The sequence below is a fragment of the Thermobia domestica genome, chromosome 4 (assembly GCF_964235325.1).
Source record: "Thermobia domestica chromosome 4, izTheDome1.hap1.1, whole genome shotgun sequence".
Lineage (NCBI taxonomy): Eukaryota > Metazoa > Arthropoda > Insecta > Zygentoma > Lepismatidae > Thermobia > Thermobia domestica.
In genome coordinates, this window is record NC_137457.1 from 4,264,866 (window position 1) to 4,336,954 (window position 72,089).

The 72,089-nt window shown below is 36.9% G+C and overlaps 2 protein-coding genes and 1 non-coding gene across 3 annotated transcripts; 1 reads left to right on the forward strand and 2 right to left on the reverse strand.

Moving 5' to 3' along the window:
* Nucleotides 1-5,840: 5,840 nt before the first annotated feature.
* On the reverse strand, nucleotides 5,841-21,474 carry LOC145683668 (uncharacterized). The gene is made up of 2 exons (XM_081755017.1): nucleotides 21,155-21,474; nucleotides 5,841-6,979 (listed from the first exon to the last, which is right to left on the reverse strand). Exons 1-2 carry the CDS (start codon nucleotides 21,225-21,227, stop codon nucleotides 6,651-6,653), a joined length of 402 nt encoding a protein of 133 aa, XP_081611143.1. The 5' UTR covers nucleotides 21,228-21,474; the 3' UTR covers nucleotides 5,841-6,650.
* A 13,427-nt stretch (nucleotides 21,475-34,901) lies between these two features.
* On the reverse strand, nucleotides 34,902-34,973 carry TRNAD-GUC (transfer RNA aspartic acid (anticodon GUC)). The gene has a single exon. It is a non-coding gene; the product is annotated as a tRNA-Asp (tRNA).
* A 2,276-nt stretch (nucleotides 34,974-37,249) lies between these two features.
* Nucleotides 37,250-55,101, forward strand: LOC145683669 (uncharacterized). The gene is made up of 2 exons (XM_081755018.1): nucleotides 37,250-37,426; nucleotides 52,168-55,101. The coding sequence occupies exons 1-2, from the start codon at nucleotides 37,342-37,344 to the stop codon at nucleotides 52,923-52,925; spliced, it is 843 nt and encodes a 280-aa protein (XP_081611144.1). The 5' UTR covers nucleotides 37,250-37,341; the 3' UTR covers nucleotides 52,926-55,101.
* Nucleotides 55,102-72,089: the final 16,988 nt, after the last annotated feature.

A 72,089-nucleotide genomic window follows, 5' to 3' on the forward strand; every position in this document is an offset into this window, starting at 1 on the left:
TCAATTGGAGATAATAAAGGGATAATAAAGAGGATAATAAAGGGGATAATAAAGGGAATAATAAAAAGATGAGAAAGAGGATAATAAAGGGAATAATAAAGGGATAATAAAGGGGATAATAAAGGGATAATAAAGAGGATAATAAAGGGAATAATAAAAGGGATAATAAAGGGGATAATAAAAAGATAATAAAGGGAATAATAAAGGGATAATAAAGGGGATAATAAAGGGATAATAAAGGGTAAGTTTCTAGTTTGTCCCTTAGAGTATCTTTCAGTTCTGCCTAACGACCAGGCGAGCACCCAGAAATTTTTGTTAGGGGTTACAATCTTTGGAGGAGTCTAATACTACAAACCAATACGTCTATGTAGAAATGAATAGGTATTATTCTGCACCCACAAAAGAGAATAAGTAATTGAAAAATACTTCCATCTATATTTTCTGAAAAACATTACAGAAGAAGTACAATAACTAACTGGTTCATACTAGCTTTGCCATCTTAAATAACTTAAATTAACTGACTTGCATCTAAATAACTTACACTAATTTTGTCAACTTTTGTTATGATTGGCTGAATCTGTTTTAATCAGGCTAAAGGCTATAGGAGATGGTGATGATGAGAAATGATGGAATGAAGAAAGTAGTATGAAACGGGAGAACTCCGAGAAAACCCACGCACACGGGTTTGTGCACCACAAAGTTCACTGGCGTGGGCGGGGATCGAATCAGGGACCCTATGTTCTAGAGATAAAAAAAAATAAAGTGAAATCTTTGAGTTTTACGTCCCACGGTTATGACGGTGAGGCTAAAGGAGACGGTGGTGATGAGAGATGAGTGAAATGGTGGAATGAAGAAAGTGGGAGAACCCTGAGGAAACCCACGCACACGGTGTTTGTCCACCACAAAGTTCACTTGCCGGGGCTGGGATCGAACCCGGGACCCCAAACACCAGAGGTGAACGCTCTACCACTGAGCCACCGCGGCCCCGCTCCAGAGATTGAATATTCTACCACTTTTTTGAGCCACGGCGGTCCCGACTACAAGAGAAAGAGTATGGATGAAGTATATGATCAAATTTTCATGCTACATCAATCATTTCCATGTTAAACAGGTATAGTTTTCTAAAGAAAGTGTTTGTTGAGTTGTGAAGTTTCTAGAGGGGGTCCACCTTCCTAATGACCCTTCAGCACTTTGTAACACATTTTTAAATCTTATTTTACCGTCAAATTCTTGCAAAAATTGTTATTCAGATTTTCAGAGAAGTGTAATAATAATTATTTTAAGAACAAATGCAGTTGTTTTCAAGCCCCTTTGATCTTTTACACATCATATCAGCACCCCTGAAATTAAATTACTTATTTATTTCCGGAAAGACGATCTAATGCTCTGTGTTTTAATATGAAGGACGAAGGATGTGGTACAGAATACGAAAGTAATCAAATAATATATTGTATGTAAATTTAAGAGAACCAATTGGAGCTGAACAAAGGCAAGGCCAAAGCATACTCATTTACACTCTACACCTTTACAGTAGGCCTACAGTTAAATATTATGCCTAATGACTGATAAACTTGATGCTGCTTCATCGCTATATAAACAATGCGTTCATCTAAGATTAAACAACGATAGCATCTAAGGAGAAAAATATTCAAAAATAAGAACAAACGCGATAGGGGCGTCATTTCAGATTTCGTTTAAGGGGAACAAAAGCACCACCGACATAAGACTCACGTTTTGTACTAGTATATTAGAAGAGAATCGATTCAAGTGGGCTATATGTGTCTCTCAAACTCTTTAGGGGAGGAAATTGCCCCCTTCTGCCCCCCTAAATGACGCCCCTGATACGCGAATCTCTTGATCACATTCATCTGAACCTGAGAGTTTTCATAAAAATTAATCTTTTTTTTTTATTTGTAATCCTAAAAAAAAAAGAAAAAAAAACGCGATACCTTACGGTGCTACGTCTACTGTAGAGAGATGAAGCTAATCTTGAAGTATTTCATTCGTCAAAATTTTCACTCTGACGTTAGCGAGACAACAATGTAAATATACATATATATACTAAAAATTATGATTAGCACTTAACATTTTAATTTTAGCTTAATTATAACGTTGTCCAGTTCATATAATTGAAGGGGTTAGAGCAGTGGTTCACAAACTTGTCTCTACTGCGACCCACATTAAATAATTTATGGCCCACCTCCTTTTATTCAAATTCACATTGACATTTTACGAAATGGTGATGTATTTCAAAGCAGTTAAATTTTGTAAATGATATCTCTAATTCCAGTTCGTTCAATAACAGTCCGTAAGAGTGATTAACATGTAATTTATTGGGGATGTTATGAACACCCCGAGCGACTATGAATGTTGCAAAGTAGACCTCGATGCTTAAACTTTAATAAATCAAAATTTAGTTGGTTTCTTTTATGTCTATTGTAAATATCTCACTATCAAACTAAATTGTAATATAAATTTATGAATGTAGTGGTCGAGTCGTTTAGAGCAGTGCTATTCAACCTTTCTTCTCTCGTAGCCCTAGACACAGTTCGCCATCCATTCGTGTATCTCTGAAGCTTTTTTTTTTTTTTTTTTAAATCGAAATGAACTTATTAAAATTAATACTCATGTTTTGTTGATTAAAAAGAGGGACAAATAGAGACCCAATAAAAGGACAATCAGCATGCTAATCAAAAGACTATTTATAGAGGGATAAACTGCACATCCGAAAAAAATTAACATGGAAAATTTCAAAATTTTCTTCAATTACGATCATTCAATAAAAATTGGAAATATATGCTTATTTTAGGATTACTTACCCCCGTTGGATAGAATTAGTTTAGAGAATATCAGTCGGTGCCTATCGAGCAAATGTGACGTAAATTTCTTTCATAATAAGTATATCATATGAAACTGTACGCATGCACAAAGAGGGTTAAAGTGTTTCTATATAAAGGTAACACAGAGATAATACTACTTCCGACGAAATACCCTACCCCCTGACAGATTTTGACTCACCCACTATCTTTCCATTCTATCCCAGCATCTCTACTGACTGTACAACAGGGCAAGGCTCTGAATAACCACTTACTCTTCACCCCATTAACAAACGCTTTCAATTTTCATTTCCTCAATAGTACTTACTTTACTACATATGTTTCTGCATCAAAAGAATTTCATAATTAAAAGGAAAACTTCTCACAACCCACCTAAAAACAGTCCGCGACCCACACTTTGAGAAACACTGGGTTAGAGGATAAAAGTGTTATGTAACAAATTGAATATGATGGGAAAATTGACTTTCAAACTATGGTCCGTCAACATACCGCTTTCATCGTTTTTAAATATCTGCACTCAGTCAAGGACTCACTAAATGATGTGTTACGTAGCATGACTAACATATAACACATTAATGAACCACCAGAATGCAACGTTTCAAAAAAAAAAAAGTAACATAACACCTTTATCCTCTAAGCGCTTCAATTCCAGATTTATACGTTCGGCATCATTTAGAGATATAAATAAAGTTGGGATGAAATCTATCCTTAAGACGCTGAATTCATAAACTAAATAAATACCTGTAATAAAATAAATAGCTAGCGGTAGTCTTTGTCATTTTTACTTTTATACTTATCAAGAAGTACTCGGACACCATTTTGTATACTTATATCTAATTCGGAAGTGTAGTAATGAATTATTTATTTTAATACAAAATATATTTCTTGTGTTACAGTTATTTCGCATTTCACAATATTGTCACACAAACTATGTCCAAGGCAGTATCCAGAGATGTTAGGTATGAGAAATTCTTTTTTGAAATTTCTAACGTCAGACTGAATAAAATAGTATTACGGTCGAGTCACTGCAATTAAAGATTTTCAGATTTTTTCACACATAAATGTCCACTCTGATTTTCTCTAGGTATATGCAAATAATTTGGAAATTTAAATTATATATATATATATATATATATATATATATATATATATATATATATATATATATATATATATATATATATATAGAGAGAGAGAGAGAGAGAGAGAGAGAGAGAGAGAGGAAGATTTTGTTTTAAAATTTCAGGAACGAAGTGCAAAATGACAAGTAGGCTATTTTTAAACGTTTGTATATTTTCAAATCAAGAGAATTGTTTCTCCATTTTTTCCTATTAGAAGACACTGTAAACTCAATACAAAATTTGTAAAAATAACCATATATAGCACAGAGTAAAATTAAGCAGAATTTTCAATATATGACTTATCTTTATTATTAAATTTTTAATGAAATACCTCTTTTTATTGAAATTAAAAATCCATAAATAGATTTGTACACTATTTCAATTGTACACGGTGTATATTATTTAAAAATTGAGTCACTGAGACATAGGTAGCCGTCTGTACCGGAAAACTTGGATTTATTACTTCTCCCCAGACTTTAATTTTCTATTATACACTGGTCTGGGTTAAAAACATACCTAGCATTTTGCTTTGGTCACCATTGCACTGGGATAATTGAATTAAAGCACTGTCGACACACAAATTAATAGCACAATATTTCTTAGTTTAGAACAACGACATTGCGAGCACAACACTAAATTTGCCTCCTTTTCGGCAACTGTTTCAACTGTTACCATATCTACCGTTATGAACCCTTAATATGGAAATTAGTGATTTGTAGATAATGTTTTCATCTTTAGTAAGAAATTAGATCAAATTTATATTTTTACCTCTCACAGTTATGTGTCCTGTAGAATAAAGGAAATGTGTGTAAGACAATGGGAAAACAGACGGAAACAATGTTATCTAAATCCAACTCACATGAGCTAGAATCGAATCAAGGACAGATCACATAAGAGATTAGCATTCTACTACTGAGCCACCGTGCCTGTGAATAGGATTGAATGCAACACAAGAGTTGAGGCTGATTCGCAGGCCTTACTTCAGGTTTTACTTGGAAATCTTTAAGTTTTACGTCCCACAGGTATAGGGGCTAGGCTACAGGAGACGTTAATGATGAGAAATGAATTAAATAATAAATGGGAGAAAATGGGAGAACCCCGAGAAAATATACACACACGGTATAGGTTTTATTTGGGAAAATGCTTCACCACGTTTCCCGTTTCACGTTTCCCATGAATAGTTTACTATACTGTTGTTTAATATACATATAATTATGTCTTAAACTCAGAACGGACAATTGGCCCCTTCCCGCTCCCAAATGACGCCAATGCTGTCTCGTCTAGAAAAGGCGTCATGAAACTGATGTCTCGTATCGTCTCATGGACAACCATACTTTTCAGTATTCAAACTGCTACGCCACCCCCTTCAGTAGAGATATTTTCAAAATTATGAATTTAAATATTCTTTATTTTATCTCGGAGATTATATATGATCCTTATGGCAAGAGAGAATGCAATAATTAGTATGAAAAATTATAAATACTAATTCAATTTGTAGGTCAAATTAGAAGTGGATGCATGCCAGAAGACAGTGATAGATGAAACGTATTAACAGTTAAGTGAAAACTTAGTTAATAGGTTAAAGTAGTTTTTCATTATTTTCGCTGTTATAGTTTTTGCTGTAAAATGCCTGTAACCTAAATGCTAGTTAAGTATTGGCCATCTACTCGCAATTTGAATGATACCAACGACATTAAATTTGGGAATTCCATCAGGGTTAAGAATTTCAAAATTTCTACTGAGAATTCAGGCGTAGCAAGTTATAACCAGGAAAAAAACTGTAACAGAAAAATATAGATCTACTAGCAAGATTTAAGACGCTATTTTAAGTTCTGATCTAATAATAATAAGTGTTCAGGATGAAGCGTGCCTTTAAATGGTGCATATATATGATGTGAACATTTTTGAAACACAAAATAGGGTATTAATTATGATGTGATTGTAACAACATGGGAGCCAAGATTTGAAAAATGTAAGTGTTAAAACCTTCTTCGCAAAAGAAAGATTCGTGTCTAAGAAACTTATTCACAGGGTAAAGCACTGTACACAGTATAAACACTCTCCAGTAACTCATATGTATCTTTCCAAGGTATTTTAAGCGATAGCGTTAGTAAATTGTGACAATCAGTACGCCTTCGATGCCCTAACATTCTGTTCTACACGCCTACCTCCATTCCCGTCGGCTGAATCACGAATCTCATCATATGGTGAGCACTAGATAGTTCGACCCCACGTTCATTATTGCCTATTAGAAATTCAGTGAACTTATGATATTAGAAATACTAAATAATTTGTTTAGAATAGAATACTACAGTTGCTGGCATATCCTTACGCAATTCTCAATTGACATCTGGAGAGGAAGATGAGTCAATAACGGTCTGGGACACTACGTACATTCTATACAAACATACCGTTTCATTGATCTTCAAATAAACAAATACAAGTCAAGTTTAAGAACAGCAATTAACTTTTCCACCAATTAACTATAAATTTTTAGCATCAGAAGAGGGTTTGTTCAATATGCACTTAGGTAGAATGGAAGCCAATCTACTACTGGTATTTATGCCTCTGCTGAATGACATTTCTCCACTCTTTAAGCTTCGTAGTTACTAAGACAGTATCAAGGGTTCATAACGGACCATTCAGATTTAGACACAACTTAATATTTTTTATTAACAATTTCATTTCGTTTCTATGACGTCAAAAACGTTGTAGGAATAAGTTCTGGTATTGATGTCGTGATCTCACTTCCTGATTGGTCACTTTCTTCTTTTTCCAGAGGCAAAGCTGAGAAGTTTTCAGGCGGTGTGTCATCTTGCGACGTAGTAGAAGAAAAAGAAGAGGAAGCTAGTGGTGCAGAAGTAGTCGGTGATGATGTAGCCTTGTTATTGGATTTTATCCGTACAACTTCATGTTTGTCGACATGTTTGATATAAACTGGAATGTAGCCTGGAATTGGAGGTAACACAGGAAATCTTAGCGATGACCCATAGGGAGCTGGCTCGTGTTTGTGCGGAACACCTGTAACAAAATATATAAATAATTAAATAAAAAATGCTTAGTTTATTTCTTAAGCTGAAAAGATAAACATATATTATATCTAGGGATATCATGCAGCGGGTTGCTTGACCGTAGCATATGTTCAGTTCTCAAGAGTAGCAGTTATTCAGTTCTCAATAGACTAGAGTAGCAGTTATTCAGTTCTCAATAGACTAGGGCAGCAGTTATTCAGTTCTCAATAGACTAGAACAGCAGTTATTCAGTTCTTAATAGACTAGAGTAGCAGTTATTCAGTTCTTAATAGACTAGAGTAGCAGTTATTCAGTTCTCAATAGACTAGAGTAGCAGTTATTCAGTTCTCAATAGATTAGAGTAGCAGTTATTCAGTTTTCAATAGACTAGACTAGCAGTTATTCAGTTCTCAATAGACTAGAGTAGCAGTTATTTAGAACTCAATTGACTAGAGTAGCAATAGCTCATTGAAGTAAGCAGTACGTTATGATGTGATTTGTAACAGTACGTAGTTTGTGAATAACATGTTGTACGAAGTTATTTTATGATGAATTTAAACTTTGTTACATTTATAATTAAGTTGAGAATGAATAAAACGTTATTAAAGGAAGAACGTATGTTCATGCTTCAAAGTGGTTGATACTAATCACAATCGATTCACAAGACCTCAACTCAATGGATTATTCTGTTTAGGGAATAATGAAAAATAAAATTTTCAATAAGAACTAGCTGAACCTGCGCTCTCTACACAGTGCATCGTTCATATGTGAGCATGAATCTCCTTGTCATTCCTCATAGCATCTGTATATGTTCCTTTACAGACACAAATAAAAGATGTCTTGATAAAAACCATAAAGGGGAGATTTTTTCAATATCTCTCACCGTTTGCAAGATTTGAGCCTATTTCTGGTTGGAGTTCCTAATTCATGCATGATCAGTGTTTTCTTTCTTCTTGCATGGAGTATGTAATAAGCAAATACATTACACACACAATTATTATAATGTCAGTGATATATGGTGTTCCAATAAAGATATTCTTAGACTGGAGAAATGGTTATCCTTCGTTTTTCATTATCATTTGGCCATGAAACAAACGCCGGAGAGATATACTAATCCCGTATAAAAATATGTGGTGTTGGAATGTATAATTCGTAGGATATCATGCTTTACTTTTTTTAAAAAAAATTCAATACTTCCAGAGTATCCCTAAAAATGTAATAAACAAATTACGCCAATATTTTAAATATTCAATTAAAACTGAACAATCTACACAAAATTTGCAGTCGACCAATGAAACTGGCATATTTCTAGAACTTGTGGTTTCCGAGAGGTCATTGTCAAAAAAATTGACACAAACATATAAACCTAGCATTTTAATATACAGATAATAATAATAATAATAATAATAATAATAATAATAATAATAATAATAATAATAATAATAATAAAGATCTAGACGATTTCAAAGTGCAAAGTGCACTGTTTCTGAATTTGACAAATTATTGTCTAACAACATTAGTGATGTAATGTAATTTCATTATTGAGAAAAGTGGAGGATGCTTGAACAGTTGTTTTAGCGGACCTAACTTCCTTACGCAACTAATGTTATGAAACGACATCCCAATTTCCCTGGTAGAACCATCATACAGAAATTTTGGGTGGATTCAGGGCCGGCTCTTCCATATGTGCATAGCTGTAAAATCTATCATAACTATATTATTTAAAATAAATATTTCTTGTTGGAAACAGACTTCATGATGATGGTAGTTAAATTTACTATCCTGGCAACATTCATAAATCATGTTTAGCTCGCATTAGTTTAAGTTCATAACGACAGTGCTAAAGCAAATGGTCAAAACAAATCAAAACATAAATTGCTTGATTGTTGCCAAATTCAAGAACTCAGTTCTTGTACAATAGCGAATATCTGTTCTGATCTATTTAGTTAGTTATCCGAGTTTTGATATGAAAGCTAGTCTTGTCTTTGTCACAAATAAGTTCCTTATCATTGAAGGTAGAGACAATGTATTTTTAAATTTTTTAACAGATGTAGAAGGAAAATAAAAAAATAAAGATAAAAAAGCTAGTTGCATTGGGATTCCGAACTGATATATTGAGATTGAAGCTCGAAATTGAATTCTATAAAAATGATTACCATCTTTCGCCTGCGGGTATGTTTGCTTTTACTTTCACTAATAATACATTGTTATTAAACAAAGAAATAGACACAACGAGATTGTGGCGTTTGCGCCTTTCTGAGTGCGGGTGCTACTTATCTCCCCTTCGTTGTTCATGCTGGGGTAGCATATATAAAATCATGGCTTGTAAGATTAGTTTTTTCTGAAGAAAAAGAGGCGGTAAATGATGCTATTTCATGGGGCGAAAAATTGCCTAGGGCCAGCGCTGGGGAAAGGATAAATACTCGGACAATAGAATAAGGTCATTCTGCTTCTTCTGTTTTTTTAAATACAGATTCTGAATTAAGACTTGGAAACGACGCGCTTTAGCAGCTAGTAAATAAATAAAAGTAAGAAACTTATTATAATTGCAATTCTAGAGCGGAAACTTATTATAATTTCTTATCAAGGGTCGAGGAAATCATTAAATCACAACTTTATAATATTATTCTGATCGGTGACGTTAACTTATCTTTGGTAACAGACTCAAATTTTGATTTATTACAAAGTGGAACGATATATTCTTCTCTTGCTAATTTTATGACATAGAAAAACGTTAAATCTATAAATAACATAAAGAATCGATTTGGCAAAACATTAGATTTAGTAATAACAAACCTCAGTGAAAATATGAATGTATATAGAATATCAGAAGCTTTTGTAGCTGAAGATTTATACCACCCAGCTTTAATGATTCAAGAATCAATAATTGTTAGACTATCTCATGATAGATGCAACTCGATTACAGTTTATAACTATTCTAAAGCAGATTTGTTTTTGAGTTTGTATCATGACTTGCTCGAATTTAGTTGGGATAGAATATGTAATTCGAAAGATCTGTATCACTTTGGATCACTTTTATAGGATCTTCAACAGTAGTATTGAGAAAACTGTCCCTAAAAGAAAGTTACAAAAGAAAAGATCTTTTCCCAATTGGTTTTCTGCAGACATAATTAAAACTATGAAACAAAAGAAATATTAGAGAAAGAGGAAAAAGCATTCTGAGTATAATGAAACTACGTTTATTGAATTGCGTAAGAAGTTGAAGAAAATAATTTAAAAAAGGCATATAATATGTATTTACACAATCTTGAAAATAATCTTGATAGCAACCCTAGTTATTTTTGGAATTACATTAAAAGTAAAAAAAAAAAAAACATCGAAACATAAACACTATGACATATCGTGGTACACTTTTACTGCCTACATGGGAAATAGCAGATAGTTTTGCACAATATTTTAAAACTGTGTATGCTGCAAAACCCTCCATCGTACGAAATTCCAAGCACACATCAATTAGAAGTATCTAATTGCTCAAATATTGATATTATATATGAAGACGAATGCAAGAAATCAATAAAGAAATTAAAATCAAGTAAATACAGTGGACTTGACTAAATACCTCAATAAGGATGTTGCAATGTAATATTGAAGCCTCTGTGTTATATATATATATATATATATATATATATATATATATATATATATATATATATATATATATATAAATTTTATTCTGAAAACTCAAATATTTCCTAATAAATGGAAACTTAGTAAAGTTTGTCCCATTCACAAATCAGGGAATCCTGATGTGATTGAGAACTACAGACCAACATCATTAATTTCAGTACCCTCTAAAATAGTTGAACAGATTTTGTACAAAAGAATATACAATAATGTAAAAATCATATATTCCTGAATTCCAGCATGGCTTTTGTTTTTAAAGATCAACAGTGACGAATTTAGTAACGTTTACTCAATTAATATCTAATGCAATTAACAACGGTAACTCAGTTGATGTAATCTACACAGATTTTGCTAAAGCTTTTGACAAACTTGATCACTCTATCTTGATCAAAAAATTGACTATGTATTATTTCTCTAATAGTTTGTTGAAATTGATCATATCCTATTATCAAGTCGAAAACAGTATTTTTCCTATTATCAGATTAATTCAGTATGGTATGAAGTTCTATCAGGTGTTCCATAAAGTTCCAATTTAGGACCATTGTTTTTTATGTTATTTATAAATGCTATAAAGAATTAAGAATGCTATAAACAATGTTATTTATGCTATAAAGAATTAAGGCATCTCATTGTTTGCTGTTTGCAGAAGACCTTAAAATTTATAAAGTAGTTAATAAAATGAATGATGCTTTAGAATTGCAGGCTGACTTAAATGATTGTTACAAGTAGGGCGTAGAAGATAGATTGTTTTTTAATGTAAGAAAATGTCTTATATCATTTTCTAGAAAGTTAGTAACATATAAATATAAGATGAATGACGAAATACTATGAAGAGAGAATAAACCGAAAGATTTAGGTATGACAATAAGTTGCCGTCTTACATATGAAAACCATGTTGAATCTGTTATTAATGATGCATACAGAACAGTGGGATTTGTAAACAGAAATACGGTTGATTTCAGAAATATAAATGCAATATGTAGTCTGTACAATAGTTTTGTAAGAAATAAATTAGAATATGAATGTATAGTGTGGGCACTTTGAAAAAAAATGAAATGAAATCTTTGATTTTTACGTCCCACTGTTATGCCGGTTAGTCTAAAGGAGACGGTGATTATGAGAAATGAATGAAATGGTGGAATTAAGAAAGTCGGAGGAAACGGGAGAACCCCGAGAAAACCCACGAGCACAGTGTTTGTCCACCACAAAGTCCACACGGCGCGAGCTGGGATCGAATCAGGGACCCCAAGCACCGTAGGTGAACGCTCTATCATTGTGCCCCATGCGGGTACCTTGCTATCAATATTATATAAAAAGGATTGAATGGGTACAAACTATTTTTTTTAGATATTTCTTTACAAAAAGCATAAAAGATCATAGTATCAAGAGAGAATATCTTATAAAACCCTTTTAATTATGATAGCTTGTGTGATAGGAGGGATTTAATTGATCATATGTTCTCGTAAAAAATAGTTAATGGTTTGGTCGACAGTCAAGAACTTTTACATTCATTAAATTTTAATATTAAGAAGGCACAGCCTACGAGTTCGATCACCTATTCAGTGTTGTAAGTCTAATACTCGCGAAGATCAAAACTCGCCAATAGTGAGGATAACTAGAAAGCATAATCCATTAGTGAAAAAAATGTTGTGATGTCGACTTTGCAATGAATATTGAATATTATATACCGGTAACTATAATAAAATAATACATTAAATAAGTAAAACAGTACTTTTGTAGCTAATTATGACCTACTGATTTCCAATTCGATTTGGATCATACAAATTTACAATCTACAAAACAAATATCAAGTAAATATAAAATGATATATAGGAATATCTACGATTTGCACTTTATTCATGTATTCATGTATTACACACTTATAACAAAATCATGTATTAACTCTTTTACTGCATAATGTATTTGAATGTATATACGATTTTGCTTCATTTTTCTGTATAAGTTTGTTACTTTTCTTTTCTTTTCTTTCTGTCTTTTCTTTTCTTTTTGTAATGTCTGTTTTTATTAGTTTTACTGCGTAACATTGCAAGAAAATATTACCTGTAATACCTCTTGTAAGGGAGTAATAGCTCGGTAATAGGTAATAATGATAAATAAATAAATATAACATTGTTTTCTTTGAGCTTGACATTCAAAGAGGCCAAGGGTAAAGAGAATAAATAATAAATGACAATTACATAAAACAATAGAAAGGAAGTTCAACTAGTTCACGCAATGTTACATGTGTTCAATAAACATATGTTAAGCGGTTACTCGTAAGACCTTGTCATTTTAAAGGAATTTCCACGTGATGTTAATAACGTGTAAAGATGATGATGTCATAGGAAACAAACTGAAAATAAATCTACAAATAATAATAAAATTGCTATCGAGGAGCCAGCAAGAGATGATTCCTGACAGCTCGCTGTGGCGTTCCCACTGCTCACGTCTCAAGGTTTCTCAGTGCATCTATAATGGCAGTTTTCTTAATGATATAAAACAGAGTGGCCGTGGGTGGTAACAATAGCACCAAAGCAGGACCGATTTAAGGTAGATCACCACCCGGAAATAAGTAAATATTTCAGCTCATTTTCTTAACTACTGCGCAATGAAACGTTATATATTATAAATATTATAATATATGATAAAGTTATGTTTTAGCTACAACACAAGACACTGATTCATTTGGTTGTGTCTTCTGATACCGAAAAAGGTAACAAATAAAAGAAAATATTCGATTCGTTTTACAATGAGCTCGCAAGATGGCACTTGCTGCTAGATCTTACTAGAAGTGCTCAGTTTTATTAAATGGTTATTTGAATGTGTAAAGTATTTTAAAGTAACGATCCTATTTCGAAATAGATATATTGCTCGACCGACCGTTTTTGTGTTATGTTTCACATTTTATTTAAATATTAATTTACATTTAAGGAAATATATTTTGAGAGGAGACTTGCGCAGAACGCCATAATGCGTTGTTGGCAAATTTGTACGTTTAATTCATGGGTTCTAGCGTTGCAGTTCGAGAAGCGGAACTTAGCTGTGAATTGCGGTAAGGGTTGAAAACTAATTTGTTCAGTAAATATGCAAGCAGAATTCCATGATTACTTCTTTTATTATCTGGCATCAGTAAACACTCGACACTATCTGGCAACGCCACACTAGAAAAAATAAATTATGTGACCCCTGCTGACTTCAACTAATACATTTCTGTGAAAGTATACTAGAAAAGTTAAGGGGATATGTTTCATATTTTTGGTCAGATTTTATTTTATGATGATGATTGTATCTTCAAGATTCTTTTTACATAGAGAGTTGAAATTTTGATCAGAATGGAGACCCCTGTCCACCTGGAGTCCAGGAGCTATAGTCCCCCTAAGCCCCTCCCTTAAACCGGCCCTGCACCAAAGTAAGGACTGTATTTACCCTCCGCACGTGGGGAGAAACTTCAGGGACCATCACATGATGGCTTCTCTATACCTCTGAATATATAGTGTCTATAGTATAGGGTAGCTATTTTTTGTTTACTGAAAATACTAATTTTTCATTCCTTGACCTACATTACAGTACATGTTTGGGGGTACTCAGGAGGCAGGCTAAACCACTGGAGGGGCGCACACCCCCTCAGCTTCGTGCTTTCACTTCTTACTCTATTTCTTTTATAGCTAGATAACAGAAAGAAGATGCGGTGTACAGAATTCATCTCCCAAGTAAAGGGTCCAAATGGATGAATCGAGTTGCGTGATGAGACAAAGTGCACCTGATAAAGGATGTGAAAATATGTATATGTGGAAAGTTGTAGCGGCTGAGCGCCATAAGAAACGGAAGGAAAGGGGGAGGGGAAGTTGGTGGGAGAAGGGCTATGCTATGTTATAGAAATACATCAAATGAACTGTTAAATTGTGAAAATTGTGAAAGATGGACAATGCAAATGGTGGTAGTGCCACATATTGGCAAGAGAAGAATAGGCAGAGTAGATCACGAACCTCCGCCGCCATCTTGAAACCTCTGATATTTTTTTGAAATGGAATGTGGTATATCAATTAGGGCTAGCATGTTCTCAAAAAGTCAATTATGAACTTTAGTGATCGTTATCTGTACTCATTTGGAAGACCTAGAGTCACCTTTATTGTTAATTTTGACTTTTTGAAAACATGCTAGCCCTAATTGATATAATATCACATGACTACCTTTCCATTTCAAAAAATATTAGATACTTCTAAATGGCTGATTTCAAGATGGCGGCAGAGGTTCGTGATCTACTCATAGGGCTATATGCTTTCTGCATCTTAATGGGCCCCCACAAATTTACAGAGAAATCGGCGCCCTTGGCTTCCACATTTGTACTGTTTGAACTTATTTCGATAGGATTGGTGTAAGAAAAATGTTCTGATTCCTTGAATTTCAACATGAAATATATATATAACGTTATTGTAATAAGTGTTACATTGTGTACCCCAAGCACAGCAGAAAGAATGAAATGAAATCTTTGAATTTTACGTCCCACGATTATGCCTGTTAGGCTAAAGGAGACGGTGATGATGAGTAATGAGTGAAATGGTGGAATGAAGAAAGTGGGAGGAAACGGGAGAATCCCGAGAAAACCCACGCGCACGGTGTTTGTCCACCGGGGCCCCAAGGACCAGAGGTGAACGCTCTACCACTGAACCACCGCGGTCACCAGAGCTACATTAAGTACCATGCCGGCAGTTCTAGCAATATGCCCCATTGGGAAGCTTGAAAGAAAGCATACTCAATTTTCATGAAAATCTGGTAGTGGTTAACATACTTCCACAAGATGGAACGAATTCACCTTTTTCCTCTTACTGATACGAGCTCTAAACAACAGGAATAAATCTCGAATCTGAACTCCCTCTCTTCTGTTTATTATATAATTCTTTGCAGTTTCCAATGAATCAGGAAAACGGATAATGGTCAAGCTTCGTGAGAAAACCTCTATCAACCGCACTTTCTCTGCACGCCGTCATGACTTTGATCCCCGGTTAGCACGCACGTTCGAAGCGCACGTTTTCTCGAGGTTTCTTACCACACCCTAATTGCACCAATTCTCTCATAATCATTCATTAATATTTCTTATCTGTCGCTTTTAGCTGCAGAGTGTGCAGATGGAAACAGGGCTCCATCCTGTTCATTTGCGAGGCCAATGATATAGGTGAGAGTTCAATATTTAGCATGATTAAATTATTTTCCACCAATTTTGACTTGGACATGTTGCAAAATAAGTGTTACAACTCTTGGGAGGTGACTCCTGTTACCGAGACAAGAAAAAATGTTCTCTTGAACTTTCGGCTATCGGACATAGTTTCGGATCTACAACGTGCCGAAAGCGTGGAAAAATGACTTTCGGACGCCAATATTTCGGAAACTATCCAACGTAAAGAGGGCGGGTAAAAATTCACTAAAGAAGTCATACCTGCTGTATTGAATTTTGCATGTTTCACAATCCTACGATGCACGCGCAAGGGATTAACCAAAGGAACGTAGGGAGTCCCGGATAATCTGCCAAATGAAAATCGGTCTAAATGGATATGAATTGATAGGGTTTCTACTACGTAACAATAATTCGTTTGTATTAAGTCGATATCTAGAACAAATACAAAATGGCGGACACCTTCATGCCCTTGGCGTGGGAGACCCGGGTTCGATTCCCGGCGGGAGCTCATGTGGCTCGGATTCCACGTTAATCAGTAGGTCCACGTCTCATATAGCCTCGCTGCTGAACGGGACGTTAAACTCAAACTCAACTCAACTAAACCTTCATGCCCGTTGTGTATGGTTGCATAATCGCCAGGTACGGATGCTGGCCAACAGTGACGTTCTGAGTATTAAGTGTAGCGAATTTGTACTCAAATGCTCTAGAAAGACGTCTGGAGTGTCGGTAGAGCACAATACATGAAGCAGGGTGATTCATATGTGTGGAAACACGTAACGAAAAATGACCAGAAATTCACTCATAATCAGTAAACGTGAGTTCAAAGCGTCGGAAATGTAAGGATTAGCATCAAGAACATGAAAGCCATTGCCAATTCACCAATAATATTCCATCAATCAGATGCCATATGATGTGCACGGTTGCATACGAATAAGGATGCAACAACTGAGGCCAAGTTGAAATTATGCAAGGGGACTCACAAAGGAACTGGGTAAACTAAATGAATGTCACTAGTGGGATCGCATGATCGATATTGAAATGTGGCCAATGTGTGTGTTGATATCAACATGTAGCTAATGGTCAAATGTCAACATGTCCCACTACTCACGTGCGAAAACTAGGAAAATAACGTTGTACATTCTGCTATTACATTTGGTCCACTTGTTGGTAGAACGTAACTAGAACACGATTGTATCAATGTCCCCCTTTTTTTGGGACATTGTCCCACAGTTGACACATGAAAAGAAATCTCTTAATCCATGGTTCAAATTCTGATAGAGCATGAAAATAACAAATTTGTATCATGTCCCATGTCTTACGTACTCCAAATATAGGAAAATCCCTTTAGAAATTCGTATCTTACACACAGTGAACATGCCAACACAAACACGAAAATGAACCAATTTGGCACATGTAACACTACAGCTGGAACACCATACATATGGAAAATAAAACGACATGAAAAATAGGAAGAAACTTCTTAAAGCTCTAATTGTTTACAACTGTGCAGTAGGAGTAACAAAATGAAACGCACAAGCATGTCGGCAGGCTGTACAAGAGCAATTGCCAAACAAAGTGGGTGCTTCTCAAAGAAATGAAAAAAATGAAATGAAATTTTTGAGTTTTACGTTTCACGGTTATGCCGGTTAGGCTAAAGGAGACGGTGATGATGAGAGATGAATGAAATGGTGGAATGAAGAAAGTTGGAGGAAACGAGAGAACCCCGAGAAAACCCACGCACACGGTGTTCGTCCACCACAAAGTTCACTTGGCGGGAGCAGGGTTTGAACCCGAGACCCCAAGCACCAGAGGTGAACGCTCTACCACTTTTTTTTAAATTTAAAAACTTCCTGACTTATTTTCTACTTCAACCACTTTTCAGGACTACTAGACACGACAGGGACTCGAACACAGAAACATCGAGGACAGTTAAAATTCCACCCTTGCTACTACAGAGGGACTCGAACCCCCAATGGGCTTCACCTCACGATCATCAGCCTAACGCCTCAGACCGCTCGGCTACACCCACCGGCAACCACTGAGCACCGCGGCCCCGTTTCAAAGAAATGAATACAGAGAAAGTGAGAAACCGTGCACATCATATTGCATCCGATTTATGGAACATTATTGGTGAATTGGCAATGGCTTTCATGTTCTTGACGCTAATCCTTACATTTCCGACGCTTTGAACTCACGTTTACTGAGTATGAGTGAATTTCTGGTCATTTTTCGTTACATGTTTCCACACATATGAATCACCCTGCTTCATGTGTTGTGTTCTACCGACAATCCAGATGTGTTTCTAGAGCATTTGAGTACAAATTCGCTACACTTAATACTCAGAACGTCACTGTTGGCCAGCATCCGTACCTGGCGATTATGCAACCACACACAACCGGCATGAAGGTGTCCGCCATTTTGTATTTGTTCTAGATATCGACTTAATAGAAACGAATTATTGTTACGTAGTAGAAACCCTATCAATTCATATCCATTTAGACCAATTTTCATTTGGCAGATTATCCGGGACTCCCTACGTTCCTTTGGGGGAACCCTTGCGCGTGCATCGTAGGATTGTGAAACATGCAAAATTCAATACAGCAGGTATGACTTCTTCAGTGAAATTTTTACCCGCCCTCTTTAAATTGGATAGTTTCCAAACTATTGGCGTCCGAAAGTCATTTTCCCACGCTTTCGGCACCTTGTAGATCTGAAACTATGTCCGATAGCCAAAAGTTGAAGAGAACTTTTTTTCTTGTCTCAGTGGCAGGATTCACCTCCGCTAGTGATACCTACTAACAGTGTACTGCGCGACATGCGCATAGCATATACTCGTAAAAGTGTCTTAAAAAATTATGATGGTTCATCGTTTCCGAAGATCCTGAGTTTCAGAAGTGAAATAAAAATAAGTTCCTTTCCTTACACGAAGCGTCTATTTTCCTATGCGGCTCGTTAGATCCACGTTTGGTAAACCGATTAGGGTTCATGTGGTTCGGATCCGACATTAAGTTGTAGATTGACGTCTCATATAGCATCGTTGATAAATGGAACGTTAAACAACTCAATCAATTACGAGTAATATTCTCCTACGATGCGGTTTCCTCGAGTGCGACGTGTAGCAGTACCCTATACTTGTTGCACATACAGGATTATTCCTATGAGACGTAAAACTACATATTTCGTTTCATTTTCAAAAGTCAAACAGAACTCTCATGCCGGGAGGGCACGGTGGCTCAGTGGTACAGCCCTTACCTCTGGTGCGTGGGGTCCCTGGTTCAATCACCAGCCAAGGAAGTTTGTGGTGGACAAAATCATGTCCGTGGGTTTTCTCTGGATTCTCCCGTTTCCTCTCATTTTCTCATTCCACCAATTCTTCCGTAATCATTCACTTACTTTACTAATCGTATTTTTTAGCCTAAAGGGCATAATTGTCGGACGATAAACTGAAAAAAAATCTTTCATTTTCATTTTATAACTCTCATGCTTAGACTGAGGCTAGAGCAGTAGTTCTCAACCAATGTGTCGCGGCCCACTGGTGTGTCACGCAGTCCCCTAAGATGTGTCGCGAAATTTTAGAATTTAAAAATCGTGAAGAATTTAATAATTATTAGTTAAAATATCGAGACAGACTGTACCAGTCAACACCTCCAGCTGTAGCAATAATGTTCAGTGCTATATAGAGTCATTATAAAAACTAATTGGTTTCACTATTATAATAGATATTATTCTATTATTATTATTATTATTATTATTATTATTATTATTAATAATAATAATAATAATAATATTAATATTAATAATAATAATAATAATAATAATAATAATAATAATAATAATAATAATAATAATAATAATAATAATAATAATAATAATAATAATAATAATAATATCAAATAAGTGTGTCGGGATGTCCTGGCCCGTTCAACAAAGTGTGCCGTCAGTCAAAAAAGGTTGAAAACCACTCGGCTAGAGTCCCATGAACGAAGTACCAGGATCAACTAACAGTGGGAGAACACTGAACGCATTACTGTCCTTCAAATACACTGACGATGCTAAAGGAGTCAAAAAAGACGGGCGTCCCCTCATGGCATTGTCCGACCCCTTGATTGCCTCCCACATATGTGTTGTAAGCTTGTAATATAACACTTAAGTTTCGATATAAAGAAAATAATTGCCCCTAAAAAAAAAAAAAAAAAGTCTTTATCTCTTCACTTGCTACCCCCAAAGAAAAGAAGGTAATAGTTAAGAACAGCTACTTCTCATCTCCCGTGCACGAGGATACATCTTACTGTTGCACTACCTAAACACCCTAAGTACAAGGGCAAGAACTCAGTCTATTACCTACTTTTTAACATCCTAGATAGTCAATGAATAATTCCTAAAAGTATGGCGTTTCTCGTCCTTCCCTAAATGGGAAGTACGACTCCTTAACTATAATCGAAAAGAAAACTGGCGTTGTTACTTTTCAGATCCCACTTTAAACTATATTTTGTCCTACAGTAACATCGCATTCGACCCCAGTTCGCGCCAAGTGATCTTTATGCAAGGGCGCCGATCCTGGGGGGCGGGGGGCCCGGGCCCTACCAAAACTCATGTATTTATGAATATACAATATTTGGCACAATTTGGATCCAATTTGTCTTAAAATCCTCACATATATACCTTCTGCATCTGAATGCCCCCCCCCCGCAATTTACAGAGAAATCGGCGCCCATGGCTTTATGGTGAACAAACACCGTATACGTGAGTTTTCTCGGAGTTCTCCCGTTTCCTCCCACCTTCTTCAATCCACCATTTCATTCATTCCTCATCATCACCATCTCCTTTAGCCAAGGGCGCCGATTTCTCTGTTAATTTGGGGGAGGGGGCATTCAGATGCAGAAGGTATATATGTGCGGATTTTAAGACTAATTGCACTCAAATTATGCCAAATATTGTATATTCATAAATACAATAGGGGCCCCGGGGCCCCCGGCCCCCTGGATCGGCGCCCTTCCTTTTAGACTAATCGGCATAATCGTGGGACCTAAAACTTAAAGATTTCATTTCATTTCATTTTATACAGCATCGCTGTTAACAAAGGATGTAAGTATAAATGAATCCCTGGATCAAAAGGTAACAATTTCATATGGGAATTAAAAAAAAAAAAAAAAAAAAAGGTAAACAGGGCAGAATAATTTTTACACTGAGCTAGCGGTAAGACGCTTGAATTAAAATAGCGCCACTGAATTTATGAATCAAATAATAAAGAATACTAACGAAAAAAAAAAAAAGAAAAGTTAGCACGTTTCAAAGATTTTTGAACATTCAATATTGAACAAGAAAAATGTAAAATAAATATTTTTAAAAAAAGTATTGAAAACTTACCTATATCATGTGGTCTAGCATGAACACCACTGGCTACAAGGCACAGCGCCACCAAGCAAGCCAAACGAAACATCACGGACAATGGATACCTTTCGAGTTACTGACCTCTATTTTATATTCCCTGACAAAAGAAGCTTTGCTTTTCCATCATTTCTAATGGCTAATTGCCAGCATTCGCTTAGTACATAACTGATTCTGTTTTTTCTATATCTGTCTTTCAATCCAACATCTTCTTTATATCACTGTAACTCTTTTTTTCTTTTTTGTTATTATTTTCCTCTTTAATCATTTCGTACTTTTTCCAGCTCATTTGAGGTCAATACTCTGCGACTGGAAAAATCTAGTGTTGCTAACTGTTGGCAATTTCCACATTTCTGATGCTAGATTAAAATTATTGTGAAACATACTTATTAATTAGAACCGTCAATTACCCGTTTCGCTGGACTAAAATAAGGCAAATTAGTAATCGTTTTTAAGTTTTACGTCGCACGTTTACGCCGTGCCGGCTAGGTTAAAGAAGACGGGGATGATGAGATGAAGAAAGTGGGAGGAAACCGGAAAACCTTGAGTGAACCAACGAACACGGTATTTGTCCACCACAAAGTTCATTTAGTGCGAGCTGGGATTGAACTAAGGACTCCATGCACCAGAGGTGAACCCCCCACCACTGAGCCACCATGGCTTTAACAAATTAGTATTATCTTCCGTTAGTCAGTCACTTTTTTGAATGAAATGAAATCTTTGAGTTTTACGTCGCACGGTTACCAGTTAGGCTAAAGGAGACGGTGATGATGAGAAATGAATGAAGCGGTGTAGTAAAGAAAGTGGGAGGAAATGGGAGAACCCTGAGAAAACCCACGTACTCGGTGTTTGTCCACCACAAAGTTCACTTGGCTCGAGCTGGGATCGAACCAGGGACCCCCATGCACCAGAAGTGAATGTTCTACCACTAAGCCACCGCGGCCCGCACTCACTTTTTATTACTGAAGCGCTCTCGGATAGACCATGTTTTTTGTCTTAAAAATTAAAGGGTTAACTTTACAACGCACGCTCCAGCAGGTATACTAACGCAGAAACGAGAAATTATACACTAATCATTTTATGAAAATGGATCAAAACTTACTTAACCTTAAGTTAACCCCAGTGGCGTATTTAGGGGGGGATTCCGGGCTTAAGCTCCCCCGAAATCTTACTTATTATAGTAAAGTATATGAAATATCCTGCAGAATTTTTACATTTTCAGGAAAAGCCCCCCTCCGGAAAGTTAGAAAAGCCCCTCCCGAAACAAAATCGTAAATGCGCCACTGGTTAACCCGTTCCTAACCCCTACCCTACTTATTTATATCTTACTCTACTTTACCCTACCCTACTCTACTATACTTTTTAAAACGGCCCTGCTTATCGATGCGCAGCTGGAGCGTGTTTTGTAAAGTTTACCCAAATTAAATATTACTATTGTGGGCTGAATTTGGATGTAAACGGCATCGAAAGTTATAACGTAACCTCACATATATATCCACAGTTCGTACACATATTCTTATATATTTTTAGAAGCTACATGTATTAAAGATAGCTTGAAGAAGCATAAACTAGTCTTAAATTCTTAGAACACTATATTTGACGATAATAGCTAGTTTTACATCACAGTTCAAAATTATTCGTCAAACTATTATGGCGACTCACACAATTGAACTTCATAAACATTTCCTTGACAACGAGAACCATCACCATAGCGACGTACAAACAAAATTATATTGATCAATCTACAACTATTACTTAAATTATTTATTTCTTCTTCTTCTTCTACCTTGTGAGTAGTGCTTGTAAATGTAGCACTGCTGCTCTGATTACTAAATTACATATGTAAATAAACATACAACGTTATAGTTGTAAAATGTCACTGTTCATCTCAACGACAACGGCGCTGATCCTGGGGGGCCTAGGGGCCGGGCCCCCCAATGCTCATGTGGGCCCCTGTTTTATTTCTGAATATACAACATTTGGCATAATTTGAGTGCAATTTGTCTTAAAATCTTCATATATATACCTTCTGCATCTGAATGGACCCCCAAATTTACAGAGAAATCGACGCCCTTGCTCAACGCCCTTCGACACTAATATATGTCATTTTCGATCATTCTTACATCTCCCTTTCTCCCAAGTTGCACCGTGAAAGTGGAATGATGGAAAACATCCCAGTTCCAAACCTCATCCATGTTGAATAGGGATGCGCACGAGACGAGTTGAGACAGGCTTTTACAGCACATTTTCGAGACGAGACAGCCACAAATCTTGTCTCGTGCGCATCCCTAATGTTGAAAACTTAATCGAGATCGGTCGGTGGTTCAAGAGTTACTGTGTCACATACACACTCGCTTTCATTTATATATATTAATTCATTCCTCAATTTGCCTTTAATATATTAAAGACTTAAATGTTTCATGCACTTAACTCACTAGTATTTTCATTATTATACTAAAGTCCGTTTCAACAACGAGACAACATCACACGTTGATCTACCGCTTAAAGTGGGACTCGAACCATATGAGCTTCTAGTGGGAATCGAAACCGGGTCTTCCACACGCGCTAACCAATAATCACGAGGGAGCTTAGAGTTGCTAGCGAGTGCAAATTTGGTCCTGGTTTCGATTCCCGATTTGGGAGCATTGAACGCATTACGGCGACTCGAACTTCACCTTAAAAACTGCAGATCGACGTCTCATATAGCCTTGGTGCTCGAAACGAATCCTATAACCAACAAACAAATAATATACGTAGAAGCATGAAATTGAGACAGGATACTCCTTTCGTCATAGAAGCAAGGGATATTTCTTCTCAGGTTAGCAATATTTTGGTTGGTTTGACGCAGCTTTTTGCTTTTCTCTATCCTGACTCAGAGCTTCATTTCTCTGTGTGTTTTTCCCCTACATTCTGTATTATTTTGTCCGTGTACATAACTGCAGCCTTTCTCTACGTATTTTTCGATTCACCATCCCCTTCATATCTAAGAGCGTGATTTCGCCATATAGTGTCTCCTTGTGTGCCCGATCATCTAATCTCTTCTTCGGGTGAGTGCATTTCTCGAGATTTTACGGTTTCCTCTCACTATTTTCGTTCTGTCAATACATTAATTTCCAATCGTCACTAGAAATGGGCACGAGTCGAGTCAAAGCTAATTTTTCGAGTCGAGTTCCACCTGAGTCACTGTTTTTGAGGTCGAGTTTCGAGTCGAGTCGAGTTTGATAAATGGCTCGCTCGTTCAGCTCGTTTTAACTTGTTTCGAAATCATGGCCTGATTAGACTTGAAAGCGAAAGTCATGAGAAATGTAAGCAGTAGCGTGGAATATTTTTACTACTGCTCATGAGAGGGAACACTGATCGCATCTCGTCTCGTCTCAATAACGAGACAACAATACAGCCTCAAATGTCGTGAGCACCAATGTAAGTATATACTGTAGTTCTTACCATCAAGGCTGAGACCTGCACGATCGAATTTTTAAATCCAAGCTTAAGCCCAACCCGGGTGGGGATGTCAACCGGCTCGGCTCGGTTCAACTGAACGAACAACTCGACCCGGCTTGGTTCGGATGAGCCATTGGTTCGGCTCAACTGAGCCGATGGCTTGAACCAGCTCGGTTGAGATGAGCCATCGACTCCAATGAATTGACCCGATGGTTCGAGCTTTTTCGGTTGGATGAGCCACCGACTCGGCCCGAGCCGGCTCGGTTGGGTAACATGTTGGCTTGGCTCACTTCTCTGTTCGGCTCGATAGTGAAAAGCTGTGAGCCGAGACACTAACCCCGGGCAGAGCAGTTTTGAACATGTTTGGCTGGATCCCTATAACTTTTAATAATTGGCTGGAGCCCGAAAACTTGCTCTTCCGGAATATAAACCCGGAACCTCATGAATAATGGCCCTCTTTTTCCTCGTCTTTCATAAGACATTTTAAAATGCACCTCTTTTAAATATTGGAAGTACATTGACCCACTCAACTATAATTTTCGCGGCCGCGGTAGGTCAGTGGTAGAGCGTTCATCTCCGTTGCTTGGGGTCCCAGGTTCGATCCCAGCTCGCGCCGTGTGGATTTTGTTGTGGACAAACACCGTGCTCGTGGGTTTTCTAGAGGTTCTCTTACGTTTCCTCTCACTTTCTTCATTCCACCATTTCATTCATTTCTCATCATCACCCTCTCCTTTAGCCTAACCGGCATAAGCGTGGGACGTAAAACTTAAAGATTTCAACTATTATTTTCCAGTAAAGTTATTTTTTAATTTAAAAGCCAGTAGTGAAAAAAAAATTCAAATAAATTTTCAAACTAAAATTTTTAATTTGAAAAATCAAACTAAAATTTTAAAAACTCAAAGTAGCTTTTAATAAAAGAAACCGGAAGTGCAAACGTTTTCAAACTAATATACAGAAAACATTTTTAAATCAAAAATCAAAATTCAATGAATTCAAAAATGTGTAAACCAAGAAAATTTCAAATTAAAATTTTAAAACAAAAATGCAAACAAAAATTTTAACACTAAAAATGCTTTCAGTGAGAGCATTTTTTCTTTCAAAGTCAGTGGATGTAAACATTTGAAACAAAATATTTGAGAGTTAAAAAATTGACAAATTTTAAACCAAAGGCTTTCAAACCAAAAATCATCAAACAATATTCGACAAAAGATTAAAAAAAACGTACACCGGAACTGCAGGATCGTCCTTTCAGACTTCGCTTAAGAGGGCAAGAGCACCACTGATATAAGACTTTCACGTTTTGTACTAGTTTATTAGTATACAATCAATTAAAGTACATGTATTCCTCAAACTCTTGGGGGGTAGGCAATTGTCCCCTCCTGTCCCCCTAAATGACGCCCCTGGGGAACTGAAACAATATGATGAATACTAACATCTTGATACGCAGTGGAAACATCCATTCACATGTATTCTAGCTGGATTAAGTAGATATGGAAAACCTATTTTGTGAAACGATCGGTGCCCAATCTCTGTACATGAAATTTTGTAAGATTTATTGGTATTACCCTGAATGGCGAAACATATATGTAATATTACCGGTTCCAGCAAGGGCGTCGATTTCCCTGTAACTTTTGGGGAAGGGCATTCATAAAAAAAATACATGTAACAATATATACAACAATAAAAAATACATATAAAACTATATATTCATAAAACTACATGGGGGCCCACATGAGCTTTGGGGGGCCCGGGCCCCCTCGGCCCCCCCAGAATCGGCGCCCTTGGGTTCCAGTACAATTTCATAAAGGACTACCACAGATGTAAGATTTTGAACCATAAGATGGAGCACACCTGATTATTATTGATGATCATGTGCCTAAAATAGATAGTGATTTGTTTACCAAAGGGCCATATAATAGAAACATTAGTGTGATTTTCATTAGCCAAAAAACACGTATAACCAACGAGCAGAAAGGACAGGGGAGGAGGGCGTGAAGTATGTAAGGTTTATGAAAGAGGGCGCCAGGTAAAGAAGGTTGGGAACCACTGTACTAAAGCAATTGAGAGGGTTTCACCAGTCGAATATTAATTAACAAATGACGTTCAATAGTGCTAGAAGAGAGGAGGAAATAAATATTCCAGGAATTGTGAAGAAATATTTGGAAACAATGTTGCTAAATATTCCAGTCTGTTAAATACAATAAACACATTTTCTTTTAAATCTCTGTCCGTTTTGTATTCAGCTTCAAGGAAGACAAATAACCTGATCTTGCGTAAGTTGGTGTTTCGAAAACTTGATTTAGATTTTTGTTGCTTTATCCCTCAGCTTGCCTTCAGTAATATTGAAAACAAAGGCCAATGATGAAGACATAATTAATAAAAGAAATCCAGAATAACTGTAAATACTTCATCAGAAGAGAAGCAAGATAGCTTTTTGAAACAACTCGTAACTAATCAAATTCACCGTCTTTAATACCTTCGTTGCCCCTAAGGTGAAGTACGTAACATTGCATTAAACTTAGGTACAGATGGCGCTGCACTTCTAAACTAGACAAAAAAGAATCAAATGATGGAATTATGTTAGCTGTATCTGTTGAAAGGAAACGATAAATCAAACATTTTTTTGAAACACTTTCTTAACCAGCTAGATTTTTTCGTCCCTTGTCTTCCTTTGTAACACAGTTTATAAACATTTTTGCAGGAATTAAAACACGACTTACAAACAATTTAGTTCAACATGATTTTTACGTAACATGAACAATGTCAAGGAAACTTGCAGAGGCAACGGTACTATTGTGTGGTTTTTCGTTAGTGTTTTGTTCGTTGTGTGAACATCCTCCGAATGTTGCCAACCTGTACCATTTTAAAACCACTAAAGTAAAAAATTCTTTCTTTCTTCCTTTCTTTTCTTTCTTTCTTTTAAAGTTTAACGTCAGACGATTATGCATCGAAGCTAAGAGAGTCAGCGATGATAATGAATGAAAATTGGAATAAACTGGAGCGGGGCGAACTCACAGGCCACAGGGGTCCACGAAAAAAAAAAAAAAAACTTCGTAACTCAAAACCAGGGGCGGATCCAGGGCGGACTTCTGGGGGGCAGTGAGTTGTAATACTTATACTTAGAGCTACTTTTAAGAGCTCCAAACTCTGGGATGGGTTTTATTTATATATAAAATTAAGAAGATTTTCCTCTTCTGGGGGGGGGGGCGATCGCTCCCCCTGGATTCGCCACTGCTCAACACATATTTGTACACTGTTTGAATAGAACTATACTTGTTTTATCAGTCAAATGATTGATGTGGCATGAAAACTTGGTTTTACACTTCATCTATACCCTTTCTCTTATAAAAACAATCTAGTTCTGTCATTTTCTCGATGAAAATATAGGTGGAAGTAAATACTTGTCGTGCTTTAGGTGCACAATAAATACTATATAAACGTACTTACTTCTAGTATTAGACCCTCCCCCCGAAAGTTGGACCCCTCCCAGCAAAATTTTCGTGTTTTTGCCTGAACTGGAGAACAGTAGCGTACGTAGGAATTTATTTCGGGAGGGGTCCAAACTTAATATGAGGGTATTATATAGGCCTATTAAAATTCCTAAAACAAGTCTAAATTTCGGGGGGGGGGAACGGATCCTAAGGAGTCTGGACCCACCCCCTGCGTACGTCCCTGCTGGTGAACGCTGAGAAAACCCATGCACAAGGTGTTTGTCTACAACAAAGCCCACTTGGGACGAGTTGGAATCAAACCAGGGACCCCAAGTGAGTTCAAAAACAGTAGCAGATCAGAATAGAAATTTGAAACGTTGGGACCTTGTGAGGTAGGAGCTACGACTTATCAGAGACGCTGGTAAGAAGAAAAGTAACCATAGCATACATCCAGGATCCCAACGAACTTCTATCTATTTAGTTTTCTTTGTATTTACTTCTAAATTCATGTCCCTGAGTCACTGAGGCGAGATAATAAAAGTTTTATAAATTGCAAACGAGAATGGTGACAATAATAATAATAATAATAATAAAAAGTTTTGTGTGCTGTTTCCTAGTTGTCTATGTACTTCGTTATTTGGCAATTGATAACTACACTTCACTTTCTTTTCCTGATGTTTACTTAAACCATCTCTTCATTGACAGTGCAAAATTTGTAAAGGTAATGAATCTGCCTTTGATTAGGATATTAGAACGAAATCTGAAATACATACAGAGTTTAGGTTCCAACAATAAACTCTGCTTCCTTCAGAACAGAAATTGTAGGTGTTACACTGAAAAACTAAAAAGAAAAGAAAAAAAAAAGAAGGAACTTGGAAAGATTCATAAAAGTAACGTATAATTCGATGGTAGTTCAACACTAACATAATGCCAAAATGTGATTTCTTTGTTTCTTTCTGTTGTTTCTTTGATTCCAAAAATGTGATTTCTCTTGGTAGGTATGGAATGAGGCCACGGGCAGATAACGTTTTGAGATAATGGCACATACTCATATTAGTAGGTTGCTAGGGAATAGGGTCTATACTGTGTAAACAGTTAGTTTATGTAATGAAAATATATTAAAAATGGATTGATGTGAATCCTAGTATGTTCCCTTAGTATGTGGATATGTAGCTAATGGATACGTTTGTTTATTATTTGAAAATACTACAGTATAGTGAAATGCAAGTATGATGTGGATGTAATACGGTAATAAATGGATTTATTGAAATGGAATTAATAGTCTTTATAGTTGAGTACAATATACCGCTGTCCGGAGAACGGATTTTACTCTATGCACTTTTGAGACTATTTTAGTGTCGTCTCGTTATCGTCTTGAATTACAAATGTCTGTCTCGATCTTGGTTTCGTCTCGAATAAGTCTCTATAAGTTGAGTCTCCGTCTCGTTTCGATTTAGAAACATCTACCTCGAAAATTCAAGACGATACCAAACCGAGATTAGTCTCGATCTCGGTACTATCCCTAATTTGGAGGTAGTCAGGCCCATATCTACGGGGGGCTAGGGAGGCCGGGCTCCCCTAAACTTTAGCTGGCCCCCTAAAATTTTCACGGTAGGCTTGCAAATGAACTATAATACGGTGATGAAGTATAATATGATTGGGTCGGGCATCCCTAATTTCTACCGCCCCCCCTCTAAATTTTTGGGCTGACTACAGGCCTGGAGGTAGTCCTTAAACTTATTAAACGCACTGTGTATTGTGTATGTTTAAACATTGATAAATACCCTTCATTTTGTTTCTACAATGACTTTATCAACTTGCAGGTCGTATACAGTGAATCAGGTAACACTAAGACAGTGTTGGAGATCTAAGACTTGAGTGAATTAGTGTTACACAAAAGATTCGGGAAATTTCTTGTCTTGGCTCGAAAAGAAGGTGAGGATTGTGATGTTTCTCGTCTTGCTTCGAACTTAAAAGTACTTCTCGTCTCGGGAAATGAGTCGAGAAGACTCAGGGGCAACACTCGTTATGAATGAACATGAAGTTTCAGCTTTACTAAAGAAAATAGTTTTTTTTTTCTAAAAAATTATGCATACTGATTTACTCCCACCAACACTATATTTTCCAGCTATAACTTGGTATACAAGATATGTCCAAAATTTCATGAAATATATTTTTTTTTTATCGCTCTCCAACAAGTCACAGGACGTTTGGGCACGTTGAGTTACGTGCATAGGACACTCAGCTTTGCAGCACACTCTAAGTAAGTCTGCTTCGAGTATCGGTGACGTCAGGATCGCTGATAGGGTCTATAGTGAACCCATGCTTTGAGGCCACGTCATTAAGAATACTTTCGAACAACATTGAGCGATCACGCTCTGTGCAGAACACGACCATTCATCCCCCAAATTTACCATTCTTCTCCCAAATTTACCATTCTTCTTCCAAATTTACCATTCTTCTCCCAAATTTACCATTCTTCTTCCAAATTTACCATTCTTCTCCCAAATTTACCATTCTTCTTTCAAATTTACCATTCTTCTCCCAAATTTACCATTCTTCTTCCAAATTTACCATTCTTCTCCCAAATTTACCATTCTTCTTCCAAATTTACCATTCTACTCCCAAATTTACCATTCTTCTTCCAAATTTACCATTCTTCTCCCTTTACCATCCTCCCCCGAATTTACCATTTTTCCTCCAAACTTACTATTCTTCCCCAAATTTATCATTCTTCCCCAAATTGACCATTCTCCCCCAAAGTTTACCATTCTCCATCCAAATTCAACATCCACGGATTTACCATTTTATTCTGACATTTAGCAATTCTCCTCAAAAAGACGCCCCAAAAGTTTTGTGCAATCATTAAGGTTTCCTACGGAAAAAAAAAGAAACTTCCAAACTGGAAAACACTCCATCGCATAAGAGCAAAAACATTGCAAATCTTAAACTGGGGAATATGAGGAACCATCACTCATTGCTGAATGCTTTTAGGTACTTTGTGTTGATGCCAGGAGCCTAATTCCAACGTATAATGTAGGATTTTTTTTTGCAAATAATAATAATAATAATAATAATAATAATAATAATAATAATAATAATAATAATAATAATAATAATAATAATAATAATAATAATAATAATAATAATAATAGATATAATAATTCCAATGGTGAACGTTATCGTTTACGGAAAAATGGCATTGCAAAAAGTTGTAAATTCCGCCACTTTCTATCAGGGTTCAAAAGAACAGTTTTTTTTTTTTTTTTTTTTTTTTTTAAGGAACAAAACATGAGAAAGATGCTCAAAATGTTTAAATATGTTCTAAAGATGACTTCAACTTTCGCCTATTTAAGATTCGCCTAATAACTTCAGGCAATGGAATTTACAGATGTTAACTAAAGAGAAAGTGTACTCAAGATTGCCTAATCGGAAATTATGTTGGTAATACTGACAAGAAATGACAAAAAATTGTAATTTCTAAATTTGAAAAATAAATATATATATATTTTAGTCCAGTATGTAGGGGGTCTGAATCCGAAAAAAAAAATAGTAACTAAATGAAACTTGCAGGACAGCTTTCTTCCATCAAGTATATATATATGTATATATATATATGAAAAGTGTGCAGATATCCGTCTTAAGCTTCACTCAATAGAACTACCACACTACCGTCTATAGAACAATCGTGTCGTCGCTTAATCTTGTATCTATTTCTTTCGATTGTGTTTTGTTTGTTTGATTTTAGTTTAGCGTTCCGTTCAGCAGAGAGGCTATATGAGACGTGGACCTACTGATTAACGTGGAATCCGAACCACATGAGCTCCCACCGGGAATCGAACCCGGGTCTCCCACGCCATCTTTCAATTGTGGCCCCACGTAGCATAGTCCCTAACGCTCTCGTCCTCGGTGCGAGTGGTCCCGGGTTCGATTTCCGGTGGGAGTACTCGGTGGAAAAATTGTAAAACGCTTTTACAGACTAGCCACCCTGAATGAGGCTTTCTTCATTCACACCAGGCAAATGCGGGGGTGGTATCTAACTTATAGGTCCCAGGCTGCTTCCTTCCTTCCCCTTCCCTTTCTCCGGTAGTGTGATCGCCGAGAGACGTCATCCCTTAAAACGTGATGGGCTAAATGGCCTTAGATGCCGAGAGCCCAGAAATCTAAAATCCTAAATCCCGTTTCTTTCAAGCGCATTTTTCTGATTTTTTAAAACTCTTTCATAAAGAAGGCCGATTTCGTCAACCAGCCAAAATGTTTAAATACATGAAAATGCAGGAGGAAACATGGATGATGTTATACTTTTTTTTACATGATTTTTCATGAAGTGACATGGTTTTGTTTGAGAAAGGGAAGAAAATGAAATGGCATGGCTTTCTTTAAGAAAGGGAAGAAAATTTGTTAGAAACTACTAAAGAGATAAACAGTTAATTGTTAGAGGTTGTGAATATATTGAACAAATCTCCTACGAATCCTGAAGAACTAGTAAAGTAGGGTAACATTTCCAATTACACTTTTATGCATCGCATGATCGTGACGCATTGGCTTTCTGTCAATATTTCGCATACAGAAGACTTACTTCACGTCAGTCATTCATTCCTCAGTTTTACCCGAGCAAGTGCGAGCAGATGACACGTATTGAAGGTGTATCATACATCAGGAGCAAACTTGGATATTCCAGAAGTTCATTCGGAATCGGAGGAGAAAATGAGGAATATTACTCAAGTACTTGTTTGGACATACCAATACAAAAGCTGGTGTATTGCAAATTGTTGAAAACCAAGGTTAGGTTAAGTTCTCTTAAACTTAATCTACACCTTTATATTTTACATAGATATATTTGCCTAAATCACTTCCAAATGTCTGTAAGCTAATACTGTTGGACAGACTGATAGTTATAAGCGGGGGACACTTCTAAATGGTACACCTTAGCCGTAAATCTCCATATGGCTGTACCATTTAGAAGTGTCCCCCGCTGTACAAATACGGTATCCTCTTGCTTACTACAGAAATCAGTACGGAGCATACGTTATCCCTATACTACATAGGCACTGCCCTTAGGTGTTACATCATGCCGTTGCAGGATGTGTGACATCTAACAGTTTTCCGTATATCACATGCATATACTTATGTTACCTTCGTCAGTTACGTCCATTTGTGTGTGAGATCCTGACCGCCTACATTTATTCCATACGGAAAGTACGTATAGATGAAACACTAATAGAGAAAGTATTATAAAACATGGGTTTTCAGTTATACGTCTGCTTTACGTTGTCCAAAAACTACAGGAATTACGCATGTAACCTATCTTTTTAAGTACGCCACCTACAATTTTTTTTTCTCAGTGTGTTGATCTCGTCTCGGATATTAGCAAAAAAAAGTACTGAAATTATATTTAGTAAAAATCTGTTCACTGTTACACATAAGATGGTAGAACAATTTCCTAAGAGAAACCTTAGTCATACGCGGGAGAAAAGGGCCAAATGCCACCTCTGATTACATGGTACATGAAAAGGGTTTTAAACAGGATACAATTTTGAGTCGAAATTAAATAAATTACCCTCTTTCCAGTCATTTTAATTACTTAAAGAGTATGTTGCCAAACATATTCCGAAATTTAATTTTGCAAAGCAAATACGTGAGGTTTCAACTTCCGAACAACTTCTTTCTAGACAGTCCAGGAATTACCTACGGGAAAATATATTCAAAAATTGTTGTTGTTTTACTAGAATTGCTTATATAAGTAATGATACCAGCTTCTCTTCAATCTTTTCGTGGGCAATACGAAGTACTATTCACCAGGCGTGCATCCAGAAATTTTTGTTAGGAGGGTATCCAATAGTACTAGCCACGACATCTATGTAATATTGAATGGGTATTATTCTGTACCCTATAAGTAATTGCAAAATAGTTACTTCTGCCTATATTTTCAGAAAAATAATAGCACTAAATTCTTTTTATAAGAAAAGCAATACAGATGAAGTTTAAGATCAAATTTTCTTGCTACATCAATCATTTCCCAATTAAACAATGTAGTTTTATTGCAATGAAAACTCAAATGCATGTTGTGTTAGGAGGTTTCGCGGGGGAGGGTTCGAATGTGGTAGACTCCCCTTGGGTGCGCCCCTGGTAGCATAAGGTGAAATTAATGAAGGAGGACACTCAATATTCCAAGTTCATATCATTTCAGGTATTTTATAGTATCTTAATACAGTAAATGATTTTTTTTTTTTTGATAAGCAAGGGGACAGGGATACCTTGCTCAAGAAGGGGATGTTAAATCACTGAGCCTTCCTTTGAGTACGCCACTGATTGGACACATTATAAGACACAGGGAATCGTGCTGTTAGCCATGTAGGGAATAACAGAATGAAAATTGTCCATAGGCAGGGGCGGATCCGGGGGGGGGGACGATCGGGGCGATTGCCCCCGCAGAAGAGGAAACTTTCTTATTTTATATATAAATAAAGCCATCCATAAAAAGTTTGGAGCTCTTAAAAGTAGCTCTAAGTAGCAGTATTACTACCGACCGCCCCCCCAGAAGTTCGTCCTGGATCCGCCCCTGTCCATAGGAAGGTAGAGCCGAAATATGCAGACCTAACAGCATAAGATGAAAGGAAGACACTCTAAGAATATTAAAACTCTGGCGCATGATAGGGTAATATTGAAAGCTGAGTCAAACCAATCGAAAGGTTGCTTTTCCTAACTCAAGAAGAAGAAAAAGCACTCTATACGGAAGATAAAATTCTACTACCGAAATGTTATTTTGAATATAAATATAAGGGGAAAATATTAAAAGTTTCCTAACTAACTTCTTTGCATCATGAGGAAAATTGAAAAGAAAAGAAGTGATCCTCCCCGGCGGGGAATCGAACCCCGGTCTCCCGCGTGACAGGCGGGGATACTAACCACTATACTACCGAGGACTGAAAGCTATGTGTTCGGATTTGCAAAGTCAGCGTGGTCGCTCAATGACGGGGAGGAATCCAACAGTGCGCATGCGCTATAAGAAAGTAATGAAGAGATAGCCCAACCCCAACACGCCAGTCCGCACCGCACGTGCAACGACAAAACAGGAAGTTCCGTGATAGCAACCACGGAAAAGTTCAGGAAAATATTTCTGCACAGCGGAAAACATATCAAGTACTGTACAGAAAATAAAAGAAAGAAAAAGAAAAGCTTATGATTGATTAATGAACGTTTCTATAAAGTACAAAAAAAAAAAGTGCAAATCGACAATATCCAGATATCTACATTATGTGTAGAAATAAACCGTTTTGTGCAAAACATTCTCCTGAGTCCAGTGGCAGAGGCAGAAACTGATTAAGGGGGAGGCTCACTTACACAATCATGCAAAAACAACGAAATTGACAAAGCGATTGTACGAATACAATGAATAGCATTTATCAACGTTTAAAGATGCATAAATCATTACACAACACATTCCAGTAATAAATACGATTATTTCACACACCCCTTCTTGGATCTCTAATGATGCGGAAGGATTCTGGTATCTTTTAGATGAAATTTTGTACATAAATTTAGAAAACGAAACAAGACGATATAAAGCTTTTAAATAATCGACACGAGACATGAAAGAAAAAAGTTTGCTCGAGGGTCTCTCGCGGAGTCTCAGAAGGGGTACAACTCAAAAATGTCAAATGACAAGGGTGGATTAAGTAACACATCATTTAAAATTATTGCAAAATGAAAGAAGATGGAACAAGTCTCGACTCTCTACGACAATCCTACGCAAAATCTCGGCGGGTCAAAATGTAAACAAAAATTTAATTGAAAAGTCCATGGCCACCCGTATAAATCGGAAACGGTGAGACAAATGTGAAAATAGGAAAGCACGTGTGGCACGCCTTTCTGTCTGTTCCAAGCTTAAGATATGAGTGAAGGGAGATTAAGAACCAATACTAAAGAAACTAAGTCACTACCTAAATGGTTGAGTTCATTTGATTTTGAGTTTAACGTCCCTTTTCAGCAGCGAGGCTATATGAGACGTGGACCAACTACTGATTAACGTGGAATCCGAACCACATGAGCTCCCACCGGGAATCGAACCCGGGTGTACGCTAACCGCTTAGCCATGGAGGAGCTCACACTACATAAATGGATAACAATAAGAAAATTGTATAAAGTGTCATGAGCCGGTCAGTACGGGACTGTATACCTACTTTTGGATTTGGACCGCCCTGTATGTACTGTACATATAAATATGTTTTTATATATTTGTGCATTTAGAAGGTAAAAACTCTAAAGGGGGCGGCGAGAACCAAGACTATGATAGTTATATCATGAGTTTACAATTTTACATGGTCCTGCAGAAGTTTCCAACTTAACTCTCTCCCGTTGCGCAAGGTCGCTCATCACAGGGGGCAAGGTGGGGCGCTCGCCCCCTAGAGAAAATTGTAATTCGGAATATCGAAAACCCAATAGAATTTTTAGAATAGTTACAGCAAAATTTGAAACTATATTTGAAATGTCGCTTTTTTCTTGACTCTCCTCTTGGAAACCACAACATGGGCGCCCTTGTCCGTTGGGTACTATTGCTTGGTTGGACGTTGGTATTGTGGACCTCAAATATTTTTTAACACATTGGATAACAGGAAAACGGCAACTGAAACTATAATGTTTCAAAAATATTCCAATAAAGAATAAAAGACAACTCTTACTATAAAGTTTCAAAAATACACAAATAATAGCTTCAATTCTTTTTGTGACTCGAAAAACTGAGGGGGCCTAGGCCCCCGATTCTGGGCTAGATCCGCCAGTGTATCTGGGAAATTTAAAAGTGTCATCTTTTTAAAAGTCTGTGATATGTTGATGCTAATTTCGTCCCGTAATAATAAATATATTTTTGCTGGGACGAAAAAGAAAAAAAAAACTATATTATGAAGGTGTCCGTAATGAGAGAGATCCATTAAGAAAACTGCATTTTACTCTACAGTCTTGCAACAACACAGGATAAGAGCTCACAATTGGTCCTAATGATTTTCCTAACGCAAGCTACTTGTGTATATTGAGCTAATCATTATAATCTACAAATATTTCTGAAGCTTTACAGATAAGCGATAAAAGAATTTTCGTTGAGCTTTTTAAAATCGATAATTAAAGAAAAACATTTAGCATAACATATTAGGGCAAAACTTGCGAAATAATGTGCAAAAAGTTATCACACGGCCAGGCTTTATCTTTACGAAAGGTTCTCTGTTGATATAAAAGTTTGTTTTACATACAGAACAATTGTTATTTACTGAGAAGAACATAAACACAATTGACACAGAGATGAGTGTGAAACTTCACCTTATATTTTTGTTATTTGGAATTATAATCAGTATATCTGCTGCTAAACATAAGAACAATAAACTTGGTATGTATACATATCTTATTTCGTAGATAAACATTTTTGATATTTTTTTTTGGTAGAATAATAAGGGTACACTTTATTATTAACTTTAAGGTACCAAATTTCACAAAATTAAATCCCCACGTTAAGCGGGTTTGCATATCCAGGCTCCTAACTATGAAAACATTTACGCTCACTTCAACCTCAATCATTTCACGAATTCAACCTGTTTTACGTATGTGATTAGGACACAATATCGATTGTGATTTATTCTAAAAACACCTTTATACATTGCAAGAGCTGTAACGTCCAAATATTTACTGAGAACTCATAGTCGTATCGGAATAAACAAAAGCGAGTATGGAACAGTAAACTGCTTTCACAAAAGGCAAAAGAACACGTGCAAAGGCATACAAAACGGTCGAGTGGTTTGGGTCGATACACTATCAATCACATGTTTGTGTGTTCAAACCCGGTAGTAAGTTATTTCTTTTTTAAGTGTCTTCCTATTTTCATCCGGAGGCTGAAAATATTTCTTTGAGTAACTCATTGAAAACTTCTTTTGTTTCAAATTCGATTAGAACAGAACATTATATGAATTTCGAATCTTAAATCCATAGCTTAAAAAAAAAAAAAAGAAAGAAAGAAAAGAAAAGAAAAGAAAAACATGAAGTGTACTCACTACTCCATTATCCTCTTATTTGTAACGAAAAACTATTTATAAACAGTGGTAACTTCAGAAAATTATCCTCGGGGGGAATTTCAATATGCGGGTGGAGGGCAAACCTTGGTAGTCCACATTGAGCACGATCGAATATATGGTCCTGAAGGCGGAAATTTCTTAGCTCGAAAGGGGTCTCAAATTCTCCGTCAAATTACGTCCTGAAAGTATCATTGCTTAAAAGCTTTTCGTAGCAAATATAATATTACACTTGTTTCTCGTTTTACATTTAGAATTGGTAAAATCATAACTTACAGAGGATTATAATAAAAGCATAAAAATTACAATACCAATCATGTATAAATTATCCTGTAAGTTACCAACTTTGGGTCAAATTAAAACTCAAATATTTGTTTTCGGATTGCACTTAGAAGTAAATCCTTTCTATATAATCCTGATTGGAAAGCCATGTATAACTATAAATAATTAATCAATATTTATACAAATATTTTTTTATTTTACTATTTTTACTATTCAATATTATATAGACTTCATTTCCAAAATCAAAATCTCGAAAATGTAGGCTATATTGTACGAGTGCAGATTCGGAAATAAATGATTATTTATCATATATATTGGTCTCTATTCGAAATTCTATTTAATCGAATCCGAAAAGAACACAGACAGAAACATTGAGAACAGGTGAGAAAAAGAGAGAAAAAGGTGCTGTACCCGGCGGAGACTCGAACTTACTTCGAATGGTGCTTTATAAGCCGAACGCCTTAGACCACTCGGCTATGGTAACAACTAGTGATTGTAGCAAAGGCTTCGAGTAGTAGTTCCTATTACAGAATAACGTTTTCTATTGCCTAAAATTTAAACCTCATTTACTTTGATATAATATATCTATTAATTTGTTTCATGAACACGTTTTCGTTACTTTGATGAATGATGTATGTTGTTGATATAGATTCTATTACACGTTCTTTCGTAAATATTATAGAAAGTATCAGTGTTATTTATGATCTTTCATGGAAATTGACTGGCGCATGTGCAGTACACAGACAGTTCAATTGGAAGGCGAGGAAGGAAACGCTAACACACTGTTAGAATGTTTCCCTCACAAGCAGTAGTTCCCAACCGAGGGACGACGGGACGCATTTCCTCCTATGGGGTGGCGTGAAGGGTTTACGAAGTCCCTTCGTTGTGTTATATTTTTTGAATGATTATGCACAATATACAGTCACATCTTCTACACATTTGGAAGTGGTAAATCGTCCTCCACACACAGTGATTGTTGCTTTTCTAATATTATAAACTGGAACACTTTTTATTTCAATAGAATATAAAAGTTTCCATGGGAGGGGTTACAACCCCCTGGGTCTTTGATATGTCACCGCCTAAACTGTAACTTTCAAGTTAGAATCGAAAAATGGAGACATGTGACCTACTAAATATATTTTTAGTTAATTATACATTTTCATAAATAAAATATCCACAATTACAATGACAGTAAATGCTATGTAATTATTGTAAATTTTTGTACTTTCATTTTCCCTCTTTCTTCTCAACTGAGCTTGAAAAATGTAAAAATGGGAGGTTAAGAATTTCAAATATTACGTATATTTTAGCGTATTACGAAATTATAATTAATAAAATCCGGCAGGATCACAAACAGAAACGTCAAGAAGAGGTAAAACCAAATTGTTCTGTGGTGGGATTCGAACTACTCTTGAATGGTGCCTCAGAATCTCTAGCCGAATGCCTTAGTCCACTCGGCTAATGTCACAAGTTGAAAATATAGTATTTCTAAGCGTGTTTCGTGTTCAATCTTTTGTTACAGCATGAAATTTATTTTGTATTCTCTGAAGTTTAAGCCTATTTTGGCCTGATGTAATAGTCTGCTGAAATTGTTTTATGTTTACGGTATTCTTTACTTTGACGAATGATTTTGTTAATATAGGTTCTATTATGTATTCGTTCATAAATATTACAACAATTGTCAGGATTATTTATGATCTTTCATGAAAACTGACTGGTGCATGCGCAGTAGAAACAGAAAGATGCACTTTACCGACATTTGTCATACACGCCAGAACGCAAATATCTAACAAGTCCTGAAAATGCCTCGCTCTAAAGGTTGTGGAGAACTGTCTGTTGCTCTGAGAGGAGAAATCATAGGCCGAGCAAAAATGGGACAAACTGTGCCTCAGATTGCTAGAGATCTGGGATGTGACAAGAAAACGGTCAAGAAATGGGTTCAGCGACATGAAGAAGGTGGTGAATGGTTCAGGTCTCGGTCAAGAAGTGGAAGGCCAAAAGTGACAACTGCAGCTCAAGATCAAGCTTTAGTTACAGAAGTAATCAACTGACCTCTACGCCACACGTCAATCCTCTTGGACAAAGCCAGAGAATATAATTGTTCTCACGAAACAATAAGAAGAAGATTATTGGGGGCTGGTCTACACTGTTCAAGACCCGCTAGGAAGACTCTCCTGACTGAAACTCACAAGGCCAGACGAATGGAATGGGCACAGAATAACATAACCCAACCTCAGTCATATTGGGACTTAGTCATCTGGACCGACGAGAAGGTTTTCAAGTCTAACCAACAAGGCAGAGTTATATTGTATAGACCGCGCGGAACCAGGTATGCTGAACAAAATATTATCAGAACTTCTTGTTCAGGACGAATATCAGCACACTTTTGGGGATACATGACGGCTGCTAGTCCTGGAGATTTGGTTGCGGTGCCTGAGAGAATGAACAGCAGTGTTTACATTAATATCCTCGAAAATACGTTGTTACCGTCCTTAGAAAGAAACTTCCCCGAACAGGAAGAATATATATTTATGCATGACAACAGTGCTGTTCACACTTCCCGGCAAACACGAGAGTGGCTAAGTGAACATCCAGAGTTAATTTGTATTGAGTGGCCCCCTCTATCCCCAGATTTGAACCCAATTGAACATCTCTGGGCCTACATGGTGCAAGAATGGGAAGAAAGACGTGAAGACAGAGACCAAACGTTTCTTCAAAATCATGTTATGGAACTGTGGCAACATTTTCGTGACACACCGTCGTATTGCTCGAGACTTGTATCTAGTATCCCCTCCAGACTTCAAGAAGTTATTGACTCTGGAGGTGATTGCACGAAGTACTAGTGTGTTATTTTTTGTGTAAACATTTATTTAAGTTTCATTTATTTATTATATTTTTTCAAGAGCAATACTTTCGTTCTTCATTCTTTTCCTTTTCTTGTTTACTTATTAGTTCGTTAAAACGTTAAGGAAGAGTAGTATATCTTCAAAAAGTATTTGTGAATTTACTTTGAACGATTCTAAGAATACATTTACTTTTTTTTTCTCACTCTATATCATGCCCAATATTACTTTCATTTCAGTTAATTAATAACTTTATTTCAAATCTCGGATAAAAGTGTTATTGTCTTTTTATCGATGTTTTTCCTTTTGATTGTATAATTTCTTGTTTCATTGAATTATCTCAATTCGAATGAATAAATCACATTTTGTTTATTGTCCCTTCCTTAGCTAGGTTCGAATTCGAGAACAATGTGGTGTAATTTACGTTCTTTATTCTTCATATTGTGTAGTAATGACAATATTAATTATTTTTCATGAGTCCAGTTGATCAGTAAGAACTTGGACAAACATTAACCTGGTGATTCTTTACGCAATGACAAGCGTAAAATTCATTTTAGCTGTTCTTTATACTTCACAGCGATGAAACATTCTAACAGTGTGTTAGCGTTTCCTTCCTCGCCTTCCAATTGAACTGTCTGTGTACTGCGCATGCGTCAGTCAATTTCCATGAAAGATCATAAATAACACTGATACTTTCTATAATATTTACGAAAGAACGTGTAATAGAATCTATATCAACAACATACATCATTCATCAAAGTAACGAAAACGTGTTCATGAAACAAATTAATAGATATATTATATCAAAGTAAATTAGGTTTAAATTTTAGGCAATAGAAAACGTTATTCTGTAATAGGAACTACTACTCGAAGCCTTTGCTACACTCACTAGTTGTTAGACGTAATTTGACGGAGAATTTGAGACCCCTTTCGAGCTAAGAAATTTCCGCCTTCAGGACCATATATTCGATCGTGCTCAATGTGGACTACCAAGGTTTGCCCTCCACCCGCATATTGAAATTCCCCCCGAGGATAATTTTCTGAAGTCACCACTGTTTATAAATAGTTTTTCGTTACAAATAAGAGGATAATGGAGTAGTGAGTATACTTCATGTTTTTCTTTTCTTTTCTTTTCTTTTTTCTTTTTTTTTTTTTTTTTTAGCTATGGATTTAAGATTCGAAATTCATATAATGTTCCGTTCTAATCGAATTTGAAACAAAAGAAGTTTTCAATGAGTTACTCAAGGAAATATTTTCAGCCTCCGGATGAAAATAGGAAGACACTTAAAAAAAGAAATAACTTACTACCGGGTTTGAACGCACAAACATGTGATTGATAGTGTATCGACCCAAACCACTCGACCGTTTTGTATGCCTTTGCACATGTTCTTTTGCCTTTTGTGAAAGCAGTTTACTGTTCCATACTCGCTTTTGTTTATTCCGATACGACTATGAGTTCTCAGTAAATATTTGGACGTTACAGCTCTTGCAATGTATAAAGGTGTTTTTAGAATAAATCACAATCGATATTATGTCCTAATCACATACGTAAAACAGGTTGAATTCGTGAAATGATTGAGGTTGAAGTGAGCGTAAATGTTTTCATAGTTAGGAGCCTGGATATGCAAACCCGCTTAACGTGGGGATTTAATTTTGTGAAATTTGGTACTACTAGAAATAATTCTTAACCCTGCAACCCTCGCGCGGGGTAAATATGACCCCAGAGGGATATTTTTGTTTGGCTCTCCTAGACAGTTGGCAATTCTGACCCGGTCACCCTACTAGCTGTCTGTTGTATTGTCTACTTCAAGGCCAACAGTTAGTTAGTTGTTTACTGCATCTCCTTCGGTCGGTGCAAGAGGTTCTGTGCGTCTGGGTGGGGTCACTGTGACCCCACGCGATAGTTGATACCTAACACCGCGCGAGTGGTGCAGGGTTAAATTAACTCTTTCACAATTTTTTTTTTCTTTGTATAGTTTTGCAAAAGATTTTCATTGGAGATCATGGCAATACATCAGGGGTGCAACCACAGGTGTACACCTTCGGACCCCTGAGAATATAGGTGTGAGAATTTAAAAATTACTTATAGCTTTTATTTCCGACTGTAGAACAACATCCGTTCGATACTGCATAAACATAATAGGCCTTATGCAGAGTCGTTTTGACGTATGATTAGAGCCGTACTAAAGAGTTCGACTAAGATATATTTCCTGCAGTAGTCAGTCCTTTAGTATGACGCTAAGCATATGTCAAAACGACTTTGCATAAGGCGGAATAGGTCTATCTTGTATTATTGGACCGCCCCCAAACCTTAGAGCCCCTTCCCCTCAACGATAATTTCTGGGCACGCCCTTGCATGACATCGATTTTGTACAGGTGAAGTTATTGCCCTATTTAAACACGGTAATAAATATCGTTTTTCTATACATATTATTATTTTACTCCTTGAGAACCATGCAAACATACTATTCTAAAAAAGAGAAATGGTTCATATCTTACCAAGATGTTACTTAGATAAGATAATAAAAATACTTACAGAAGTATTATTTATGAGTTTTCGATATTGCTTTTGGATACGTAGCTTCTTGTTAGAGAGCTAGTTACATTTCTGTGCAACAGATGGCACAGTAATCAACTTTTACCACGCAACCAGAGGAAGATACGGGAATGAAAGAGGAAACAATCAAGAAATTGACTTCATGACAACCACTGGATTATATTGTAAAAGTGTAAATCGTCCCGTATTTCCTACAAACTCGTGGTTTATTTGCAACTTTACAAATAAGAAGTTGAGAGGAGTCACCAGAAATAAGATAGACGCTTTCTTTTTCCTTTTCTTTTTTTAAAAAAGTAAAATAGCGAAATACCTGAAAGCTCATATTTTGTTAGCAATTTTCCATTGCAATAGGTATATTTGCAGAGGGAAGTTATTGCATGATTGACCCACAAGTGTAAGGAAGGTGAGAGCGATACGGAGCGGAAACAGGCGAATAGAACGGAATTAAGGAGCAGAATAGGCCGGAACCGTTCCCACGAGTCTAGTGGTGCCCTCTCGGCTGGTCTAGAGTGGCTAGTGCGTTCTTCTTTGGTGTACGTGGTCCCGCGATCGATTCCCAGTGGGAGAACCTTTGGAACTTCAACTCTCCTCGATGTTTGTGTGTGTTACATATCCCTGTCGTTCTAGATTACTGGAAAAACAAATAAAACATAGTAATAAGTAGTTAGTCAAGTTGCTTAGGAATGTTCGGTAAATGAGTTAACTTTAAAAAGAAGAAGTGGCTAGCATACGCGCCTGTGGTTCATTAGGTTCCCGGTTGGATTCCCGGTGGCAGAGTTCTGAAATTTGAACGCACTACGTCGTTCAGATTCCTCCTTAAACTGTACAGTACGTCCATTTCTGATATAATCTCAGTGTTGAAAAGGGACGCTCAATTCCAACCAACCAAAACACACTGATTGTGAGGTTATTAGGGCGCCGATTTCTCTGAAAATTTGGGGGGGGGGGCATTGAGATGAAGAAGGTATATATATATATATGTGTGTGGATTTTGAGACAAATTGCACTCAAATTATGCCAAATATTGTATATTCATAAATACAGTAGGGGCCCCACATGAGCTTTGGGGAGGGGACCCTCCGGCCTCCCCGGGATCGGCGCCCTTGGAGGTTGCTATTGTCTGGAAGAGTTAATTGTTAAACTCTTAACACAAACTTACTCATCTTTAAATGAACACGTAATTTCAGTAAAAGTATCTACTTTCACTAAATCCTACATCATGTATTTGTTACCTATCTTAACAAATCGCTTCGTACTATATCCTCATTTTTAGTTTTACGTCCCACGATTATTCCCTGTGGTTAATGAGACAGGTGATTAGTGAAAGTTAATTAATTATTGGAGAAGTGGAGAAATGAGAATATAAGAGGATACTAGAGAACCCCAGCAAAACCAAACCCACAGACACTATGTTACCCACCACAATTTTACAAAGTTTTGTGTCGACCCAGCCCGAACCTCGCACTCAATTTGATTTTGACTTGATTTTTAGTTGACACTCCCTTTCAGCAGCGAGGTTATACGAAGCGTAGACTCATGGGCGTCTCTGGCGGGGGGGACGGGGGGGACGCGTCCCCCCCAATATTTTGAAGTGACACAATCTAAAATTCCACTGAGATACTAGCAGTTAGATCATTTCCTTTGATGTCCCCCCCAAATTTTACATGCCAGAGACGCCAATGCGTAGACTTACAGGTTATCGACGGATCCAAACCACATGAGCTTCCACCAGGAATCGAACCCGTCTTGAGCAGGCCCCTCGCACCCGAGATATGTCTCTGTCACTAAGCCACCATGACCTGTAATGTAAATAATATGTATTTTTAGAACAATACAACTCAGTTAGCGTACACGCATTTGGCGTGGGAGACCCGGGTTCGACTCCCGGCGGGAGCTCATGTGGTTCTGATTCCACGTTAGTCAGTAGGTCCACGTTTCATATAGGCTCGCTGCTGAACGGAATGTTAAACTCAAAATCAACTCGCGTTCACCTCTGGTGCTTGGGGTCCCGGGTTCGATCCCAGCTCCCTCCAAGTGGACAAACACCGTGTGCGTGGGTTTTCTCGGGGTTCTCCCGTTTCCTCCCACTTTCTTCATTCCACCATTTTCATTCATTACTCATCATCACCGTCTCCTTTAGCCTAACCGGCATAATCGTGGGACGTAAAACTCAAAGATTTAATTTAATTTTTCAAAATCAACTCAACTCAAAAGAATACAACGGATGTCAAAAAGTAAATGTATTCATAGTGGACTCTCAACTTTGTGGTCTTTTTTTTTTAAAATATAAAGTCGACAATAGAATATTAGTTGGTAAAACAATGGATAACAATCTTCCCAGTATGACTGCTTATAGAATTGAGTTGAGTTGATTTTAGTTTAGCGTCCCGTTCAGCAGCGAGGCTATATGAGACGTGGACCTACTGAGTAACGTAGAATCCGAACCACATGAGCTCCCGCCGGGAATCGAACCCGGGTTTCCCACGCCAAAGGCGCGTACGCTAATCGCTTAGCCACGAAGGAGCTCTGCTTATAGAATGTTTGTTGCTAGTAGCCTCATTTTAATTTCACCCATGGGAGGCATGGGTATTCGCTAGTAGAGTGGTTACCTCTGGTGTGTGAGGTCCCTGGTTAGATCCCCGACATGTAAGTTTGTGGTAGACAACATCGTGGGTTTTCTCGAGTACTGATGTTTCCTTCCACATTCTCATTCTACCGATTCTTCCATTATCATACACTTGCCTTAATCATCTGCCTCCCTTAGCTTAACGGGCATAAACGTGGGACGTTTAAATAAAAGATTTCATTTCAACAAGTGACAACAAAGCAAATACTGGGGCCGCGGTGGCTCAGTAACAGAGCGTTCACCTCTGGTGCATGAGGTCTTTGGTTCGATCCTAGATCGCGTTGTGAGCTATGTGGGGGACAAACACCGTGCTCGTGGGTTTCCTCGGGGTTCTCCCGTTTCCTCCCACTTTCTTCATGTTACTCATTTCTCATCATCACCGTCTCCTTTAGCCTAGCCGGCATAACCGTCGGAAGTAAAACTTAAAGATTTCATTTCATTTCAGTGGTGCACCCAAGGAGGTTTCGGCGTTAAAATCCCCCTTGAGCAAGATATTGCTGAAAAAATAAACATTTATTACGTTAAAGATATATAGGCCTATATAGAAAAATAACACGTGTCCTGAAATAATATGAAATTAAGAATTTGAAGCTCCCCTTGCTGCGTACAGCATTAGATATAGCCTAATACTAGAATATTTACATAAACATTTTCCCCCATACATATACAACTTCATGATAACTTCCCATTCAACATCATTGAATAATTTTGCTATGCATGGATCATAATTTAGTAACTTGGTTCAATTTCTTCTTGAAACATAATATTCAACAGCGGTTTGCAATTTCTTGTTTGTCTTTAAGCCTTAAAAATCTATTATTTAGTCTTAGTTAATGAGCATTTAGCTCACACAACAGCCTTTTCAGTGTGATATACAGGTATAAACACTCACTGTATACCAATATACATTGTAGTCGATTTTTGAGTTACAGAACTTTAGAAACCTTTAAAATTGTTGATTGCGTTTTACTCACAGAATGAAAGAAGCATACCTTAATGTTACAGATGATTGAGTTGAAAATAATTGTTTTCGAGTCGAGAGTGAGTATTAATGATCAAGCCGAATGACTTATGCATTGTTAGTGTGCAATCTCCAACAGCGTTTAGGAATCTCTATTTGATTTAGTTTTGTGTATAGCCTACTATAAAGAAATGTAGACAATATGTATCTTGTGTCTGCAAGCAGTGACACATCGAAGGGGTACCGGGTTTTAAGCCTCTCTTCAACAAAATATTATGGAATAATAAAGGTTTACGACATAAAGAATGCATACAAAAATAGTGCATGTTTTAAAATGATATGAACTTGATTATTGTTTTCTCCTTCATAATATTCTGTGCTTCCCGGAGTACACAGTTAAAATAGGGTGTTAACCATCATCATCATCATCATCGTCATAGGTATTCTGCCTTTATTAACAGGTCACTTGCCGCAGCTGAGAAGCTTCCATGCTCCACGGTCTTCCGCTAATTTCGTCTTCACGTATGATCTTTCTTTTTCAATCATCCATTAATTATAATCTCCTTTGGCTCTTCCCTCTCTTTGCTGTCACCATACCCTCTACTACGTCCCTCATGATACAGTTCCTTCTTAACCAACGTCCCAACCAGTTTCTCTTCCTCTTCTTAATAATATCTAATATTGTTCTTTTGTCCTCTACCATTTCTAACTCCTTCTCATTCGTTTTCCGCTCGACCCAACTAATTCTTTCCATTCTTCTCCACACCCACATTTGTTGAAGTTCTATCAATTGCTTCCCTTATATGAATGGACTGGAGTTTAGCGTCCCTTTTCAACAATGAGGCTATATAACATGTGGATCTATAGTTTTAGGTAGAATCCGAAACTACAGTAATGTGTTCAAATTCTTCAAGGCTCTCTCACCGCGTGATCTTGCGAATCAACAGCTTCTGCGCTAACCACTAATCAGCGGTGAGAGCTGCTTGCTTAGTTAGCACGAGGAAGATATTAGCGTCCACAGTATGTGTATATAAAAATAACAATAAGGAGGATTCTTGCGTTTCAAATTAACACTTCTGATATTTTAAACAATTGTCTCTGAGGCTATGCTATTTTATTTAATCACCCTTCTCCAATGCTTAGGTGTCTTGGAAACCTCTTTAAAAATAAAATAATCTCTTCTCATTTTAAAATTGTAACGTGTATTCCGTGTTTTTATAACTAAGAACCAGTGGTGCCCACCCCCCTTATGTCCATGACGCACCCCCCCCCAATTGTCTACCCGTATGTGTTCTTCCATGAAAAAATCTTCTTTTCGATTAATTTTTACACTCCATCAAACATATTTATACAGATTTTTACCCCCCCCCCCAAATATTTCAATGACGCACTTTGTGTCATAGCCCCCCCCCTTGTGGGCACCCCTGTAAGAACCATGCTATAACAGGAAATCAACCTCCGTGAAGCTTCCGCGCCATTGAAGCACTAATGATCTCTTCTAGTTCAATCGTGAGTGCTTCTTAGAGCACCAATTTCCAAAGTTCGTGCTTCAGTAGATGGGATGCTAGAAGCAAAAAACTTTGGGAGCCTGAGGTGAAGTTACCCTCCCCCTCAGAAAGTAGTGACGATGAAACCTAGAGCAACTGATAGTGCATTGTTAGTGCTTCCAGGAAACACTAATAGTTTCGTTACAAATCATTAGTGCTCTTGAACTTGGAAATTTGACCGAATCAAAAATTTCCCATGTATTTCTTATGGGAATTTCGTGACATATAATTGACCATATCTACACTAGTAGTGAAGTATTAACAAAACTATTGATGTTTCCTGGAAGCACTAACGATGCACTATCGATTGCACTAGGTTTCATCGTTAGAGCTTTCTTGGAAGGACCAATGTGGTTAGCCCTCCGAAAGATTTTATTTTTGCTGCTAGCGTCCAAACTATTGAAGCACTAATGTTGGAAGTTGGTGCTCTAAGAAGCACTAACGATTGCACTAGAAGAGATCATTAGTGCTTCTATTGAGAGCCAACTTCACGGAGGTTTGTAATGATTTAAAACATTTTGATTATTTGTAATTTAATAAATTAAAATTATGTATAAGTTAAGTTTTAATTGATAAATAATGTATTATTTTAAAGTTTGTAAGTGTAAGTATGATAAATAATGTACAGGGTGGCCTAAAAGTAGGTATACAGTGACATCTAAATCTTAATTACAATTTTCAGGCGCACAAGTGTTCGAAATGTCCTCAATCAACATTTCAATGTTTTTCAAACCTACCCAGAAGGCTGCGACGCATTTCGACAGAAATACTGAAGATATTCAAAAACACAACGAGAAAAGAAGTACAAACAAGAAGTTATTGTAATACTACGCCTGTATGCCTACTTTTGGGCCACTCTGTATAATCATTAATGTATTCATAACAATTAGAAAGTAAATCGTTAGTCTTTTGTTCAAAAATCTAGTGAAATGAACACTATAACTATACGACACTGGTATGATATACAGAAGTAACTGTAATATTATAATTAAAATTATTAATATTATATAAACAGTAACTTTTTACAGACAGTAATGTTTTTTTGACTACTGTGGTTGAATTTGACTACTACATTCAACATTAATTTTCATAATTTAAGACAGTTATCATCTCATAACAGTGAAAATTGTTACTTTAATTTTATGAATTATTTTTTTCATAGTCTTAATTTTTAAAACTCTAATTCGTAAATTTTGTCATTAATTTTATCAACAATCCATTTTAAGGTTTCTTAGGTAACTTCATGATTATTGAATTACGTGTATACATTCACAGTATGGTATTACCTGGGGTTACTCCAGAGAGGTCCAAAGTTGATGGGAGGGATTTCTGCAGGGAATTTTCCCGACATTCTCCCAGTTTTCCCTGATCAAGTACGTTATGGGCCCCCATACATAGCACCTCTGGAAAACTTGTTTCATGATGAAGAGAATGAACTATAAACCATGACTTTCTAATGAACAGTGTTGATGCAATAGCTATTTCACTTCGTGTCTACGAATTTCTTTATACTAACAGGGTCAATGGGCCCGAGGGACTTACTCCGTTGTTCATGGCACCTAATTTTCTGTGCATGAACATATCTTTGTTATATTTATCTAATGGATTAGGTTTGATTGGGAAGTTCCGTTGACAGGTTCATGTCCGTTCCTTGTGAACATTTTCAACATTACGTGCATTTTTCTTTCAATCAAGGCTTTATCAATACTAAAGGTGATGCAAGCATGACGTTATATGACGTAAGAGTGCAGTGTTACAATCTAAGAACGGCAGACAGAAACACAGTGAAGACAGAAAGGCAGAGCGTGACGTAGGAGAGCAAGTGTTGCCAACAAACATGTAATCCACAAGTAGCATCTCTGCAAACTCATCGACTACCCTATCGATGGTTTTATTTATCTGTTACAACTGCTTTTTATCAATATTACGTTAACTACCAGCTCGTTTCCCTGTCCGTTTGGTTTACTGAGAAATGATGCAGTAAACTGTGGCAGTACAGCTCATTCAGTTGAAAAATTACTGATGAAAACTTTCCTCAGCGAAGTTTGATTCTCTACCGGACCTAGACAATTCGTGAAAAACAAAATTGTTCACTTTTGAGTCTTGCATTTTCCCAGACCTCCGAGTGTTTGTTGTTACTTGGAAACTGCAGTGTCCAATGGGCATATCCCAGCTTTCATTCCTTTCATGATCTTAACTTACGTCTTCCGCTGATGCGCGAAATCTGCTTTCTCATCAGTCAGGAGTAAATCTTCCGTCGCCTATGATTTTTAGAGTAATCGGTAATTCTTGTAAAATCATACGGTACGAGCCTGCCTTACTAAAAATAATACGAAATTTACCATTTTTCTTTTGCTTGGTTATTCATCAGTGAAAGGAGATAATGAAATGCAAGTTACCACAATTATAGATAATGCTATTCTACAACATAAAATATGAACCTGAAGAATGTTCAGTGTTGTCATCCATAGCAATTACAGTGTTGCCAGAAAAACAATTTCCCTAAAATCTGAGTTAAGGCAGCGAGTAGAGGAACAAACTCAACTGCATTTGGTTACGTATCATATTGTTTTGGTTTCTTGTGAACTACTTTTTAATTAACATTATTATTTAGTTTTAATAACTGAATGTTAAAACTATTTTGTTTATTACAAACTAAATAATACTATTATTTAAAAAGTAGTTCACAGGAAACCAAAACAATATGATACGTAACCAAATGCAGTTGTGTTTGTTCCTCTACTCGTTGCCTTAACTTAGATTTTAGGGAAATCGTTTTCCTGGCAACACTGTAATTTCTATGCATGGCAACAATGAACATTCTTCAGGTTCATATTTTCTATTGTAGAATAGCATTATCTATGGTTGTAGTGACTTGCATTTCATTATCTCCTTTCACTGATGAATAAACAAGCAAAAGAAAAATGGTAAATTTTGCATTATTTTTAGTAAGGCAGGCTCTTAAACAACAAACGTCGAAAGTGCTTCTCACTTCCGGCGATTTGACATTCCATGCTCTGACTTAAAAAACACGAAATAAATTGCATGAACATTTCACGCAGGGTATATAATATTTATTTTAGAATCATAATGTTATCCATGATACCTCCAAGAAGTTGCTGTGTATATCGTTGTTAACGGCAAAAATTGCCCAAGAATTCACTACAAGTATAGGTTAAACTAATCTAAACTATCTTGGACTTTAGATCTACCTACAGACAATACTAAATGCTTTCTATTTTATTTCAGACGTATACGTTGTGAGGCGTCTTCGAGAACCGTTCCCGTCAGGAATCACCAATGACCATCACATCCAACATCCTGAAATACAATCTCTAAAACTTCCTTTACCCTGTGCTATGGACCCAGATTGTATTCTCGAGAAAGCTACGTCGTCCAAATCGCCAGCTGTAACAGAAGCTTTTCTACGGGCTGCCTCTCGACGTGGTGATCCCAGCCAACGCAACTACCCACGAAAGAGAATTGTGTATCGACGCAGAAGAATATCAGCACCTTTTAATCGACCCACTTTCCACAACTTAGCCGATAAACCGGTAATGCTTGTTAGGGACATTTCTTCTTATAATGGTGATAGAAATATTTCTAGTTACTATTGCTCTCAAGGGTTATCCTGTCTTAATACAAGCCCCAGATACCAGGACATCCGTGAAGAACTCATGGCCGGAAAGAAGCAGGCGTTGCTATTCTATCCCAGAAACAACTTAATTCGTAAATTATTCCCCAGGAAGAGACCAGCAGTTAACAATTTTGTGTTTGTTGAAAATTTGACTTTGGCTGATATTAGAGAAATTACTTACTTTACCATACCTTGGTTGTTAATTAGAGATGTTGATGACTTTCAGCAAATTCAAGGAAACCTTCCACTTTTAGCTGTGGGACAAATTGAGGTCACTCCTCATGAAATTGTGTTAGACTCGTTTGATATTTATGACTACAATAAATCTGCACTGCCATCTGTTTTCCCTCCAGAATATCAAGTTGTGTAGCTATAGTTTTGGATAAATTATTACATTTAGCATTATAAATAATTTTAAGTACCCGTAGCAACTTAAATATTTTGTAAGAATAATATTACAGTGTTATGATGTAACAATGTTGTCACTTTCGTAATAAAAGGTTTTCCACGTTACCTTTAAAGTGCGTAATTATTATTGAAAATGTATGTTCTATAAACATAAAACGAACCTTCATTTTTGTGAAAGTATTATTGTAGGCACTTTATTATAATTCTGAGAGACTAAAATTAGTTTATACAGTTTTAAAAACGGTATATATTACTAATTAAAGCAGATAGGTATGCATTTTTTTGTGGTATGGATTGTCCTTTACAGGGGGGACAATCGGGGCGATTACCCCCTCCTCTTCAGAAGAGGAAAGGATTACCCCCTTTCTCATTTTATATATAAATAAAGCCCATCCCAGAGTTTGGAGCTCTTTAAAGTAGCTCTAAGTATAGTCCCCGGAACGTAGCATGGCAGATCAAGGTCACAATGTGCTGGCCGAGGAGAGCTTTCACATTATTCTGTTCCAGAGTTGGTAGGGTAGTTAGCTACTTTGCACTGCAGAATGTACGCTGCAGTGTCGCAGAGTTATGAGGTATGCGTCTGTGTATAAAACACAAACATAATATTCTAGTAAATATGCGAAAATATTGTCGCTCACATACCGAAATTATGTTTGTTACAAAGTATTCATTGATGTAGGGAGGTGAAAGTTTCGTTATTTTCTGCCCAAAGGAGATGTGTTTTACGACAAATTTGTGCTATTGTTCGTGTCAAATTAAAGATATAGAGTTTTATTTATTTCAAATCGTGTTATTTTTTCGGATAGTTGTAATAAAATTTAAATATATTACACAATTTCCCAGATTAAAATATAAATGCCGTCATTTTGAATGAAATCATGCACTTCGATTTCTAAATAAATTTCAGGACAGAAATACACACACATATGTCATTATTAATTTATTTTTATTATTTCTACTATAAAGATTCTTTTTTTTTAAATCTAGTATTAATCCCTCTGTGATTGACTGTACTTGTTGTTATTGGATACTGAAATAATTGTGTATGGCTGGCAGCACTGCCGGTTATTGGAAAGCTGATTGAAGCTAGGATTGCTGTTCAGAATTCGTCAGCTTTTGCAGTGACCTTGAGCTGCCATGCTACTTGCCGGTTACTATAGCAGTACCACAACCCACTGCTCTCCCAGAAGTCAGTCCTGGATCCGCCCACTGCAAGGGTGTAAATGTTCGAAATGGTCCCCTTAATCCGTAATACATCATCGGCAACAAAACACGAGAGACAGTCAGAAAGTTTCCTGAATATTATTCTAGCTTTGGCATTTGAGATGCAATCACAATAGTTCTTGTATCTACAGTACAGTTCTTAGATTTGCTAATTATGAATTTAACAAGTATTAACACGTCATAAGAGGCAAAGTACGTGTAATGTAGGTAAACGAAGGAGTTTGAGTTTGTGGTGATCAGTGGGTGTAATTTCACAAATCGAGCAAAGCGCAAACATCAAGTTCATGTGAAAATTGGTGAAAATCTGCTTCAGAGACTTTGGTAGTCTTAAAAACAGTTTAGCACCATCGGATGTTTGGCTCTTCCCAAAGCTAAAAATTGACCTTTTCCGTTTCGCCGACGCAGAAGAGATCAAAAGGGAACTTTGGTCAGTGTTTCCATAAATTGCAGGAGTGGCGAAACAAATTTGGGTGTCAAAGGTGCCAACTTAGAAGATGATTAACTAAATGTGTACTTATATTGTGGTAATAAAGAGCTAGAACGAAATTCCACGAACTTTTTGATTGTCCTTTGTAGAAGAAAGAGTCGTGTCGATTGTACTATTTCTAATGGCACAGCATCACAGTCCGACTCAATTTGCTTTGTCAGATATTTTAATGTTTGCGTTGTTTCGGTGTACAATGTGTTCTTCATACTTTCACAAAGAAAGAAGTTTAGGGGATCGAGGTGTATAGTCCGCGGTACTTTTTTCGTCCTATCCTTCTCGCAGGAAATGTGCAATCGATGAAATCTCTGAGATAAAAGTGGCATGGCACATAATCCGTTTTAGGAGGGTGCCCGTAATATTTTCTTCATAATTATCTGTTTGTCTTTTCTTTTCACTATGGATGTAATAAATTATTTGTAATTTTGTAGTTAGTTGGTTTCCTTTAACCATATATACACTGTCCTGAGTGAGTGAGCGTGTGAATGCATGATAGATTTAATATAAGTAATTTTAGTGATATCATTTGTTGTATTAACATCTGTAATATATGTGTCGTGTTTTAATATATGTGTTAAGGTAAATAACCTAGGTCATGAAGGACCGTCACTAATGGTTTAAATCGGCTCTAGGAGTGAAACAAAAATAGCAGGATGAGCCTAAATACGACATCTTTCTTCCAGGAAGTTGAAATTCTGATTGATGCGATACATAAATTCATATTGAGTTTATAAGTGTGATTTTTTTTTTCCTCTTGACTAATTCATATGTGTGGTCGATCCTAGAGAACAGAGTTCAGATGCTGGATGGTTATCAATCACCGGTTGGAATAACAGTACAAAGAATGATTTCACCTTTCTCGTTTCCAGGTCTAGGTCTGGGCAATCCCACGGTCGTGGTGCCTGGAGCTAGGTCTGGGTGGTATGAGGGAACATGTGTCTATTCCGAAGCATTCCAAAGTTGATTAGTCGTTAATAACATTTAGAATGATTCACCTTTCAGCGACTTTCCCGACCTTTTACTATATTTCCGGAATTATCCAGTAATCTGTTTCTTATTAAAATACCCTATTTCTTTTCTTTCTTCTTTTCCTACCTCCTTCTTTTACCCTTCTACTTTCTTCTCTTTCTTTTCTATTTCTAAATGAAAGAAAACGGAGTCATGATTGAGAGTAGTCGCTATTGGCACGGTCAATAAGTTGTTTAGATGAGTTTTCTTCGGGAGTCCGATATGGAGTAATCAACAATAGCAAGAAAGTTTATTGGAATTTACTTTATTGGAAAAATAATCCGGATTTCAATCAGTAGGTGATGTTTCGTAATCGTCCTCGTTAAAGAGAATTAATTTTAGCGACTTCTCTCCAGTACATTGCGCACTTTATTATTATTTTTTTTTCGTTTTTTTTCGTTCTCTTTCAATATTGGCTAACCGTGACAGGACCTGTTGCCCTGGAAACGGCGGTTTCTATGGCAACGGACAAACATTTTTCTTTCAAAGATACCAGTACCCATTTTCATTGATATAAAAAAAGTCCTTAAACTACACATGAGAAAAATTGTACTTGAATTAAGGAGATATTCTGTTTCAAGGACTGTATATGTTGAGATACCCTGTATGTACTAACTAATGGTAGTAACTCTACTCACAATTCTGTCAGCAAATTCCCATCTAATGGTCCGCATAAAAATCTTCTGATACCTTATTTTTGGTTACTAACAGAAGACATAATTCAGAAAAAGGCATAATAATCATCTTGCTGTATTGACATTTGGAAAGAAATATCCTCTAAAACTAGCTTCTGTAGTGAGCTCCAAGGCTAAAAGAATGTCGGAAATGCTCAACATTGTGAGAGATAGCTTTATGGGATCAAATTAGTACAGTAAACAAGCAAACAAACCAACAAGGGCAGTGGTGGCTCAGTGGTAGAGCGTTCATCTCTGATGCTTGTGGTCCTTGGTTCGATCTCCGCTTGCTCCAAGTGAACTTTGTGGTGAAGAAACACCGTATGCATGGGTTTTCTCGGGGTTTTCCGTTTCCTCTTACTCTCTTCATTCCACCATTTCATTCATTTCTCATCATCACAAGTCTCCTTTAGCCTAGCCGGCATAACAGTGGGATGTAAAACTTGAAGATTTCTACAAACAAACAAACAAAAAATTTGGGAATGACGGTCAATAAAACATGCCAAATCATAAATAGAAGGAGACGTAAAAAATAATAAGAATAATTTTAAAATATTTCCAGAAATACGTGATTTTAGCAGAATTGCGATCTCTGTCTATGTTTTTCATATCTCTGGAAAGGTTTCAGATATAAAATTTCTGTAAAAAATGAAATCTTCCAGTTTTACATTCCAAGGTTATTCCGTGTAGTGTAAAGGAGACGGCGATGATGAGAAATAAATGAAATGGTGGAATGATGAAAGTAGGAGGAAACAGGAGAACCCCGAGAAAACCCACTCACACGGTGTTTGCCCACACAAAGCCGACTTGGCGCGAGTTAGGATCGAACTAGTAACTCACGCACCAGAGGTGAACGCTATAACTGAACCACCAAGACCCCATCAAATTGCTGTAGAAGGTGTTATGATCTTTACACCAATTAAGAACCATCTGTATGATCTGATGTGATACTTAACACGTTTTTCTAGAGTGTTCATCTCTGGTACATAAGGTCCTTGGTTCGATCCCAACTTGGCAAGTGGATTTTGTGGTGGACAAACGTGTGTGCGTGAATTTTTCTCGGGGCTCTCCCGTTTCCTCCCACTTTCTTCATTCTACCATTCACTCATTTCCCGTCTCCTTTAGCCTAACCAGTGGGACGTAAAACTTAGAGATTTCATTTCATTTCATTTTAACACTTTTTCTAAATAAATAACTTTGAAAGAAAAATCAAATTTTCAATCACCTTAAGTCTGTTTCTATTTGTTCTAAATATATAATATCATAACTACAATATTCGACACTAAGACTCACTGAGTGTTCATTGCAATCTCACTTGTGCTATTAGTTTTCTAGAATCCTTCAAAGTGCACGTTTGTAATACTATAATGCTCTTAGTTTGAAACACAGAATAATAAATGTGGTACTGTAAGTTTCCTTTTAAAATAAACATTTGAAATATATAATCTAAGGTAGTGCCATTTGAGAAAAAGTAAATCTTCATATTAGATTGACAACATTTGTTATTAGTTGGTATTAAAGAGTATGTCAAGCAATGTCTACCAGCCGATATTTGCATCTTCAAAATTTCAAAATTTTCTATTTATTAATTTGAAATTACAAGAATATTTCAAGATAAATGGACTACCCTGTATATATTTAACACTATGTGGCATTACTTATACTGGTTTGAGATTTTTTTTTAAAAAAAAATATGGCGCCTAAAGGCAATGCACCGATCAAATGTCACTAGCTGAAATGTTGACGATATGTTTATGGTATTACCTGACCAGGATATTAATGCGGTTTTTCGTGGAGGGCGCTAGTGTTGTGTTTACATCAGTTTCTAGGTAAGCGCGGTGAGACAGGGGAACGGAGAGCGTCACTCTGCAGTGTATCCAACGATTTTCAAAAGTTGCCGTTTACATGTTATAATTAGCCTAATCTGTTTCGCTTAATAAAGAACTCCATAAATTATATAGTTGTTATTGAATGCAGTAATGGTTATTCCTGCAGTAATGCCGATGTATTGTGGATAATGGCATGTGCATGGAAATTAACAATTTAAGTACAAGATAGCACACAAGTGAATTTCTACCGTGTATTAAGCAGATTATATAAACAAATTGATTACGTTTTATTTGATTTCATTATAAAACAGTAGAAACCTGTAAAACTCAGTAATAAGATGTTAATGACTAAAAGATTAATGAAGGGTTGATAGCTTAGATAATTGCACAATATCTTGTAACTAAGTTTAAATTAAGTTAAGGCTCGCGATGCTTGTGTTTGTTTTAAATGTATGTTTATCGATTGACAACTAAATTATTTTCTTGAGTTGTAGCTAAGAAAGAATTCCGATACGTTTCCACTCGATAACTGTGGAAGTTCTCTTCGTTGGTCTATTGGCTAGCGCATGTGTCTTTGTTGTACGTGGTTCTGTGAGAGCCCAACAATTAATTTTACAATCTTTCACTTTCATTATTCATCTGTCTCCTCTAGCATAAAGAGCATAATCATGGGACGTTAAACTAAAGAAATTTCATTTCATTTTTTCGATGAATGTGAACCATTTGGGGGAAAAGGAAGTAAAGAAGAAATTTTCCATAATTTTTTAAAGGGCTGCGGGATTGGATAGCTTGTCTTTCGGGATTGCCTTGTGAAACCTGATTACAATGCATCTTTCTTTTAGGATTATTATCGTAATCCAGCCTTTTGGTAAATATGAAATAAAAGTATCGATAAAACATCAGCGTATGGGTAATGTAAGCATAAATATCATTGGTTCAATACACAATAAATTCACAAATTTTATTTATGAGTATAGAAATTCCCTTTGAACTCCCTCTGAATTTCTTTCAGACCCTAGGTCTCTTGTGACAAAGAATTAATGAATTGTCAGGCTCCCCACTTTAAATTTTAATCGCTCCCCTACCGCCCCCAATGTAACATTGGGTTTATTTCTTTTAAATAAATTTTTCAAAATATGGTAGAAATACTGGATTTTTAAATTACCAAATCATGCTAAATAATGACAGGTTAGATATCAGAGAAAGTTATCTTTATCTACCATCTTAATTAGGGGCGGATCCACACCTCCTTCGGAGGCGGTAAGATTATCAGTTTCTCTGTCACCAGTCTTTTGCAGCACATCCGAAAATGATCTCAATGCAAATTTGTTACTGAAGGTACTGTCAATCGATCGATCAGATGGTCCAAATTGGTAGCAATTTCGAAGACGACTTGTCTCAAAACTACACAATAAAACTTGCTTTAAACAATGAAAGCGCAGTTGCCAAAGTATTACTTTGATTCACAAAGATGAACTTCGAGGTTTTGTTAACAGATGAAGTAGGAATTCCTTACACTCTAATGCTACGAAGTTCTCAGTGTTCCTTTGTACAACACTGAGGTTAGTTTATTCGCAAGTTATTGCCAAACTAATATGGAGGGTATATGTACTTTTTTTTTGCAGTCCCTTAAAATTTTCAGAAAATAACTTACATAACTTTTGAAATTGTGTTTGTCTTAACTTGAACATATGCGTGAAGTGATTTATTATGAACAGGGAAAAAACAACTGTGATAGATTAATTACAAGTAATCCGGTTAGAAACACTGTTGTTTGTATTTTAGTTCCAAAACCTGCCGCCCGCACTCGTTCGCTGGTCAGGATATAACACATACTTTAGTATTTTATTTCAAAACACAGAGCTGATATGAATTCCACAAGGGAAAGTCATATTACTTTTAGTTTTCGTTAGTTCATTGTATTGAAATACTGATGTAATTAGAATAAATGAATGAATGATTATGGTTTAGTTTGAAGCGTCAGAAGCGAGGCTATTTGTTACCTCGACGATAAGGACAATGGCCGACACATATTTATATACAATGGGTGTGCAAGCAATTCCTTACAGGGTATAATTCCGAAAGATGCTCTCAACCGAATTTTCAGAAATACTCTGCCTGCAGGATTTGTTCAAGTAGACAGAAGGTAAGTTATAAAACGTTCTGTGATGTGTTTTTTTCATGGCATATTTAATGTTCTATCACTTATAACGTGTTCAGTGCTGTCAATCCTTAACTTTTGCCTACTTTGAACCCATCTTGAAGTCAGAACATGTGATAGTTTCTAGAGAGCTTGTCTAGGTAATATACTCAGTAAAGAATCTCTTGCATATCTTCTGCACGTTGATGGAATATGCATTTTTCATGTGTATATGTGTAAGTTCCTTTATATTGATACGGATCCCTCTCCACATTTTCTCGAATTCAAGTTAGTGCGTGTTAAAATTTAGATTTCTACGTTTTTCGACAGTCCTAGCTCTGAAACTATGTACATTTCTTCACAGATTCATATGAACTTCTCTTATTTTGATGTGGGGAATCATCTCTTACAATATATATTGCAGGAAAAAAATATCCACCCTATATATAGATATTAGGGTGGTCCATAATTTTTGATTTCCGAATTTCTTTGAACTCACACCCGAAAATGGTTCCATATGGGACTAAACTAAGCCAGGAGAAAAATTAGCTTCATTGAATAATATTAAATGGTGCCCCAAGCGACCTAAAATTTTGAATCCGATTACAGTACATAGTATATGAAAAAAATCTGGAATAAACTCATGTAATTTAGAAACGGCTAAAGGGAATATAAAGACACCCTGGATAATAGAAATAGAGGAAGAAAGATACCTAATTTTGTATAGTACAGTCATAGCGGCCATCTTGAAATCCGCCATCTTGGATCCAGGTCAAAATTTTCAAATAGGAAGAGGGTCCTGTGACGTATCGTTTTGAGGTATCGTTTTACCAGAAGCACAAATCTGGCGCTATTTTAAAGATAGCTTTAGTCGTGTAAGAATTATTACCTGTAAAAAGATTTCTCCTTTTCAGAGGTAATAACATTTACACGGCTAAAAGTAAAGACATGAGTTTGACGCGAAAAGAACGCAAGGGATATGCATGGCTTCAAAAGGAAGAGGAACACGAAAGAAAATGCACTTCTGAAAATAATTTGTTTGAACTTTATACACCAAAAGACATGGTGCAGTTCAAGTAATGAAGAGGAAAACCCAGTTGAGAATGTTAGAAAAAATGTAAATATGGATGCGTGTGTGCCCGGAACCTTCAAGAGATATAAAAGGGGAAAAACTAATTTTATTATAAAAGACTAATTTTATTCCTTTGTTGCTCTTGATCGATAAAAGGTCACTGACAGAGCAGCAATACATATTCTGACAGCGACGGCAGAAGCATTAGGCCATAATGTAGAGGAACTAGTAATAAATGGGTCTTTTATTCACCGATGTTGAAAGAAAATTCGTAGCTAAGTTGCACAGAACTACAGAAAACAATTTCAGAGTGCATCAAGTGCGTTAGTTGTGCATTGGAACGGAAAACTACTGCCGAATTTGACTGGCAGAGAGACTGCCGACAGGTTATCAATAATTAATACAGGAAATGGTCATGAGAAGATAATTGGTGCTCCCATTTTGTCGTCATCAAGAGAAGAACATATTGCTTCCAGTATAGTACATTCGCTTGAAGAATGTAACTAGATGAAGTTCGTGCAGGCAGTTTATTGTGACACTACTCCCTGCAATATGGGTCATTTCAACGGTGCTTGCATTCTGCTAGAGCAGTAGCTCAAAAATAACCTTCTATACCTTCCTTGTAGACACCACATTTATGAATTAGTTTTAAAATGTGTATTTGATATGTATTGTGTTTCGTTTGCATTTGGACCGGACGTTCTCCTATTGAAGTGTTTTCAGTACGAGTGGTCTAAAATAGATTGCACTAACATTATTCCAGGAATTGATGATGATGATGTAAGGAACAATATTTGCGATGTAAGAAATGAAGTGTTGAATTTTGCTATAAAACTTGCAGAAGCAGGACACCAAAGAGACGATTATAGGGAATTTTTAGAACTGACCATCATATTCTTGGGTGGGATACCTCCTTGAGGAGTTTTCTTTCGTTTGCCTGGAGCAATTCACCATGTAAGGTGGATGGGAAAAGCAATCTACTATTTAAAAATATTTCTCTTTTGCCAACAATTTCGTTTAACGAAGCAAATAGAAACTGGTCTTCGAAGAGTATGCATTTTCTGATACGGCTATATGTTCAAGCTTGGCTTAAATGTGATCAAGCATCCCATTCATCATTACAAGACCTGCAATTTTTGCAAGGTTTGTACAGTTATAGACAAATAGATGCTGCATTATCTGAAGTGGCTCTTTCTAAATTTTCACGCCAACTCTGGTACTTGACGGAGGAACACGTAGCATTGGGGTTTTTTGGTGATGGAGTTACCATAATGGAAAAACAAAAAATGGTTGAAAGAATTAAAACTGTAATGGGAAACCGTGAAGCAGCAAAGAGGCTTGACGCAAGAGGTGATACCATAAAAATTCTTGTGAAAAGAAAAATTAGTGATTTTGCTACAACAAACACACAAATTTTCTTAGATAAATTAAAATACCCAAAGGGTTTCTTGAGTGTGATCCGATTTCATGGTCAAATAACAATGACTATCTTTAATGAAAGACAATAGTTTATTCATCCACGTAACAAACGGTGCAGCAGAAAGGGGAGTGTAACTAATAGAAGATTACAACAACGTTCTTACGAAAAATGAGAAGCAGACACAGTTTCTTTTGCAGATAGTGAAGGCCAACAGACAATCTTTTCCTAGATGCTACAAAAGTGAACTATGTACCAAATAAGATTCATAACTTACCAAAAAGCTACTACATAAATAAGGGATATTTCAATTTCTTCCAAGTTATAATTTTTCTTTTTCCTCATAATGGTCTATGAGTTACCTTGATGGAAAAACTTATTTGTAGTTCAAAGCGAAACAAGGGAAGCATTTTGTTTTTTACACGTAATAACTCTTACATGAATATAGGTAACTTGAAAATAATACCAGATTTGCGCTTCTGGTGAAATGCTACCTCAAAAAGATATGTCACATGGCCCTCTTCCTATTTAAAAATTTTGACCTGAATTCAAGATGGCGAACTTCAAGATGGCCGCCATGATAATGCTATACAAGATTAGGTTGATCTCTTCCTCTAGTTCCATTATCCAAGATATATTTCCATTCCCTTAAGCCGTTTCTAAATTACAAGAGTTTATTCCAGCTTTTCCCCATATACTATTTATTGTACGCATTCAAAACTTTAGGTCGTTTGGGGCAGCATTTAGAATTATTCAATGGATCTAATTTTTCTCCTGGCTTAATTTGGTCCCATATGGAACCATTTTAGGTTTAGGGGGTGAGTCCAACGAAATTCCTAAATTTATTTTCCCCATATAAATATGGACCACTATATATATATATTTGGTCTAGGAATTAATTCGTGCGGGTGGACAAGAGATGGCGCAACGAACGGAGCGTCCCACAGTTCCGTGTATCCACACATGTGTCGCAAACCCCTGTCATCGCGTATCGTTCGTAGTATAGGGCAGTGGATTAAAGCGTCAACAACACCAGTTTGTAGTTAAGTGAACATGGCGCAATTTGTGCCTGATAAAGTGTTTTTGCGGGGTGTCCTGCTGCATTACTTTAACATGCAGAAAAGTGCGACTGAAAGTCATCGTATTTTGGTGGAAGTGTATGGTGACCATGCTCTAGCTGAGCGAACGTGTCAGAAGTGATTTGCACGGTTTAGAAGTGGTGATTTCGGCTTGGTAGACCAAGAGCGAGCTGGACAGCCAAAAAAATTTCAAGACGAAGAATTGACAGCATTGCTCGAGCAGGATTCGTGTCAAACGCAGGAACAACTTGCAGCAGCATTAGGCGTTGATCAAACAACAGTCTCCAAACGCTTGAAAGCCATGGGAATGATTCAAAAGATGTCACATTGGGTTCCACATGAATTGAAAGACAGAGACGTTGAAAGACGAAAAACCATTTGCGAATTGCTGCTTCAACGACAGAGCAGAAAGGGGTTTCTGCATCGCATTATTACGGGTGATGAGAAGTGGATCCATTACGAGAACCCTAAACGAAAAATGGCCTGGGTGAAACCAGGTGAACCAGGTCCATCACAACCAAAACGAGATATTCACTGTGCAAAGGTTATGCTGTGCATATGGTGGGATATGAAAGGTGTGGTGTACTATGAGCTGCTGCAACCGGGTGAAACTATGAATGGAGAACGTTATCGACGGTTTGGGTACAAAACCTCGTGGCCAGGACCTCGCGGCGACAACCTCGCGGACCAAAACCTCGCCTGGCCAAAACATCGGCTCCCAAAACCTCGCGGCCCAAAATCTCGCCGGGCCGAAACCTCGCCTGGCCAAAACCTCGCCGCCCAAAACCTCGCGGGACAAAATCTCGCCTGGCCAAAACCCCGCCTGGCCAAAACCTCGCCGTCCAAAACGTCGCGGGCCAAAATCTCGCGGGGCCAAAACCTCGCCTGGCCAAAACCTCGCCACCCAAAACATCGCGGGCCAAAATCTCGCCGGGCCAAAACCTCACGCCCCAAAATATCGCCATACTCAAAATCTCGCCTGACCAAAATGTAAATGTTCCAACAGATGATAAGGATGACGGTATAAAAGACGCTGTTTCACAAGAAGTATCACGGGTATTTGACCAAGTCCCGCGATACCATATGAAAACTTTATTTCTGTATTAGAGGATTTCAATGTGAAGTTAGGGCGACAGGATGTTTTTAAACTGGTTATAGGGAAAGAAAGTCTGCATAAGGAAAGTAATGACAACTAACGGGGTTAGTTCCGTGAACTTTGGAACATCCAAAAACTTAAAATTTTAACAAAAATCTAATATTTATGAAAGTATGAAATAATATATGAGTTTTTACGACGTCCCTTGATTATGTCCTGTAGGTTAAAAGAGACGTAGATGACCAGGATGAAGGAAAAGATCGAATAAAGAAAGTGGGAGGAAACGGGAATAACCCGAGAAAGCCCACGCACACGATGTTTTGTATCTATTATTATTATTATTATTATTATTATTATTATTATTATTATTATTATTATTATTATTATTATTATTATTATTATTAGTAGTAGTAGTAGTAGTAGTAGTAGTAGTAGTATTTGTAATGTGAAATGGCATATTAAGAAACTCATTGGGTAAATTTTAAAGAAAAGTTTCATTCGCGGCGATGTTTTCGGTGGCGAGGTTTTGGCCCGACGATATTTTGGGCAGCGAGGTTTTGGCCCGGCGAGATTTTGTCCCGCGATATTTTGGGCGGCGAGGTTTTGGCACCGCGAGGTTTTGGCCCGGCGAGATTTTGTCCCGCGAGGTTTTGGGCGGCGAGGTTTTGGCCACGCGAGGTTTTGGCCCGGCGAGATTTTGTCCCGCGAGGTTTTGGGCGGCGAGGTTTTTGCCAGGCGAGGTTTTGGCAAGGCGAGATTTTGTCCCGCGAGGTGTTGGCCGGCGAGATTTTGGGTGGCGATGTTTCGGCCGCGAGATTTTGTCCGTATCCCGTTATCGACGACAATTAATGCGTTTGAAGCAAGCTCTGGCCAGAACACGACCAGAATGGGAGAACAGACATGATAAACTTATTGTTCAACATGATAACGCTCGCCCACATGTCGCAAAACCGGTCAAAACCTATTTAGAAAATGTCGGATGGGAAGTTTTACCCCACCCGCCGTATTCACCAGACGTTGCTCCTTCGGACTACTACTTGTTCGATTGCATGAACAACGATTTGATTGGACAGCGGTTTACTTCTTGAGAAGATATCGAAACATGGGTCTCTGACTGGATCGCTTCCAAGGATGAGGACTTCTTTCGCCACGGAATCCGTACATTGCCTGACAGATGGGCGAAAGTGGTGGCTAGCGATGGACAATATTTTTCTTAAGGTATTTATGTATTTTGTGTTTGTACTACAGCTTCAATGTGTGCGTACCAACCGCACGAATTAATTCCTAGACCAAATATATATATATATATATATATATATATATATATATATATATATAGGGTGGATAATTTTTTAATACAGCGTGTAACTTTTAAACTTTAAAAACGCTGGAAGTTTGCACGATGCAAATGTCAAAGAGGGACATTGACTAGCATACTCTTCCATACGCCAAGGTTAACAGTATTTTAGTCTTTTTTGTTCATTTGTTTAAAGGTTACAAGGGAGGGTATCAAGATAAATGGTCCCCCTTTTATATATCTATCTATATCTATATCTATCTATCTATATACAGTGGCGGATCCAGGATATGATCAAAGAAGGGCTAAACCATAGTTAGCCGCTTTATCCAGTGTAAAGCAGGATTGAAGCTCATTTTATGCAGTGTATACCTGAGCGTCAAGGCCCTCCTTGGGCCCCCTTTGGATCCTCGCCTGTATATATATATATATATATATATATATATATATATATATATATATATATATATATATATATATATATATGGGAACAATTATATAAAGATTTTAATATAAGATACAAACAAAATACTGAACCCACATGAATGGATAAAGTGGGGTACATCCACCTTTTTACCAGGAAGTTCAGGAGAGGAAAGCCCACAAGAAATGAAATTAAATTATTAAGGGTGATCAATGAAAGTTTCATGGGAAAAGAGAAAGAGATGTATTTATTGATCTAGAAAAGTCTATTCGGGGTCCTAAAGAAGATTAGATTGGAATGGAAAGATCGAAGATTAAAAAGAAATTTATGTACAGGGTGAACAGTAACTACTTGGACAAACTTGGAAGGGTGATAGTACATCTAAAAAGAAGCAAAAAATAGTCTTAGTGAACATGGGGGAAATCCGTCCCATTTAGGGGTGACAGAGTGTCGAAAGCGTGGGAACATGAACTTCAGAGGCAAACAGCTTAAAAGCAACACATCGTTGAGAGTGCTAAAACATCACTTAGAAAGTCACACCTACTTTATTGACAAATGCATGTTTGAAAACGAAGCTACGTGTGCGCACGGGACACTTCTTTCCTTTACAGCATGTCCGGAAATCACTCCGTTCCTTTGGGGAATGCCGTGCGCACGCATAGCTACTGTTTCAAACATGCATCTGTCATGACTTTCTAATTGATGTTTTAGCACTCTCTACGATGTATTGTTTTTAAGCTGTTGGCCTCTGAAGTTCATATTCCCATGCTTTCGACACACTGTCACTCTTAAACGAGACGGATTTTCCCCCATGTTCACTAGGACTTTTTTTTTTTTGCTTCTTTTTAAATACACTATCACCCGTCCAAGTTTGTCCACGTAGTTACCGTTCACCCTGTATAAATCAACAAGTAAGTATTAGAACAGGGGAAGAAATAACAGAAGAAAATGGAATTAGAAGGGGATGTCGACAGGGATACTATCGTTCGCCAAGATATAGTATGGTATCTATTTAGAAGAGATAGTAGAGAAGAGCCTACATAATGACGACAGCATTTCGGTAGGTAGTAGAATGATTAGGTATAGGTGTGCAGATAATATGGCGCTTGTCGTAGAATCTGAAGAAAAAATCAATAAGAAGTTAGAAAACTTGATAAGGGGCTGTAAAGAAATATGGAATGAAAATAAATATTATAAACACAAAAATCATGGTGACTGGAACGAAGTGCTCGGTGACAAATCTAAAAGTAGGAGGGGAAAAAGTAGAACAGCTGACTAATGTCCAATAGTGCATATTATTACTAGTGATGATGTGAAGTGCGAACGTGAAATACAGTAGGAAGTCGATAATCCGAACTAATTGGGACCACAGGTAGTTCGGATTTCCAAATTGTTCGGATTTTCGAAAATGACCAACAAAATGACATTTAGGCTTAAAAATACCGCTTTTTTTAAAAAAAAAAATCGATACAGTTGTTATACAGTACATTCGTAATTACAATACCGTACGTAAGATTACTTATATTTAATGTTTCTGAAGAACCTGCTCCTACACTAAATTACAGTCTCGTACACTAAATTACAGTCTCGTACACTAAATTACAGTGTTCTTGTAACTCACACTTAAAATTTATCTTGTATAGGCCTAAGGGAAAATAAAAACAAAAATATGCATGAGAAACAATTACATATGAATGAGCTTTTGTAAAAACACTGACTTCACACAACAGCGAAGGACAATCCTATTGTTTATTTATCGCTAGCTTGAAGACAAAAATGTAAAAAGCTCCTAGGAACCGCGTTCGGATTTTTGACGTTCGGATTATCGACGTCCTACTGTAAAAGTTAAGATAGAAATAACGAAAAGGAATAAAAGTCTTTTTTGTGGGGCCTTGAATAAAGAGTTGAGTAAAAAGACTCATAAAATGCTTCGTGTGATACTGTACTGTATAGGGCAGAAACATAAACATTATGCAAAAGTGATAGAAAACGAGTGGAAGCTTTCGAAATGTGTGTGTGGAAAATAATGCAAAGAATTAGGTGGATCAAGCGGGTAAGGAATGAGAGGGTGTTAAAAATGGTGGGGAGAAAATAATAATTTTAGATGTAATGGGACAAAGGAAGAGTAACTGGTTAGGACATTTGTTAAGAAGGAACTGTATCACGAGCGCCCGAAGAATATTTTCTAGAGGGGGCCCATCTCCATGGTTCCTATATTACGTCTGGTATTTAATATACGTGGTTTGCTATATACCCTATTAGTATACATTTTCCTAAGCCAGAGAGGGGGCCCGGGCCCCACCCTGCCCCCACCTTCGGGTGCCCATGAACTGTATCATGAGGGACTTGCAAAAGAATATGGTGGCAGTAAGTAAGTTAAAAGAAGAAGGAAGTTTCAATTGATGGAATATATAAAAATAGAAATATCATACATGAAGACGAAGAGGTTACCGGAAGACCTAGGAGCATGGAAGTTTCTGTGGCAAGTGACTTGCTGATAATGCAGAATATCTATGATAATGATGAAGTTTTCCTACCTACCAACCGTGAGTTCGGTGGTGGTATTCATTGCTGTGAAGACATGGGAGAACATGTGGATTCAAGGATGATGTATGCATGATAAATTAAGCCGCCCTCTCAGCTCCACTCCCTTTTCAACGAAGACGGTCCGCTACACGAAGAGCGTGATAAAATTTGCTAACATATGGGGATAAGTACAGAAGCAAACTCCTTGATGTTAATGACTGTAAGAAACTGACCGTCCAAATGGCGCACCTTTATCTAAGGGATATATGCTTAGGGTATCGACTTCTAAGCTTCATTATTCATGGCTTTCTGGGTCAGAATTCTTTACCTGAGTTTGCTCCCTAAAGACGATAATTCAAAACTAAAGAAATTTAGTTCATCCACCAAGAATAGAGAATTTCACACAGAGACGGATCTAGAAGGTGAAAACTGAACGGAGGCAACGAGAACCCAGACTATGTTAGATGTATCATGAGTTTACTATAAACTTTTAAAAATATATAAATAATAGGTTCAAATATTTTTGTAATTCAAAAACTGGGGGGCCTAGGCTCCCCCCGGGCTAGTTTCGCTTCTTACCAGACATGGAAATAATTCGGATAAGAAGGAGCTCAGTATTAAAAATAAATAAACTTGAACATACACTTTGCTTTTAATAGTTTCTATTCGCAAGTGCAGATTTCAAATTTTGACAAGGGCGCCGATCCTGGGGGGAGGGGCCTACCCAAAGCTCATGTGGGCTCCCTATAGTATTTATGAATATTCAATATTTGGCATAATTTGAATGCAAATTGTCTTAAAATCCTCATATATGCATCTGAATGGGCCCTCCCAAATTTACAGACAAATCGGCGCCATTGAATTTTGATGCATGTGCATGGAACGTAAGGAGAATTATTTTTCCATATCACGGCACTAGGTAAAGGAAGGGGGATTTGAACCAGGTCAGTGTTCCCCTGCATTCGCCACTGACTGGAATTTATCCCACATCTTTTCCATTAGTATCATTCCCCAACTGAGGAAATATCTTTAGAGAGAATATGTCCTATATCGACATAATCAGTATTACATTAGATGCGTAAGTTCTTGTATCTAATCTCTTTTAACTTAAAATATGTGAGATATTTCGGAAGCAGTTTACTCATGTTGAAACTAACAGGAAAATCTGTGTTTCACTTTCACAAACATGACTATTAGAAATCGTAAGATAAAAATGAGTTCCTTGTCACATAAACATTCTTTCAGCGTTGACTAATGCAATTTAGAAACAATAAAACAAATAGCCTCTTGTTTCCCCATTTGCTGACAGTAGTTAAAATATCATTAAGTTAATAGGATTTAAACACCGAAATATTAAGTTTCTAACAAGAGATTAATTAGTTTTTGAATACTGTGCAACAAAGATGCCAGGTCATGTTATTTTCGTAAAGCAGCTGATATAGAACATCAAAGAAATATTTGAAGTATAAACACGCATTAACAGTAGACACATTGTCTCGTGAAAGTTCAACTTCCGGACTAGTTGAGTTTAGATATAGACATAAGTGGAAACAACAAACGAAATTTGTGTGTACTGTAAATAAACACTTCCACGTCTCGTGTGAATTAGCCAAATGGCATAGTACCTATTTTCTGAATAAGGCAGTAAAGACAAAGGAGATGTAGTAAAGTATACTTGTTGATAAATTTTAATTTCTAATGAATATTTTCATCCGGGCGCACAACCAGATTCTTTTGGGGGAAGAAGCCCAAGGCCCAAGCTTTGAGGGATCAATACTAAAAGCCACTACGTCTATATATTGATAGTATTGAACTGGTATTATTCTGCATTCGAAAAGGCGATAAGTAATTATAAAACACTTTCATCTATATTTCCAGGGAAAAAAAAAAATGACAGAACTGAATTGTTTTTATAAGAGAAAGTTTTGGATTTCTGGGCTCTTGGCATCTAAGGTCATTTAGTCCGTCACGTTTTGAGGAATGACGTCCCTTGGCGAGCACAATATCCGGGGAAAGGGAAGAAAGAAAGGATTAGGGAAGCGGCCTGGGACTTATAAGTTAGGTACCACTCCGGCATTTGCGTGGTGTGAATTAGGAAAACCCAGGAAAAACTCATTCACGGTGGTTGTCCTGAAAAAGCGTTGTACACTTTTTCGACCAAATTACCCCACCGGGAATCAAACCCGAAACCGCTTGCACCGAAGGCCAGAGTGTTAGCGAGTACGCTACGCGGGGCTACTATAAAAGAAAGAGTACAGATTAAGTGTAAGATCAAATTTTCATGCTACATCAATCATTTCCGTGTTACACAAGTATAGCTTTATTAAGAAAATGTACAAATGTATGTTAAATTAGCAAGTTTTGGAAGTAGGATCCAGACCGGATGGACCCTCCCAGTGGATACGCCCCTAATTTGACCTATTTTTCAATAGTTATTTACATCTGTAGAGTTGAAACATTGTTTGCTTATTTGCGAAAAGGGCAATGCTTCGAAGTTAGTCACTACCGTACCTTCAATTAACTCCGTCGTGCTGTTCGATATTCACTAATTTATTGTGTGCAAACGGTTGAACTTTCCTCATAACGATTATTTTTAAGTTGATATTATATTTTACGCATACCATGGTCAAATTCCGAAGTCTACTTTTAAGTAAACATTACAATGATATTTTCACAACAAAAACATCTTGTGCTGTTAGAGTATCTGAAACAGGATGCTCCTAAAGGACGTACTTATGACATGATATACGTATGTCCCAAGTGACGACATGAAAACAAATGACTGTTAGAGTGCGAAACTGAAATGAAATGAAATCTTTAAGTTTTACGTCCCACGGTTATGCGGTTAGGCTAAAG

What these genes read in the sequence shown, in the direction of transcription:
- LOC145683668 (XM_081755017.1), bottom strand. Translation starts at nt 21,227, where the DNA reads ATGTTTCGTTTGGCTTGCTTGGTGGCGCTGTGCCTTGTAGCCAGTGGT. An exon ending in TGCTAGACCACATGATATAG is followed by an intron (nt 6,980 to 21,154) that starts GTAAGTTTTCAA and finishes ATTTTGTTACAG; the next exon opens with GTGTTCCGCACAAACACGAG.
- LOC145683669 (XM_081755018.1), top strand. Translation starts at nt 37,342, where the DNA reads ATGAGTGTGAAACTTCACCTTATATTTTTGTTATTTGGAATTATAATC. An exon ending in ACATAAGAACAATAAACTTG is followed by an intron (nt 37,427 to 52,167) that starts GTATGTATACAT and finishes ATTTTATTTCAG; the next exon opens with ACGTATACGTTGTGAGGCGT.